The sequence below is a fragment of the Nesoenas mayeri genome, assembly GCF_963082525.1.
Source record: "Nesoenas mayeri genome assembly, chromosome: 7".
Classification (NCBI taxonomy): Eukaryota; Metazoa; Chordata; class Aves; order Columbiformes; family Columbidae; genus Nesoenas; species Nesoenas mayeri.
In genome coordinates, this window is record NC_137551.1 from 25,593,618 (window position 1) to 25,648,374 (window position 54,757).

General features: G+C 48.2%; 3 protein-coding genes across 5 annotated transcripts; all 3 read left to right on the plus strand.

The window, feature by feature from the left end:
• The first annotated feature begins 716 nt into the window (after window positions 1-716).
• On the plus strand, window positions 717-26,668 carry OGA (O-GlcNAcase). Of its 3 annotated transcripts, XR_013922351.1 has the most exons (17): window positions 717-1,201; window positions 5,064-5,115; window positions 5,455-5,552; window positions 6,780-6,910; window positions 7,549-7,720; window positions 8,718-8,816; window positions 8,971-9,255; window positions 9,817-9,975; window positions 11,205-11,815; window positions 12,206-12,380; window positions 15,901-15,986; window positions 16,854-16,958; window positions 18,337-18,422; window positions 19,412-19,604; window positions 21,611-21,770; window positions 22,528-22,716; window positions 25,225-26,668. XR_013922351.1 is itself a non-coding variant. In XM_080347757.1 (16 exons), the coding sequence occupies exons 1-16, from the start codon at window positions 1,015-1,017 to the stop codon at window positions 22,662-22,664; spliced, it is 2,736 nt and encodes a 911-aa protein (XP_080203883.1). In that variant the 5' UTR covers window positions 717-1,014; the 3' UTR covers window positions 22,665-26,665. The 3 variants fall into 3 exon arrangements, 2 of the variants coding, with proteins under 2 accessions (XP_080203883.1, XP_080203884.1); XM_080347757.1 differs by having other exon boundaries at window positions 22,528-26,665; XM_080347758.1 differs by lacking the exon at window positions 717-1,201 and having other exon boundaries at window positions 5,091-5,115; window positions 6,785-6,910; window positions 22,528-26,666.
• Window positions 26,669-27,045: 377 nt separating this feature from the next.
• NPM3 (nucleophosmin/nucleoplasmin 3) lies at window positions 27,046-31,047 on the plus strand (the record flags this gene model as incomplete). The annotated part of the gene is made up of 5 exons (XM_080347645.1): window positions 27,046-27,088; window positions 28,733-28,818; window positions 29,516-29,635; window positions 29,887-29,980; window positions 30,376-31,047. The coding sequence occupies 5 exons, from the start codon at window positions 27,046-27,048 to the stop codon at window positions 30,480-30,482; spliced, it is 450 nt and encodes a 149-aa protein (XP_080203771.1). The 3' UTR covers window positions 30,483-31,047.
• Window positions 31,048-43,987: 12,940 nt separating this feature from the next.
• Window positions 43,988-53,360, plus strand: FGF8 (fibroblast growth factor 8; the record flags this gene model as incomplete). The annotated part of the gene is made up of 5 exons (XM_080347998.1): window positions 43,988-44,019; window positions 44,108-44,144; window positions 46,226-46,406; window positions 50,658-50,764; window positions 51,856-53,360. The coding sequence occupies 5 exons, from the start codon at window positions 43,988-43,990 to the stop codon at window positions 52,141-52,143; spliced, it is 645 nt and encodes a 214-aa protein (XP_080204124.1). The 3' UTR covers window positions 52,144-53,360.
• Between the last annotated feature and the right edge of the window lie 1,397 nt (window positions 53,361-54,757).

A 54,757-nucleotide genomic window follows, 5' to 3' on the forward strand; every position in this document is an offset into this window, starting at 1 on the left:
TGGGGGCCTGTTGCTCCCAGCCCCACATGTTCCACACAGCTGGAGTGATGCCATCTGAATGGCCCCTCCCGATTTATTAAGATCTCAGCTTGGTAGCCGGTCCTTCAGCATCCTCGTAGGCCCTTCCAGGTGTGTAAACATCTGCAGACGGAGCACCAGCTGTGCTGGGAGGGAGGGAGCGTCTGAAGGAGCTGTTCACCCCGCACCCCACCGTGCGCAGGGACCCCGCAGCCCCGCCGCAAGCGGCACGCGTCCCGCGGGAGCGCGCGCGGCCCCCACGTGAGTGGTGACGCATCGATCGCGCGCAGGCGCGCTCCCGCCCACGCGGCTCCTCAGCGCCGTCCTCTGAGGCGCATGCGCAGAACCGAAGTAAACACTTCATTCCCCTCCCCGCGGCGGCGCTTCCCTACACAAAGCCTACAGCGCATGCGCCGCCCCCCTTCCCGCACCTGCGTGCTGTCCTGCTGCCGCCTCTCCCCTTCCCCGCTGCCTCTTGCGCATGCGCCGTGGGCACGCATCGGCTCTCCGCGCAGGCGCTTCGAGCAGCCGCGACCTCGTCCCTCCCCCCGCTGGCCTCCCGAGCAGGCGCAGTGCGCAGCCCTCGCGTTCCGCGCATGCGCCATGCCCGTCTCCCCCCCGCTCCGCCCGCCCGTTCCCTGAGGTGACTCCCTCTTCTCAGTCCCTTGTTCCCGCTCGAGCGGCGCGGTCCCGGCAGCGCGGCGGGGGGAGGCCGTTAGGCCGCGGCGGCCCGTGTCGTTCGTTTCCCGAGGAGGTAGCAGCTCCCCCGCCCCTGCCGCGGTCCCTGTTCGCGTTTCTGAGCGGGGCGGCTGAGGGCAGAGCGGCGCGGACCGGTTGGGGCCGGTTCCCCGCGCAGGCGCAGGGCCCCGTAAACAGGAAGCGGCGGCGGCCCAGAGCGGCGGAGACAAAGGGGTTGCGGAGAGGGGGCAGCAAGGACTCGGGTTGGCTCGGCTTGGCCCGGCCCAGCGAGCGGGGGTCCTGGCGGCGGGCGGCAGGATGGTGCAGAAGGATGGGCAGGCGGCGCTGGAGGAGCCCCAAGGCAGCCCCAACCCGGCTGGAGTGCCCGGTGCTCCCTTAGAGCCGCCGGGCGCCGCCGCGGGGCCGGTCCCAGGGGGCGAGGAAACCGACACTGAGACGGAGACCGCGCTGGGCTCCCGCCGCTTCCTCTGCGGCGTCGTGGAAGGTAAGGGCTCTGGGAGCGGTGTCCGATATCCCTGGGAGACGAGGGGTGTGGGAGGGGGCGCGGGAGGTGTTTGGGAGAGCGGTATCCACGGGAGACCGCGGCGGGACCGGTCCCAGCTGGCGCTGCTGTTCCCCGTCTCCTCTCCCGACCTATTACGATGCCCGGAGGAGCCCGCTCTGCGAGGAGGGCGGTGCGCGGTTCTTGGCCGGGGCTCCCTCCGCTGGAGAGGCTTTGGGGCGGGGAGGAGCCGCGGCTCTCGGGCGGGGCTGCGGCCCCTGGGGCTTGTGCTGGAAGCTGCTGGCGAGCAGGAAGCGCCCTTTAATGGCAGCTGTTCGGCGGGGTGAGGCCCCCAGCGGGCTGATGATTCCTAATGAAGGCTGAGGCAGTGCTGTGGTTCCCTTGCTAGTACGTGTCTAAAGGAGGAGGTAGGAGAGAAACAGAAGAGCTGCTGTGCGATTATCCCAGCTGTACATGCTCCTCCTGAGTGCCAGAGGCTCAGCTTCAGTTTCCTGGATAGGGAATAGGTGATTCTGTAAACATCTGTTCTGGAATTAATATTAAATGCTCCCTGTTCTCTAAAGTGTTGTAGCTTACCATTTTAATTGCGCTGTAGAACAGTGCTCTTCTGTCTTTTGGCATAATTGTACCATTAAAAGGTTTAAGTTGTTGCAGAAGCTGCAGAATAAACAGACTCTTTTTGCATTCCTCAGTAACTACAGAATTTATCTGTGTTTCTGACAGGTCAGTTAAAGTATGTGGTTGAAAACTACCAAGAAAATTTGTTTATTTCCAACATAATAGAAAACCTGGATTAATTTTAAATTCCCATGGGCTACTATTATTTCGGTACCTATAATGAATCTACAGCAGGAGAACAAAATTATTAACAGATGGAATGGGGAGTGAAACAGGCAGTTTATCAAAGTCAGTATCTGCCTTCCTTGCAGAATGCCTTTTGTTCATATCTTGAAAAGACCATTTGGCTCCTGTAAATGTCACCGTGTGAAGTGAACTAGGCCTGGTTAATACCTTTATTGTTTTAGCACTTACTAGGAGAGAGAGAACTTTTTTTGTTAATAGACTTAATTCTCTGAAGATAGGTACTAAGCGTAAGGCTTTGGAGGCAGATAACAGTGAAGAGAAATACAGATCCTCACAGCATGTTTTATCATGTTTCTGCCAATATACCTTGACCATGGATCGTCTGTTTATCAATGTTATATCAGAACCATGGTATATACCATAACAATTTTTCTTGTCATCTTAGTCACATTGTTGATCTCCTCTGCATTTGTTTTGGCGCAGGTGTTCTTGACTGTGCTGTGCATAAAACAAAGCAAGAAAATGGCCTCTGCCCAGTGAAGCAGTCTAACACTAGTTAGGAGTTACCAGTCTAACATTAGTATGTGTACAGGGAAAAAAAAGGAATGGGGAAGAGTTTAAAAATAAACAAAAAAAGCCACACCAAACAAAACAAAAAACAACTAGAAAAACCCTTTTGTGGCGAATGAGGTAAATGGTAGTGGATAAAAACACCTGTCTCTTTAGTGACTCAAGAGAATTATAGGGTAAGAGAAAAACAGAGATTAACTTCAGAAGTGTAGATAAATACTTCAACATAGTGCAACGGTTAACACAGACTAGAGGTATGTTGAGATTAAAGCAATGACAGGGAGAGTTTATCTTTTGTAGGAAAGGGAAGGGGAAATGATCCACATAGTGGGTGTGCACTCTAAGAGTGTGAAAAGCTTGTGACAGATATAAAATGCACTGTTTTGAGGAGTAATAAGATGGAAGAGAGTACTGGATGCAAAACTCTGGTTCTCTGCCTCCAGGTTATTCTGACTTTGAGTGATGTAGAGTGTGGTAACTGGGATGAGGTATTTGGCATGATCTGTTGATTTTTATATTAACCTGACTCAGTCTTGAGGGAGTAATACAAAACCAAATCGATTTTTAGTTGAACAGAAAGATCCAAGAGTTGTTCATCAGCTGACAACACTAGTAATCTAAGGATTGTGGTGACAGATGGAACAGTATCGCTTTGGATTAGCATGTTCTTTTCAATCTTATTTAATTAGTCTTTGTTATCCGATTTTCATGGTTTTTTTTTTTTTTATAGTGGGCCCCTGCTCTGCTTTAGTCTAGTAGGTCTGAAACAGCAGTTTCACAGGTAAAGTAGAAGTGTTGTGAATGAGTTATGAGACATAAGATACCACAGTAACTCAGTCCTTTTATGGCTTCTTGAGCTTCCTCAGCATTGGTCAGAATTGGGCAGCTCTAGTGAAAATGAGGTATTTGTTCCGGGTGAAATAATCTGGGAGGTTTTCATGCCTTGCAACTGCTCTCTTGTTTGTTCCTCTGTTTAAGTGTCCTCAACTTGTCACTTTGCAGTTTGTGAGGAGCAGTAGTTACTCAGCTTTACCACTTCGTGGTGCCAGTTAGTCTAAATTGAGAGACTAATTCTTAGAACTTGATCCTGGTTTAAGCTTAAAAGAACATTGTTCACTTAGCAGGTGACTTTAGTACTTGTTAAAATAAAACTAATGCAACAGAAGCATTTTCTATGAGTTTTGAAAGGCCATAGGAGGGTGGTTTTGACCTCTGTGAGACCAAACATTTATAGATTTACAATGGTGAATAGTTCTGGAAATGAAGATATTGTCTACCTTTTGAACTGATGGTCTATGGGGACTTCTGAGCTTTCTGTATGAGGAGCATCATTCATCATTGAGTGGCCATGCTGTTTGAAAATAAGACCTTATTAAATTTCAGTGTTATTTTAAGCTGAAGCTTTGTTTTGAAGTGCCCACTTGTGATTCAACTGTTCGCACATACGTCTAAGTGAATTTACTTTACTGAGTGCATTGAGACTGCTTTTTAAGGTATTATGTTTCTAGAATGGAAGGATTAGATTTAAAACCAGAACAGTTACAATTTCTGTGGAATTCCATGACTTTGAATATATACTATTCTAAAATCACTTGTGTAGATGCTTTTATATGATTATTCAAAGGCATGGTCTTAGCTTGTGAAGATGTAGGAATGGTAAAGAAAGATATCAACTTGCAAGTTAATTTTGTCAAGGAGCCAATTAAGCTGAATAAAAGCAATGAAATCCTAAGTGTTTTGTTAACTCACTTGTACACTTTTTTTTATTACACATCATCTACCTCAGTATGTATTTATATACTCCGTGTATTTAGCTTTCTAGTCTGTACCATCAGTTATGCATTTTTGAGCTGGTAAATATTTTCAAGTGTCTTCAGTGTTCACATTGCAATCAAATCTACTTTGTAGGTGTCTGGAGTGATAGTTTAATTAGGTTATGACTGTTCAGTCTGCTCTTATAATAATGCTGACTTTTCAAGGACACGTGATCAGGAATACAGTTTAGATTCTGAAAATATATTGCTTCAGTGGCCAAAATTATAATACCTTAAATCAGAGGTTTCAAACTCAATTTTTCCGGGGGCCACATCAGTCTCACAGTTGCCTTCAAAGGGCCGAATGTAATATTAGGACTGTATAAATGTAGAAGTAGTTACATTTATACAGTCCTAAAATTACATTCAGCCCTTTGAAGGCAACCATGAGGCTGTAGCCTGCGGTTAAAATTTTGACACCCCTGCCTTAGATCAAAAGAAATGAAATAACCTAAACTGATCTAAATTTAAAATCCAGTTATAACTTATTATACTCCTAATGCTGTCTAGCTAGGTTTCCCCTCGCCTCCCCTCTTTGGAAACTTTTTTAATGAGTGCAGCAGAAGAGGAAGAAAACAGTGGGTTGTAATACAATGTTTCATGGAGCAGGCAGAATCCAACATCTAACTGGATAATTTTAATCTTGTTTCCTGTAGGATTTTATGGAAGACCTTGGGTTATGGAGCAGAGAAAAGAACTTTTTAGAAGGCAAGTCATGCTTCTTCTTACTGCAGCACATTCCATCACAATATAATCATAATCTTATACTTAAGCCTGAAAAGAATTATTGTTCTAACCTAGAGGAACTTTTTGCCTCATGTCACTATTCTTGGGGGCTCATATTCACATTTCCATCTTGCCTAAACTGAATTTATGCAATGTCAGTTGCATGTAAAGTTATTATGACTTAGTAGTTTAAAACAATGTTCAATGAGGAAAAAAAATAATTAGATCAAGTAAAAGAATTAGAATTAGATCAAGTAAAATGTAGAATTCCTGAATTTGTAGGCTATTCTCCCAATTAAGGCTTTTTTGTTATGTTCATAGACTTCAAAAGTGGGGACTAAACACATACCTGTATGCTCCAAAGGATGACTACAAGCACAGGATGTTCTGGCGAGAAATGTACTCTGTGGAGGAAGCAGGTAATTGCCTTTATTTCTCCTCTGTGTTTTCTATAAATAGACACTTGGGTGAATTGGTCTTTGCTACCTATGCTTGTATGTGTTTAATCACAGTAGCAATTTCCAAAGGTGAGTAGGGAGCTGTTCATGCAGATGTATTTAGTGGAGCTTTGGTGAAAGCATGGATTTACTTCTTCTAACTATAACTCTATGACTGATTTCTAAAACTGCTTTTAATGCTTTAACTTATGAGATTTACTTTTTTCCTAGGGAAGGTTGCTTAGAACTATTCCTCTGGCTCTTGAACATCTGGGCCATATTTTGAAGTGGTAATTATTTGCTTCAGGAAAGGAAAAAAAGATTGATGAGCTAATAACATGCTCATTTGTGTGATTCATTAAGTGTTTGTCTCAATGAAGAGTGACAGTACCAGTCAGAAAAGTGGCTTCTGACTGTTTATTCAGAACATAAAGATCTTTTAAAACTGGTGTAAGGCTTTTTATCCACCTCTGGTATTTGTGGAATCTACAGTGTTTTATTAGCCTGTGGGGATTACCATTTTCCTTGGGTGAGGGGAAGAATGATACTTGCTTGAAATTAAATAATCCTTCTTGGAGACCACTTTGAATCACTGCAGAAGTATAATCGGAAGGATACTGGAAGATAACTGCCAATAATGACAAAGATTGTTAATTAATTATTCTAAAAAATAATTTTCTTTATTAATTGTATGGATTATTCAATTTGAAGTTTGGTTCTTAAAGCATCTACTTTTGCACAATAATGTTAAAAAATCCCTTTTTGATGGCCCCTGAGCTTCAGTCATATGAATAATATGTGAATCAGTGTCATGCAGTGTATTACTACATTGAATCATATCTTCGTATGTGTGATAAAAATTGAAAAAGTGAATAATGATTCTAGAGCTGTTAGTGTGCATATTGAAAAAACAGCCTACATCCACATTTGTCTTACAACATTGAGATAGAGAATTTTTTTAAATCTTTAACAAATTTTAACATGGAAAATAACGGTGCAAGGACAGTTGGTGTATTCATTTTGGCATAACTTCTGACAACTCTTCCAAACAGTTTGGTGCTCTTTGCTATGTTAATTTTTAAAAAATCCAGATTTTTTTTTTTATTATTATTCTGGTAGCAGAGGCATCTGTATTTTATAATTTATTTATAATTATGTCTGAGATTTTAATTGTTGAATTCTTCTGAAATATTTGAATTTGATTTCCAGAGCAGCTAATGACTCTAATATCAGCTGCACGAGAGCATGAAATAGAATTCATCTATGCAATCTCTCCTGGACTTGACATCACTTTCTCCAATCCTAAAGAGGTATCCACATTGAAACGCAAGCTGGACCAGGTGAGTGTGACACAAGCTCACCACAGTTGCGGTGTTACTTGATTTGAAAATGTTGGTACCCTGCTCACTCTTGCGGATTTTCACAAGCTTCTTTAATGTTTTCAGCCCTAGTGTTTGGATGCCTCTGAACAATCCCAGTGGCTGTTTTCAGGTTGCATTGCACAAGTGGCCAGTGATCATCTGTATTAAAAATAAGTCTTGTTTTGGGTTCTGAAGACTGTTCTTGGGAGCTTGTCTTCAGAGTAATTTAGGCCTTGAAGCCAGGATTAATTTCTGAAGCAAGAACTTGTCCACAATAAACACCTTCAAAGACGGACATACACATCTTCTTTGTTCTCATAATTGACTTCTCTTTTTTGTCCAAAAGCTGATACAGGGTTAGCTTTTTTCCAGGTATCTGTCCAGTGAGATCAGCTTTGGATTGCTAAAACTCAAACAGATTGCAGATCTTTGAGAAAAGCAGACCAGTGGGTCAGAGATAGGCATGCATTGTGAATAGATACCAAAGACTGGCTTGCCTCACGTACCTTCTCTCCCCCATTGCTGTAGCTTTTCCTTTTAAAAATTCTACAGTTTGATTTTTAAATAAGAAAAATAATTTAAAAAATTAAACCTTTTGCTCTTGTATCTTGTATTAGGTCTCCCAGTTTGGCTGCAGATCTTTTGCGCTGCTGTTCGATGATATTGATCACAATATGTGTGCAGCAGACAAAGAAGTTTTCAGCTCCTTTGCTCATGCTCAGGTCTCAATCACAAATGAAATTTATCAATATCTAGGAGAACCAGACACATTCCTTTTCTGTCCTACAGGTAAAATGAGATTAATAATTTTGTTTAGCCTTAAAGGAGGGGCCCTATTATCTTATTGGTTGAAAAGCTGGTTTAATATTTAATCACTTCTCTAAGGAGTATTTTGGGGTTCTTTGAAGAAACTGACTTATAAGGAAATGTTCAAGTAATCCAAATCTATGCAGATGTTTTGCCAAATCTACACATCTGTGAAAGGCCAAGCAAACAAGGCCGCTTGATAGAATGGTTCAAGAAGTTTGAACTGAAAGTTAGGTTAAAGAAAGACTTCTGTCTGTCTTGTACCAATATCTTGTTGCTTCTTCATCTGGCTAGGTGTTAGTTTCTTAAAATTTTCTCAAAGTAGAGATGCAGTGCAGTCTGTGCTTACTTCTGTCATTGGTGCTTGTTTTTAATAAGGTTACCCACTTACTAGTCACTGAGTTGATTTATTTATTTATTTTAAAATATAAGGTTATTTGCTCTCAGGTCCAGTCATTGCTTTTTTAAATTGCAAGCTTCCTCTCATACCTGTAAGAATATTGTAAGGGAGAGAATCACTATGTTTGGTGATTCTTGCAAGGAAAATTAAATTCAGTAGCAATGTTATAATTGATAAGATGTTTATCACCTTACACTATAAAAGTTTGATTCTGTTGCATACCTCCTCTTTAACTTCAAAGAGACTTATGTTCTGGTGTTAATATTTTTAGGTATTTGCACTTCATAATCAGTCTTAGGGTTTCTAATTCTGTTGCATATTTTCTGCTGCAACCTGCCTTTCTATTTACGGACTTCGTTAGCTTTTTCCTAGTTTTGATGTTTGAGCAGTTTTAAATAAATTCTCTACCCTTCCTTTTGTCATTTTTATTTAAACTTTAGATTTTGGGGCCTTTCTTTATTAATTTTCTAGATGTTTCTCTTCTCAAATGGTAGTAGTTTCTCAATGTGTTTGTGGGACAGTTGGGTATGTTGTCACATGTGTATCCATCTACTAACAGTGACATCTTTTTGTGTACAGAGTACTGTGGAACTTTCTGTTATCCAAATGTTGCCCAGTCACCATATCTACGAACTGTAGGAGAAAAGCTGCTCCCTGGCATTGAGGTGTTATGGACAGGTAAAAATTGTTTGGTTTGTGCTTGCTTTTTTTTTTCCTGTTGGTGTTAAAAGTGATTTCTTATAAGTATTTAGTAAAATTAACTGTCCAACTACTTGGGCAGTAAATCTTCAAGTATATGCAAAGCTCTCCGATTATCCTGTTTTCCTCTTAGGTCCAAAAGTTGTATCCAAAGACATTCCAGTAGAGTCCATAGAAGAAGTTTCTAAGATCATCAGGAGAGCACCAGTTATCTGGGATAACATTCATGCTAATGATTATGATCAAAAGAGACTTTTTCTTGGGCCTTACAAAGGCCGGTCAACTGAGCTCATCCCTCGACTAAAGGGAGTTCTGACCAATCCCAACTGCGAGTTTGAAGCCAATTATGTTGCTATTCACACGCTTGCAACCTGGTACAAGTCCAATATGAATGGAGTGAGAAAAGATGTGGTGATGAGTAAGTATGTGTAACTGTTTGCTAGTATCTACACTTAACTGTATAAGTCATACTGCCTTTTAACTTTATTTCTTTAAATGGTTCTAGTCGTTCCTTACCAACTTTTTCTTTCAAAGATCACCTAGCATTTTCTATCCCATAAGCAAATGGCAGTTGCCTGAAAGATAATGGGCACTTATTCTTTTATTGACTTCCTGGGAAGTATCTGTAGCACATGCTATCAGAGAATCTCTTAAGTCTTGAGAGGTATCTGTGGTTGTATGAAAAGCTCTCTCAGCAAATAATTTTAATGCTCAAATTTGACTTAAGGGTCCATGGATTTGATTGCATTGGAATAGAAGCAGTTCAGATCAAAAGAGAAACACTGAATGCCGGAATGTCTAGTTTCTGCATGCTGTTTCTGTGTTGACATTGATGGTGACCATAACATTCCATTTTGTCTAATTGCGATGTAATGCTTTGTCCTTCTTTGTGAAGTAAGGCTGTTGAATGCCTTGTAGAACATGACTTTTTCTTATAAATGAAACTTGCATTGTAACTTTTTAAAATTTGTCTCTGTAGCTGATACTGAAGACAGTACAGTTTCTATCCAGATTAAATTGGAAAATGAGGGGAGTGATGAAGATATTGAAACAGATGTTCTCTACAGCCCACAAATGGCCCTGAAGTTGGCCTTAACAGAATGGTTGCAGGAATTCGGAGTACCTCAGCAATACAGCAGTAAGTTTGGTTTGGTATTGTTCTGGGATTGGTAGAAAACTGGGCTTAAATGTCCACTTCTTGCATTTAGATTATTTTATAGGTCATGGCAATTTGCCTACTTTTCAATTGGAAGTATTTTCTGCCTTACTAATTGGAAGAACCTTAATAAAGAGGAATGCTTGTCATTCTGCAGTGTGCCTGTAGTGTCCTGACTGATCAGCAGCAGCCTTCACATATGATCCTTTGGCACTTGATACAAGACAGGAAAGAGTCTGGATCTTGTTAGTCCCAGTTGTTACTAGACTTCTATGGGACCTGAGAGAATAGGACGAATAGTCTTTTTTTGAAATAGGTGTTCGATTACTGTAAACATTAGTTCTGCCCTGGAAGAGTCCATGATCTTCCAGTTGCTTTATTTTTCTGAGTTTCTGTCTACAGTAACCAGCTGGGTTCCTTCAAGCATTATATGCCTTTTTTGTAGTAATGGGAGCTTGGGATCTGAGGTGAAATCTACTTTTCTCAAATGTGAGTTTGGGATGGTCAGAGTGCCCTTCTCTGATAACTGGTGGGAGAATCAAAGAACCTCTTCTCCTCCTAGCTCTGCTCTTATACAGCTATTCTTTTGAACTGCTGTAGGATTTCAGATCTTTCTAAAACTCAGCTACAGCAAAAACATTGAGTGAGGAGTCGTAATTAAGGTGTCATCTTCCTCTATTTTCACAGAATAGTTTAGATTGGAAGGGACCTCTTGAAATCTACTAGGCTAACCACCTTGCTCAAGCAGGGTGAGTTTAGAGAGCAGGTTGCCCGTGTCCAGTCAAGTTTTTAATATCTCGGTGTTCCCTGGGTTAAAGACATTTTTGTAATGGAAATATTTAAGAATCAGTCCTTTTATTTTGAAGTGTGCTCTATATCCAAGTAAAGCTTTAACAAGTCAGTCGATGCAGAGGAAAAAAGTTAACTTTGATAACTTTTCTGATGGTGTAGTCAGAAATGCTGCTGGCAGCACATAAATATTAACTAATTTTCTGAACTTTTTCCCCATCCTATGTTTGCTTATCAGTCACATAGTGGGGAAAATTTGCCAGAAGACAAGAAATTACAATGACAAAAGTGAACAGGCGAAAAGGAAGCTGCACTGATCAGGTGCCGTGGCAACAGAATAATCTGTGATATGCAGAAGTTGCTGATTTGAATGTTAGTTGGCAGATATTAAAAACTTTTAACTTGTTTCTTCTTATTCTCAGGTAGGCAAGTGGCCCACAGTGGTGCTAAAACTACTGTAGGGGATGTAGGGCCTCTGGTGGCACCATCCTCTTTAAATGCAGCAACTGTGGTTACCACAGTTTACCAGGAACCCATCATGAGTCAGGGGGCAGCGCTGAGCAGTGAGTCACCAGCCTTGATCAAGGAAGAAGAGAAGAAACAATCTGATGAGGAACCAATGGACATGGTGGTGGAGAAACAAGAGGACACAGACAAGAATGCCAATCAAATACTGACAGATATTGCCGAAGCCAAGATGGCAGAGGAGTTGAAGCCAATGGATACCGATAAGGAAAGCATAGCTGAATCAAAGTCCCCAGAGATGTCTATGCAGGAAGACTCTGGTAGTGACATCGCCCCTATGCAGACTGATGAGCAAATTAACAAAGAACAGTTTGTGCCTGGGCCAAGCGAAAAACCTCTCTACACTGTAGAGCCTGTGACATTAGAGGACTTGCAGCTTCTTGCTGACTTGTTTTACCTTCCTTATGAACATGGGCCCAAAGGTGCACAAATGTTGAGAGAATTCCAGTGGCTTAGAGCAAATAGCAGTGTTGTCAGTGTGAATTGCAAAGGAAAGGATGCTGAAAAAGTGAGTGTATCTTGTTTCTCTCCTTTTAAATCAAAATTCTGAGCAATGTTATCTGATGCTGGTAATAGAGATTGGTGTTCCACTTCCTAAAAGCTGAAGAATAGCGTATAACTGACTGCAGATCCCAGTCACTTTAATTCCTCCAGCGCAATCTACTGTTTTAAGCCCTGTTGTGCCATATAGCTATGAAGGCAGTCTGGTGTCTGCATTTGACCAGTGATTCCTGTCCTGGCTCCACTTCATAGAGAATACTTGTGAATCATGTGTGGTGTGGTAGACCATGCTGCTAAAATGAAGTCATAAACCGTATGGTCTTCCTCCATATTTAGACTACCTCTCCTCCCTAGAAGGCTGTGTTTGATCTTGTGGATTTTTTGCTTCCATTTGTAGATAGAAGAATGGCGTAACCGAGCAGCCAAGTTTGAAGAGATGTGCAGTTTGGTGATGGGGATGTTCACTCGCCTCTCCAATTGTGCCAACAGGACAATCCTTTATGACATGTACTCCTACGTCTGGGATATCAAGAGTATTATGTCAATGGTGAAATCTTTTGTGCAGTGGTTAGGTAGGTGCATTGGGAGCCATTATAATCCCAGATAGTGTCGTCTTTTTCTTTTTTCTTTTTTATTCTTTTTTTTTCATTTTTAATTAGCCCACGGGGAAAAACAAAGTATTAGACAAATGTGTTTTCTTGGACATGGGGTCTGGTTTGACCCTGTTTAAAATGTTTTCCTGTCTCACTATTTGAAGCAATGCTTGTTGTGAATTTGCTTTGGTATTGTAAGTGAAGTCTGCTGGATGCTTAAGCTTGGAGACCTTGATTTTCTTCTTGGGCTAATGAAACTTGAATCTCAGCTGACACGTAAGTGTTGACTTTAACTTTTGACTGAATGCACACTGGACTATGCCATGTAACTCCTTGGACATCCTGGTGTATGATTGGAAATGACACTACGAAATGTGACGACATCAGCCATCTGCTGCTTGCTCTGTCTTGATAACATTATTGCTGTCTTCAACAGAACAATTGCAGAGGTGACCTTTCAATGGGCCTGGCCAAGAGGAAGCTGATCCTCCTAGCCCTGTGCGCATGCGAGCTTTAGCGTAAGGCTATTCTGGTGCAAAACAATATCCTTTAAGCACTTTCCAAATTGTTGAGATTTTTTTTTTTAAATTTTTTTGTAATGGGTGGAAACTGTGGAGCTCTCTAGACAGATTTAGTCTGAGACTTAAAGTGATCTCAAAACAGTTTTGTTTTGGTTGTGTTGTTTTTTTTTTTTTCCTGAAAGATTTTTAGAGGTTCTGAAGTTGGCAGATAGCACCAGCATGGCCTGGGTAATTCTAGTGACCTCATTTCACTTTCAGGTTTCAGTCCAACTGTAAGGAATATGCTGTGGACTTGCTTGATGTACACAGCAGGCAGCAAGGCTGATGGTCTCATGTCACACTTTTTGTAGCTGTCAAAAAGCTCACAGTGGTTAACCATTACACAACCTTGGTCTAGTCCTAGTGTTTGGATTCTTCAAATGATACTCTTAAACACTGGCAGATTTAAGCAGGAACAGAGAAGACCTGTTAAGTCATCAAGTCAGTCTGTGCTCAACAGCTTCCTATGTTTTCTGCTTATTAAATATCTGATCCCTATATGTATGGTTGATAAAAAAGGAGAGCTTTTAAGACTGCCTTCTGCAAAGTACAGAGAAGAAAACTAGCTTGGGAGAAAAACTCAGCAGCATTGTAGTATGTTAACTTCTCTGCCGTATGTTCTTTAAAAGCTTTAGTTCATGCATTAAGACCAATGTGACACAACTCCCCGGACTGTCTCTTCTTGCTGTATGTTGACCTTTAATTAGAAAGAAAGCCCTCTTTTTGGTAACTTACCTGTTTAAAACTCCAGGCCAAGGCTCTATAAAGACAATGGTGATTCTTGTGATCTCTAAACATTGAGGGCCCAACTTAAGACTGCATTTCAGAACTATCAAACTACCTACTGATTTCAGCTGAAACTGCCTTCAGTTTTCCTTGTCCCTGTAAGGTTGGGTTCAAGTCTTCCAATGCATCGAATGTTTGGAATAGTACCTGTTAGAAGCCAACTCGGTAAATATGGGCTCTGTTAACTTTGGCACTGTTCTGTACCAGTAACTGGTATTAGATAGTTGAAAAATTAATTTTAAGAGTTTCTGATAGTGTCATAGTCTTACGCTAACAGTGCTTCTGTGAGGGGGAATGCTTTTGTCTTCAGCTTGTATTTTATCACTAGTGTAAATACATATAGAGCAAAAGCCTTTGATAAAAGACATCATTGTATCAAGCTGAGTACATTACAAATCCAAACAAATTAGTTTTCACAATGGTGTGCTCAATGGTCCACTGAATGTTTACTTTCTTCACCTCTCCTCCCAAGTCCAGCTAGCATTCAGTCCCTTAAATTAGTGTGGCTGTACAGTACTATGGATTACTAATGACTTCTATTGTCTTCTTCCCCATTGTGTACAGATGGGAGAATCCTCAGCACAAGTTTCTACTGCTATTGGATGGACAGCGCCAGATGTTCACAGCGCGTCGTCATTAATTATTTAAAATGGAAAGGTTTTGTCTGTGAGGCAGCTCAGTTAGATTAGATGTGCAATAGGCATGACCTGAAGTCACATTTGCGCAGCGACTAAGGCATTAACAATGTTTTTCATTTATACAGCTCTTCATTCATGCAGCTCTTTACTGTAATAATTGGAAGTGCTAGTTAAGTTGTAGTCTCAAAGGACAGACAGATAATGTCTTCCAAGTTATTGACTAAACCTCCTTGTGAAGGGTATCTTTTTATGTGAGAATTGTAAAATGTGGGAGTAAACCAAATTCAAATTCTCATGTTTGGATCATTTCTGAAATTTAGCATACTTAGTGTAGTTTGCATTTAACATATATTCCTAAACTCTCATAAATGTCAAACTTGGCACACTTTGGGACTCTCTGACTAGCACAACATACTTGTCTGTACTGATCTGAGACTGTTACTTAAACAGGAGGTAGATTGCTGTCTACAAAAGGAAAAGAGTATTTGCGCTGCTCATCTTATCAGAAAATTAGGCCGGTAGTTTAAATCTCCACTCCAGATATGGTGCTTTTTTTTTTTTTTTTCTCCCCATCCCCTCCCTCTCCAGAGTTGTCATTTGTTTGTTAGTTGTTGAAGGCTGTGGTGTATTGCTGGCAAAACATTATTAAAACTCAAAGAGCTAATTGAAATCTTTCCTAAAGTAAGTGTAAAGCTGAGCACTTCAGTGGGCCTGCTGTGGCTGGTTGATCAGCAGGGACCCTGGTGCATCTGGTATGCTTGAGGAGGAAAAAAATCCAAGATGCTGAAAATCTAGTATTATCTGTGACTAACAGGATGTACTAGTTAATTTGTGAGTTAATTCCAGTTAACACTACTTAGCTTTTTAACATGTCAGCAGCATTGTGAAGGTACAGCCTGGTTTATATAAATTGGCATCGTTTCTTGCAAGAATACTGTTTCATACAACTGTCCTGGCTGCCTGGGCTGTTCCAGACTGTTTGCATATATTGCCAGTCCTAATTTTCTGACAAGATTAGAAACAATTATTACTAAAATGTGACTTCAGAAGGGTTCATTTTTTTCAAGAGGCTGTGATAATGGTATTTGTTTGATCTAAAATTTGCAAGAATACATATTGAGCCATGTAGCTTCCAAGATATCATCTTTTCATAGGTGAAATGGATGTTTCTGCCACAAATATAAAAAAAAAAAAAAAGTACAAAATGCCTGGGAAGCTTATGTGGTTGTGCATGCCACCATCCTTGTGCCATCTGGAATGAGGTGTGTTAGCTGAATCACCTCACCTGTTTTGAGACTAGTCTGTTACAGGTAATAAAAAATTTGGAATACTGCAATTAGTGTGTAAGCACAAAATCTTTATAAATCATACATTATTACAGCCCCTCCCCAAGCCCTGGATTCTAGCTCAGTTAGAGAGCTTTTTCCACAAGTGTGTATTAGCTTTTTGGACATGTTAGACACCCAGGAAATCCCCCTTCTCGTAACATTCTCCGCTTGGATCTGATCTCAACAGGGTGTCGTAGTCAATCTTCAGCACAGTTCTTAAGTGGAGACCAAGAACCCTGGGCCTTTAGAGGTGGTCTAGCAGGAGAGTTCCAGGTATCAATATGACTTCACAACTGAATGACATTTTCTTTGTTTTATGAGAAACCTTTTGTTGCACATCAGAGGTCTGGAAGGATTGGTCTGCCGAAGGCTTTCTGGTCCAAAGCCCATTAGTCTTACAGCTTGGTTTAAAATAATTTTCCTCCCCTTTCTACAGTAATTTCTCAAGGAGATGCTGCCTGTCCCACGCGCATGCGAAGCGCAGCGGCTTTAGTTGTACATTTCACATTGTTTCTTTGCAGGTCGCACAGCATTTTTATCTGCGCCCGCAATTGCACAATGCGCGCATGCTTGTCTGCCGATGGGAATTCCATGAGCAAAAGGGATAGTCATGCAAATTTTGATTCTTCTCTAAATAAACCTGTAATATGCTTTGTTGCAAAGGTTTCAATTGGCTAATATTCTTAAATTCTGTTTATGCCATGTTCAAATTTGTTCATGGATTTTTCAGGCGCTATACTTTTTCCCCCCTCACAGGTGCTCTGCGCGCAGCAAATTGAATCAGCGCATTGCTTTTGGGATAAAGCGTCTCCTCTGGCCAGTTAACCCTCTTCAGACCAAACCTTTCCTCCTGACATTCTATGTTCTTGTACAGAGACAGTGTAGATACAATTGGTAAAAAGTGTTTTAAAGCAGATAAGATTAATAGGCTCTTAATGTGCTGTTTCAATTGCATATTTTAAAACACCAATTGGATATTTTCTATTCAAATAAGGTCTTTGCATTTGTAAAGCATACCAACCCCACTTTCTACTGGGGTGCCTGTAAGTAGCAAATGTTAATTTGGGAGTCTGCAGTGCACACCCAAGAGTGATGCCTTTTGCTGTTCATATGGTCATATTAAGTATTTTGTTTTCACAGCGTTTGCTGCCTATTGATGGGGCAAATGACCTCTTTTTTCAACCACCTCCATTAACACCCACTTCCAAAGTGTACACCATACGACCCTACTTTCCTAAAGATGAGGTAACTGCTTTTGACTTGTTGCTGTTGTTAGTGGTGTATTTCCTTTTGTGGCAACACTGGTTACTGCTGGGTCCCTTTGTCCCCTTGTGAAACAGCTGTCCCACTGTCTTGCACAAGGGACAAACGCAAGCTCACAGGAAAACTGAGATTATGTGACTTGCTTGTAGTTCAACAATGTGCTGTGCAACAGTATGTGTACACCCTCGTCTTGATTGCCAGTCTCTCACCCCCCACCTTTTAAAATGTATGAGTGCCTTCTCTGTTTCAGAAAGGCAAGTTAAAGTTGTTCACTCCTGGAAAAGGAATTTTTGCAGTGGGAACATGAGCAATGGCTTAAACCTTGGGGAGAGCATGTATATCTGTTCACTCAGTAATTATTGGGATAACAGGTGGTATTTGCAGAGGTATATGGGCAGAACCTTGATATTATGTCTCAAAATGTAGTTGTAAAATGTGATATTTTAGCCATTCTTACTGGTTTAATTACAGTTGTAAACTTTTTGGTCTGGTTTTGAAATAATTGTTGCCAAGTCTGCTTCAGACAGTGTTTGATACTTAGAAACTAGGCATTTTATTTTAACCTTTATCAATTAGAGAGTTCCCTCCCCCCCCCCCCCTTTTTTTTTCTGAACAGATCCTAGTGTAGCTTTATTGATATTAGTTTAGCAAGAGGAATACTTGAAAATAATGTATCAACCAGTAGTTAACATTCTTTATGGATGTGGTTTAAACAATGTAAGGATTAATGTAGCTTGAACTTTGTAGCCACACTGACATGAAACATGTTTCCTTTGAAACGTGTTGAATATGCAGCGGCTCAGATGAATCAGGATTTTGAAGCCCGTCAGACAGGGCATGTCCTTTACAGGGCAAATGCAAAGCCTTTTAGGCCAAAAGTGTAACTTTTTCATATCTTTGAACAAGTGGCTGATACAAATTTACTCTTTAAAGAGCTTCGTCTGAAAGCCTTTTAACATGCAGAAAGTGGAGGTACCTTTTTCCTTCCCTATGGTTAAAATGTTGCGCTTGAACATTGGAGGTTTTGAAAAGGGACTTCAGAGGAGGGTATTGATCTTCACTCAGCATTTGGTAACTAAACCTGGGGATTAATCTTGTGTTGTTACAAGGTGCAGGAGGTTGACCTCCAGCCTTTACAGCCAATCAGCTTCATCACAGTGTTTTTGAGGAACAACTTTGTTACTTTTGGGGAGTGGAGGAAAATAGATCTTCTCTCATAGATGAGTACTCTGGTTCTGTGTAACTTGAATGCCTGTCAATTCTAGTTTACAGAGGAGCTGTTAACGAAATCTCTCTAAAACAAAGTTGTTAGCTTTTGATTGCAACCAATGGCTTGAGATTCTCTCTTCTTTCCTCTTAGGCCTCTGTATATAAGATCTGCAGAGAAATGTATGCTGATGGAGCTGATCAACCCTTCCATAGTTTACCAGATTTGATTGGAGACAAGTATGTATTGGAATGAATGACCTACAGAGGTGGTTCTGAAGGGTGAAGTCCTGACAATGTATTTAATTTGAACTTTTAAAAGTGTATGTGTGGGAAGAATGAAGAGAACATTTGATTAAAAAAAAAAAAAAAAAAAAAGAAACAAACAAAACCAAAACGCAACAAACCCTGCCCTCTGCAGGCCTCAGGAAATTGGCGTTTTGTTTATTTAAAGATACCATTGACGGTTATGTCTTAGTTTGTGCTCTAGTCACCTGTTGTGAGCTGTTAGAAAAAAGACTTAGCTGAAATGTTTGTTATGAGACCTGTGCATATGGTATTCTACTATTTCAGATTTTGTGGAAGTATGTAGTCTATAGTTACCCTTTGGTACTTTTTCCAACCTAGTGTAGTTTTCCAGGTAATTGAATTTTTGAGGACCAATATCCCAGTGGACTGCTTTGAATTTTTTCTAAAATACATATTATAGATTATCTGTACCAACTTTTAAAAAGAATAAGCAATGACAAGTGAGATGAAGTAAAAAAAAAAAAAAAAAGTACATTAAGTCCAAGCTGTAAAATGAGCTATTTTAAGGTTTGGGGTTTTCTTTGTCTTGAGTGTTTAATTTAGATAGAACTTTGTGAAGAGACTGCTCTGTGAGTGACAGGAAGGTAGTGAAGAAAAGATGTGTAACTGGTGTAAAAAATAACCGAAAGAGAAAATGGAAGAACAAGGAGATAATGGCAGCAGAGAAACTGAGGGCAAAAGGTGAAGGAAGTTTGTGTCTCTGAGGCAGAAGGGCAGTGTGTATGGAATTAAATTGTGGGATTCTGATGTGCAGGTTTTGCTCACAGCTGAATTTTGACAGCTGATCAATCTGTTAATTAATGCCTTGTATCAAATAAATCTGTGACTGGAGGACTCTGTCGCTTCTTTGGCTGACCCTAGAGTCTCCTCTTGTTGAAAGTGACCTTCTTTTGACTGAATTTGAACACTTCTTTCTGCAGGTTAGTAGGAGGTCTACTCACTCTCAGCCTGGATTACTGTTTTGTCTTGGAAGATGAGGATGGCATATGTGGCTATGCTTTGGGAACGGTTGATGTGACTCCTTTCATTAAAAAATGCAAAATGTCTTGGATCCCTTTCATGCAAGAAAAATATACCAAACCAAATAGTGACAAGGAGCTCTCTGAGGCAGAGGTTGGTATAATTCATGTGTTCAGAACTGTATGCTAAGTCTTTGTTTGAGGGATTGAAGGCACAGACTCTCAGAGCAGGTGAACCAAGTGACCCTTTATTTCCACAAGGCACTTACATTTATAGTTAGTAGCTGTTGTACACACGTTTAACTTTGTTTTAATTGGCTTATGGCAGCTGTTCACGCGCTTAAAGTTATCTTGTGATTGGTTTACTTAATCTTAGCCAAACTGCCAGAGCGCGTCTAACACATTGTAAATATCTTTTTTTGTACAAAAGCATTCTGGTTTCTCATTCTATTTTGGTCAAGGTCGTTCCAGTAGCTCAAGATGACTGTAAGATACTCCACATTTCTTTCCAAAGCAGGTCATTGTTTTGATATTACATTTTGAGCTTCTGTGTAGTTCAATTTTTGTGCCTTTCTGAAGTCTTCTGTGAGCACAGTATCTGACATCTTAAACAGTGACAGTAAAATTATTTACTGCCAGACAGATACAGCTGTGTGTTGTCATACAGCCATGAGGTGTACTTTAGTAGTAATCAATGCAGTACATGTAAGCCACCTTAATCTAGAGAAAACTACCTTTTGAAAATAAAGAATTGTTTCTGGAAAGAATAGTTACCATCTTTGCTTTGGTGCTTGAACACTTTCTGTGCAATTGTGCCTGCTACAGCTGTGATAAAGAAAAGCCTGGAGGAGGAGATGTGGTTCTGAGCTTGAAGTGGCTGAACAAGTTTGAAGTAGTAACTTTTAACAGAGACTCTTCCTGCAAGAGGTTGGGAGATGGCAGTTTATAGATTTGAGGGGATTGTATTTAAACTTGACCTGAAAAAAAAAAGTGAGAGTTGCTAGTATTGTGGTTCCTTGTGCCATGGAGTCCTGGTTTGGGTTGTTATGGTAGTTATATAAGAGAGGAAGTTACATGGCTTGTTTACTTGAGCCAGTGCTTCCTTAAAGATTTTAAAACTCAGTAACCAGCAGGGGGAATGACTTGAGTATATTTCAGATCTGGTTTTGTGTATTTCTGCATTACCTCACTCATTGTTCCATTCCTGTGAGTTGCATGAAATTAGCATCTGATGTCACATTCTTAAAGACTTTCCTGGATCATAGCAATAGTCTTTAGTGATCAACAACATCCTTTAGTGATCAACAAGGCTTATTTCAAGCTAGAGACAAATTTGCCTTTGTTGGGGCATGTAGCCTAAGATAATTGCATGGACAGGAAAGGTTCCAGGTTGCTGTGAACCAAAGAGCACATGTGGAAGGCATTGTGGCTTAACCCCAGCCAGCAACTAAGCACCACAAAGCTGCTTACTCCCCCCTGGTGGGATGAGATTGAGAATCAGAAGAGTAGAAGTGAGAAAACTCCTGGGTTGATATAAAGACAGCTTAATAAGCAAAGCAAAAGCTGTACACACAAGCAAAGCAAAACAAGGGATTAATTCACTGCTTCCCATTGGCAAGCAGGCGTTCAGCCATCTGCAGGTCAGCAAGGCTCCATCATGTGTAATGGTTACTTGGGAAGACAAACACCATAATTCTGTATGTCCCCACCTTCCTCCTCCTTCCCCCAGCTTTACATGTGGAGCATGATGTCTTGTGATGTGGAATATCCCTTTGGTCAGCTGTCCCAGCTGTGCCTCTTCCCAGTTTCTTGTGCACCCCCAGCCTACTTGCTGGTGGGGTGATGTGAGTGAGATGGCACAAAGTGTTGGTTATGAGTTGGCTTGTGGTTTTTCTCACTTGAAGTGTGGGTCGCTGAGAAGCCATACCAGGAGTCTTGCATTCCTACTTTGGCAGTCTGAGCAGCTTCTGTACCTTGCCTTTTTGTCTGGAGTATGGAGAGCAATTCAGCAGGGAAGGAACTAAGTGACCATGAGAGATGCTGTTGAAAAGCATGCTGGTTTAGAGGTACGCTATGAGCAAAGCAGCATCCCTTAATAAAGATGAATTAAAATGAAAAGCTGGATGATGATTAAATGTCTATTTCCCATATTCTTTTCAGAAAATAATGCTGAGCTTTCATGAAGAGCAAGAAGTATTACCAGAATCATTCCTTGCCAACTTCCCATCATTGATAAAGATTGATATCCACAAAAAAGTGACAGATCCAAGCGTGGCCAAAAGTATGATGGCCTGCCTGCTCTCTTCTCTAAAGGCTAATGGTAAGCTGCTTGCATTCAAAATTCCTTGTTTCCTAATTACATGTTAGTTCTAGGATGCATGGCAAATTCAGGATGGTTATATTATACCATGTTTGCATGTCAACCTGCCATAGTTGGCACTATAGATTTGGGTAAATAATTAGAAATGCTTTCAGATAGCTAACTTCTGCTGGCTTTGGCAAAGGTAGCTTTTCACTTTAGCTGTTATCCTGCAAATTAGAAAATAGAAAGAACTGAAGGAACAATTTGGTGGTGAGACCACACATTTTTACATTCTCAACAATGCACAAATGTTTGTATATCCCCTACTGGCTTTGGTAATGATACTTATTCTTAGGTGTGGCAGTGTGCACTGTTGGGTAATTACCAAAACCTTCAGTATGTGAAAGTACTTGGCTGTCTGCCTTACTGTGCACCTGAGGTTCACAGTTCGTTTGTGCAATTTGTTGCCCTCTTCTAGTGCTATTTTCTGAGCCAACATCAGAGTTTCAGGATGCTTTTATGTGAAATAAAAGGTGTGCAGAGGGCTCATTCAGATGGATGAGACATTGGCAATGTGCAGTCCCTTTAGGGGATGGTCAGCTATGTTGCCATAAATCTAGTCTCTTTTGGGGCAGTGTGCTCCATATGGAATTGGATCAGTGATTTCATTGGGTTTAAATGTTAAAATAGATGCGAACTCTACTAATGCTTGATGTCTGTGCTTTTTACAGTAACTCTTTTCTTACTGTGTTTTGTTTCTTTCTTCCTTCTTCAGGCTCCCGTGGGGCTTTTTGTGAAGTGAGACCAGATGATAAAAGAATCCTGGAATTTTACAGCAAGCTGGGTTGTTTTGAAATTGCTAAAATGGAAGGATTTCCAAAGGATGTTGTTATCCTTGGAAGAAGCCTGTGAAGTGCTTGACAGTGAACTGTTCCAGTACTGTAGTTCCCTAACAGCTGGGCAGGTAGTGGTGGGCATCTTCATATGGTCTAGCTGCACAAAGCCAGCAATAAGCCAGCTTGGTAGAAGGGGCTATGTGAAAATCACCCATCACACATTCAGACTGTAATTTTTTCTAAGAGGATAATGCTGCTGAAAACACTGTTTTAACAAAGAGAAACCTTGTCCTCTTCTGGTCCTGCGTGAAGTGCCAAGGAGTCTTGCATGGGCTAGAGCTTCTCAGAGGAATCCCTCTCAGTCGGCGCTGTGGTTGATGACAGTTTTCTGCGTTTACATGTCAACAGAAAAGTGATTTCTGGCAGAAGTGTCTATAAAGATGCAGGGTTTTTTTCTCTGTCATAGAGCAGGATGTGCAACTAGAAGTTGCAGAAGTGGGAGGGATTGCTTGTGTTAGTCAGCAAATTTAAAGATAAGTAGCTACAGTTCTATTTTTTACTATCTTTATGCTTGTTGATAAAGCAATGACCCATTGTCACTTCTAATGACCATTGGTTCAAGCTTTGTGCTTTGTTAGGGACAAATGTGCAGTGGTCTGTGGCAGAAGTCACTTAATGACAAACTTGTAAATTTCAGTGTATATAAACTTAGCTGTATGCTGACTAACTTTTTGTTTACCAGTTTTTGTAACTTTTTCTTTTGAAAAGTGAAATGGTATAGGGCCAAGATGGCACTTTTGAATAACCTAAAACCACAACGGAGAACAAATCTGTCCTCAGCACTGACCTTTCTTACTGTGCCTCCTATCCAGGGCTAGAAACTGACCATCTTGGGTAAGGGGAGTGGATCCCAAATGATCCTTCCTTCACACGGCAGTTTGTCACTGCTTGAGGTCCTCATCATTCTCCTGGGACTGAAACGGCAATTCACAGGGCGGTCTTCTGAACCTGTTAAATTTGGTAACATTTGCACAGGATTGTGGATGAAAGACGGTGAGAAGGAGAGAGCTGGCCCACAGCTGGGACTTGTCCTTGGAACAGTCACCATATTTCAGAGCCTGTTCGTACTAGTTTGATTAAATCAGGGTCTTAAAGTCCTGCACATTTTTATCAAATAACTTTTCTATAAGAAATGTCACAATAAGCACATTTTTACACATTATTTAAATGGTTACCTACTTTTAAATGTTCCAAGATGAATATTTTTACCCAAGTCTGACATGTTTGGCTATGGGATGGACTCAGTGTGGTATGGGATCTTGTAGTGAGGTAGTTGCATCATTTATGAAATTGGTATTTCACAGAAGTCCCGGTGTCCCAGATATGTAATTGGCCAACGGTATACACCTTGCAGTACCTTGCTTTTTTCACCTGCTGCCATCAACTCTCTTTATCTTCCTTTTTAATTTTCCTGGAGTTTTTTTCAGTGGTGTGCAAAGGAAGTTCAGTTCCTTTTACAAGCCTCCAGTTACACAGAGGAAGTTAGGCAACCTGTAGTAGATGGCATTAAGACTGCAGTAATGTGGTGTGCAACCTGTAAGGAGATGCTGTGTTTGGCCTTCTGGTGCAGTCACATGCAGGATTTTTTTTGTTAGTTTTGTTGGTTTATTTTTTTTTCTTTGCAGAATGTGAACAATTTTTTTAATGTGGTAACGAAGTATTTAAGTTGAAACAAGTTCATTTCATTTTTAGAGACAGGTACAGGGTTGTGCTATGGGATTTCATGTAAGTCAGAGCTGAATGCCACTAGTTTTTATACAGCTTTGAGTGCATGTTGAGTAGCAGATACCTTGGTTTATCAGGTGGGAGAGTTTTGTTTCTTCATGGATACCAGAGTCAATTTATTTTATCTGGATGCATAACATTACAGCATAGGATGCTTGTGGCCTTATTTCTTGGCTTTTAAGGAGTTGCCACATTTTCTCTTCCTATGACTTTATTATTATTACAGAAATTAATTGTGTAAGCCTATGGAATGTCGGGCCAATACCATCATTCTAGGATTGTAAAGTGATATGTTGACATATCTTTCATGGTTATGAATTTTCATTAAGGTTGGAATGCCACTTTCATTAATCTGTTTTTAGATCAACAGTATCTGTAGCAGAAAAAAAAGACCTGTAAAGCTGTATTTGAAGACCATGCAAGAAATAGAATAAAAATTGAGAAGTGAATGTAAATAAGAAATGTGTACTTTGTATATGAGGCTCCAGAATCAGAAGTGGTTCAGCAATGCATGTTACACCATGTGTGTTGGATGAGCTTGGGATCAGCTGGCAGAGAATCTTGTCTCTGGTTTTGGTGGTGTGTGTTACACGTGGTAGATAGTTACCTGTGCCTGTCTTTTTCAAAGACAGGTATTCAATGACCCTCCAGAAGTACTTGCCCCAGAGGTTTTTGGGGTGTCAGCAACCTTTTCTTGTTGGCCCTTTTGTGAGTAGTACCAGTTGAACTTTACCTGTTTGGTAAAAATTATTTCAAAGGTGGTCTCCAGTGTCTGGGAAGGTTAGTGTGAGCTGTATTACAGCAGTGCTCATTCACCCTCTTTTCTTTTCCTTGCCTTCTGCTGGATATAGAGGTTGCTGAAACTCAGGAGAGTCTGCCAACAGAAATAAGGTGAGGGATGATGGGACTCATGGATCATGTTGTGTTTAAGAGGCAAACATCACTCCAAAGACAAGCCTTAGTTGTACATCCACAAAATGTGACTTGTGAAGCTGAACATGAGAGACAGCTAAAGCAAGGAGCCTCCTGCTTGGGATGGCAGCCAAACAAAAATGCTGGGTCAGGTGCATTAAAAGCAGCTTTATCCTAAGGTCAGTTCACAAGAGTTCATCCACCTGCTGTAGAAAAGCATGGATTATGCAGTTTAAAAGCTATGTATTGTGGAGAACATGATAACATACAGACTAAGCAGGGAAATGAGCAGTCAAAAACTTTTCTCCTAATCCTGTGAACATGTGCTATGTTAAAATGATAGTTTTTCTTCACAAAATCATGTGTTGCATGTAGGCATATTTGTTTTCTTGAAGCCAGTTTCATGAAGGTATGGCAGAAATGGCAAAGTGACTTGCCCATGTCAAACATGTCTCAGCTGTTTTGGGCTCTGATGTTACACCAGGACCTCTTCCATTAGGGGAGCATGAAGCAGAGGTGGGGTCTCCTGCCTCCCTCGCTCCAGGGTGGTGACCACAGGTGGGTCTCATAGGTAACATGCTGCTGCCAGACAGATGGCTGCGGAGAGCAGCTACTGCAGAAGCGAACACATGCGCTTGTGCGACCATCGCTGAGTGAGTGCTTGCCTTCTTCTGGGGCCAGGTTCAGCTTTCCAGACCTCTTCAGTCATGTTTTTTTTGAACTGGTTCCAGCTGGAGCAGAGCAAATGACAGACTGGTGGAGGTCTCTGTGGTGGGAGCAGAGCCAGCTTCTGACTGAGAACATGGTGTGAGTCTTCATTAATGGGGTTTGGGTTAATTTAGCTGCTCCCTCTTCCACCCCTGCAGCGCAGACTAGGCTGCTTCCCCTTCTGCTTTGAAAGGCCAGTCCAGCCCTCTGCTCCCCAAGATAAATTTTAAAGCAGAATCTTGCCTTCTGCATTCAAAGGTTCATGTACCCCAGTCCCCCCTGTCAGATCATGTGCTGTCATCCTTGCCCACACTTAAAGGGACAGTGACGACATGATCCTTCCTTGCCTTGCCTTTGTCCCTGCTACCTTCCTTCCTATTTATGGTCTTCTTTATGACATTGGCCTTCAGCCTGTCCTGGCTCTATCTGTGTCCTGGAGCAAGCCTGGTGCCAATGAGAAGGCAATAGGTGGACAACCTATTGGGTCATTTTTCCAGTGTGCTGTTGACACAGCCGGCGGTGTGGTAAATGCATTGTTCTGCTGAACTGGCTTTGGCTGAGGGCCCAGAATGGGCAGGACTCCCAGCTGAAGGATCTGGTGGTGCCTTTCATCTTCTGGGTGGCTTTGGGGCCGTTCATCCTCACAATTTTAGACCCTTTCCACTCTTCCCTCTCTTGCTATCCCCCAGAAAAATCTTCTGACAGAAGAGGCTGGTTACTAGGAAGAGTCATTAGGATCCCGCTGGGCTAATAACCCTTCTGCTTTTAGTGCAAGTAAATAAAATACTATGAATATGACATTTCACTGGGTACTCCCCCTTACTGCACAGCTGCTACATCCAGTGGGCGCTTCTAGAAAAGGCCCCCTCGGCTTTCTTGATGCCAGCAGGGTCCCGCCCCGCTGGCTGCGGGACAGTGCTGCGGGCCTTTTGGTCCTGTCACCCGCAGCCAGGAGCGGGGGCGGGCCCGGGGCGGGGTGGCACGGCACAGCCCGGCCCGGCTCGGCACGGCCCGCCCCTCTCCTCTCCTCTCCCAGCACCTCCTACCGCCTCATGGAGCCGCACGGGCCCGGCTGCCCTGGCAGCGTCCTCTTCGGTGAGCGGCACCGGGGGCCGAGGGACGGGGAGAGGGGGTAGAGAGATACGTGGGGGGTAATAGATGGGGTGAGGAGGAGACATGCTGGGGGTAACAGACCGGGGACAGGAGAGACACGTGGAGGGGGGGGAACAGGGTGGAGGGGGGGAAGAGGGAAACTTTGGAGAGTAACGGGGACGGCGTGGAGGCAGAAGCGACACGTGCGCGGGGAACAGACGGGGGAAGGGACGCGTGGGGTGCAAAAGAGAAACCTCGGGACAGTGGAGACACACACGAGGGGGAGCAAGAGGAGCAAGAGGCACGTGGGTCTGGAGGGACACGTGGAGGGCATTGCTGAGCCCTGGGCGGTTCTGGATGTGCCGGGAAGCGGGGGGAGGGAGCGAGACACAGTGAGGAAAGAGACACGCGTGTGGCCGGGGCATGGGGAGAGGGCGAGCAGCGGGGGCCCTTGAGTTTGGGGAGCGCTGGGTGGGGCAGAGAGACACGTGTATGGGTGGGCTTGGGAGGGAGCAGCCACGTGGTGGGGGTCCTGGGTCGGTCTGGGGGGAGCCGCATAGGATCTTGGGATTCTTGTGCGTGCAGGGTACCCACCGGATGGGCTGGGAACAGCTCTCGCCGGCCTCTCTTGCTGGTCTGGTCCATCCCCTGTGCTCCTGCCTCAGCATTTCACGGATGCCCCACGCGGGGCGGCAGAGCCGTGTCCTCCTCCCGGAGCGGGGTCGGCTGGGGCTGTTAAACTCCCGCAACACGTGGCTCCGCGCTGCTCATGCACGTGTGTGCAAGTAAGCGTGCACACGCGTGTGCGGGGCTGCTCCCGGCCCAAAGCTTCGCAAACATCGCTGCTCAGCAGACATTTGTATGGAAAAGGGAAGTGGAGCAGCAGCCCCCCAGGCCTTTCGTGCACCTGGATTTTGGTTCTTGCCATGGTGAGCTGAATACATAAGCATGGTTAGGAAGAGATCCTGCCTGGGCTCTGTTTGCTGAGGCTAATTCTTCTCTGTTGCACATGCCAGCTCTGGTATGCAGGACTCAGGTCTGTGTTTTTTCTATCTGCTTCATATTGGTGAATCATCCTGCAATAAGCAAACACACCCAGGGCATTCTGCGTTTCCTTCCTCAGCTGAATACTGATCCTAAGAGCTGAGGACATAATTTTGCATTTCACTTGTTTTTGTAGCTGTTTGGAAGAATATGTAATAGAATCTGTCTCAAGACTTGTTGTGAGGGACTCCAGCTCCCTGCAGCCTGGCTCAGCATCCTCCCCTTGGGTTATTTCTCATCACTCAAGTCTCACACTCCAGGTCTTTGCCTTCACTCTTTCACCAGAGCAACCATTTAGCTGATGCTGCCTTTTTGTCTGCTCCCTCTGCTGTTGTCCAGAGCCGTGTGTCTTGGCTGTGCTGCTCTCAGGAGGGGATGAGCCTTGTCCTGTCAGTGCTTAGAGGCCTTGAGTGCCTCTGGGCACTGCTTCATGGCAGCCTGGTTTGGGGACACTTTATCCTGGAGCTCAGGGTGCCCTGGCCTGAGGCTGCTCCTGAGCATGAGAAAATAAAGTGTTTTAGGGATGCTGTGTGCCCAGCCGGGGCTTGCCCTGGGGACCTTTTGCCTCTGGCTGCTGCAGTTTTTCTCATCTTCTCTTTCCAGGCTGTGAGCTGACTGCTAGTACCAAATCCTACACATTTCAGGTGGACAAGGAAGATGACTCTGACCACATTTTGGCCTTGTCTATGGTAAGGGAAATGAGAATTAATTGTGCTTGTCCTCTCCCACAGTGACCCACAGCCTCACCCCCCCTTTCCCAGGCTCATTCCACCTTCCCTGGCCAGGCTGGACCAGGGGACTCCCTTGGTGGAGGTTTCAGCTCTGGCTGCTCTCAGGGCAGGGTGCACAGCTGTTGTGTTTATCCATTGTATGGAGGTGCTTGAGCAAAGCCAGCGGTGGCAAGAGGCTGCTCAGCAGATGAATACTCCAGGCATGGGGTGAAGTATTTTTTCCTTGTATTTGACTTTGATGGAGTGTCCCACTTCCTCCTCACCAGCTGTGTCTCTGGCTTGTTGCTCTCCAAGCCCAGGTACATGCAGAGTGTCATTCCTGAGTCTTTCTGGGGGTCACTTTCTATCCTGGGAGCACAGGACCTGCCAGCATGGACCAGATCAGCAGAAAGTGCAGCCCAGGTGCCATCTCTTGAGGTGGTTTCAGGAACAGCTGTCCCAGCTGGGAGAGACACAGATCCTCCATAGGCACTACAGGGCAATCACTGCAGGCAGGGCTCCATGTTCCCCCTGTGTTATAGAGCAGCATCCTCACACCTTGCACAGCATCTGGGCTGGTAGCATTGCTGTGGGTGACTTGTCCTGTGGAGAGCCCAGGCTGTCCCTGTTGTGCCTTCTGGGAGAGCAGGAGTTCATGATCTCTGCTCCTGCCCAGGTCTGCCTCAGAGATGGTGCCAAGGACGAGTGCAACGTGGTGGAGATCGTGGGACGAAACCACAAGAACCAGGAGATCACTGTGCCTGTGGCAAATCTGAAGTTGTCATGCCAGCCCTTGGTAAGAGGTTGTTTTGAAGACTCAGGTGGGGATGGCTGCAGGGAACTGGATATCTCTGGATGTTTGTGGACCTTTCCCTAGGATCCTGACTATAAGCTGTCTGCAGCTCACAGGGAGATGCCCTGGGTAGCCTTGGCCTGGCTGCAGATGCCCTCAGAAGGACATGTTTAACTGGGCCAGGTGCCCTGCCACAGACTACAGGACATTCAGCTTTTTGCCACTAACTCAGCTTCATCTCTGTTGCTTCGTAGCTGAGTCTGGACAACTTCAAGCTGCAGCCTCCGGTGACCTTCCGCCTGGCAGCGGGCTCTGGCCCGGTACACCTCGCTGGCTGGCATCAGACTGGTATGGACTCGTGTGTGGGGAAAGGCTTGGGAGCAGCGAGGGGTATGGAGGTGCTCCCTCCAGTGCAAATGCCGGCCAGGGAGCCCCTGGGAGATGTGCTTGGTGCTGCCCAGCATGTGTGCTCAGTGCCTCATTTGTGCTGGTTCACGAGGGGCCATCTCTCTGGATTCCTTTCCTGCTGTAAAGCCTTGCATGGGAAAAAGGGTCTGGATGACCCTTGCCATCCCCTTTTCCCATGGCTGACTGCCTCAATTCACCTCTGAGACCTCTCTCCAGCTGGGATACAGCTTATTGCCGCCACAAGCTGCTGTTAAAACTGTTCCAGTCCTCCTTGGGCTGCTCTGCTCTCGGGGTGTCTTGGGGCCAGCTGAGTAACGGTTACTTGTGTGTCCCAGTACACAGGGATGATGCTTCCTTTGAGGAGGATGATGACTTGTCTGAAGAGGAGAAAGAGGAGCTTCCTCCTATCATGCCAGCCAGGAAGCAGAGGAGGAAGCAGTAGCTTATATTCAGGCAAGGTGAGGAGCTGCACAGCCTCGAAGGATGGATCTGTCTGGCTGTGATGCTGACATGCAAGCATGGGTGGAAGCTGCCCTGCTGCAGGAGGCTGCTGGTCTCAGTTTGGTTCTTCCTCCAGGTACTTGCTGGGACTTCTCTCACCGGATGGCTTTTACCTCAGACACCTCTTGCCAGGACCTCAATGTTTGCTGCTTTATTCTTTTTTTTTTTTTTTTTTTTCCGCTGTTGTAACTTTTTGGGGAGCAGGGGCTGCTTCCAGCACTGGGGTGTCTCCTTTCCCATGGCCCTGGGAGGCTGGTCCCAAAACTGGATGGATGCTACTGGTATAACCCTTCTCCCCCATCCCTGTGCTGGGAATCAGGGATGGAGGAGCTTGCCCTTTGCCCTTTTTACTGTCCTGGACCTCTGCTCTGTGCACACCCTCTCCCTAGCTCTGAAATACCCAATCCTGGTCCCTACCCTGGCAGACAAACATAAAGCCAGTGGTGGTAGAGACAGTTTCACTGATTCTAGTGTATTTGCTTTTCTTTACTCACAATTTGATGGTTTAAAATGCTTGAAAGTGTGGAAATGGGGCCCAAGCTGTGTCCTCAATTGCAATTATGGTGGGGTGGGAGCTCACAGCCTGTTTGTGATTTGTGGAAGGTTCTGGGTCAATCTGCTTTGTAAAGAACTGTTTTTATACTCTGAATAAAATTCCCTCAGGCATCAGGTCTGGAGAGGGGTCACTGCTGGCTGGCAGGTTGCTCCCATGTGCCCTGCAGTGGGAGATGCTCCCTCATGTCTAGTCCCTGACACTTGCTTCCTTTGGTGATGTTGTGGAGCTCCTGGGAGGGGCCCAGTGACTCATCTCTCTCCCTTGTAGGCCCTGCACACCTGTGTCCCATCAGCCAGCTCAGCACTGCATCTGGGCTACCAAGGGAAGCCAAGGGGCAGAGTCACTGGTGGCTGTACAGGGCAGGGACCCAGCCCCACATGTGCTCCCAAAGGTAACCCAGCTGTTAGCAACATCCCCCTGGTTTGGGCCACATTGGCCCTGGTGCTGGCTATCCTCACAACAAGGTCCTGACTTGTGTCCTACTCTCAGCCCAGCAGTGTCCTGTGGAGGGGTGAAACACCAGTGCCTGTTTGATCTCTGACCTTTGATGGCGAGTCATGTCCCCCCACATCTGGGTACCTATAGAGGGTTTGATCCTTTCTGCACTTCAGTCAAGTAGCACTTCTCACCCCTGGGAGCTGGTCTTGTCCTTAAGTGTTTCTCTGACAACTTTCCTGCATCTGATCTCACACCCTTGGACCATGGGTCAATGTCTGCCCCAGCCCTCCCCGTTTGTGACACTGTCTGTTGTCCTTGAGAAGGGCCATGTACTTATCTGCCCTGCTGGCCCTGTTGGTGCCCTGGGACAGTGAGTTTCTCAGTTGCATAGACTCCTGTAGGAAATCCTCCAGGGCAGGTCCTCAGCTCAGGCTCCATCCTAGGTTGTCAGTGCAGCTACTTCTGTCCTCCCGGGCCTGTGCAACTCCCCTCTGCATCCCACATCCCCATCATTTTCTTCTGGCCACAAACAGCTCTTGACCAGCATGGAGGGAGGCTCTCATGCCCCTTGCACCTGTGGCGACTGGGACGGACAAACAACATAGACAAAGTTCTTCTTAAGTACAAACAGCACTCTCCATTTATTGCCACAAATGCCTTTTTATATAGTCTTTACCAGCTCAAGTGTCTTTTTGCTATTGGTTACAGGCTGCAATAGTAACGTATCATTGGCTAATTTTGCTATTGTCAATATTACTCTTTTACTCCCCTCTCTCTCACGGGAACACCTTAATACCTCCGGATGCTCCTTTACTCCCTTCTTTCTCACGGGTACACTTTAATATCTTCAAGGCCAATCTCTGTTCCCATACCCTCTGTCAGGGAACCCACGGACCCACCGTAGTCCCTCATGTGCAGCAAAGCGGAAAGGGCCGTTGGCACCATGGGGCCATGTCCCTGGGGACTGTGCCTGCCCGGGAGGCACCAGGGTGACAGAACAGAGCCGGCCTGGGGTGATGCACCCCTGGCTGGTGCGTGGTCGCGCAGCAGTGCGGGGGGATGCGGGTGGGCTGGGCGAGGCAGCGGCCGGCGGTGTGGTGCGTGCACCGCCAGGGGGCAGCCGGGCAGCGCGGCGCTCGGCGGGACGGCGTCCGACCCGGGGGAGCGGGGTGCAGCCGGCCCCGGGCCGCTCTCCTCGCCTCTCCCCGCCTGGCTGCCCGCTCCTGCCAGGCCCGGTGGGGGTTGCTCCAAGGCTTGGCCACACTCTCCACGTCTGGGCAGCCCCCGGGATGCAAAGGGGCATCCAGCACTCCGCTGCTGCTGTCGGTTCCTGGGTGGAGTGGAGTATTTGGGTCTGGCCCTGTGAGGAGGGTGGGTTCCAGCTGGGAGAGGTTATGTTCCCAGGGAAGTACCATTCCTCCTATCATTCCAGGATGATAAGGTGCCTGAGGCTGACGGTCTGTGCCCGTGCCCAAAAGCACTGTGCAATACCCCCCAGATCTCATTGCCTGGGAGAAGTTTGCGGGAAGATGGGCAATTTGGTAGCCCTGCTGAGTGAAGAGATGCAGGAGCATGAGCATCCTTTTGAAGTGCTTCATGCATGTTCAAGAGGTGCTGACAGGGCACAGAGCACTGGTACCCTGATGCTGATGGTGCAGGAGGGGAGTTTGGGAGGGTGAACAGAGCTATGGCTGCATTAGTATCAGGATGGTGCTCAGCTCCTGCCAGGGCTGACACAGACGTCACCTGGTAGATCTCCTTGTCTGTGTGCACATGGAAGGGGTCAGGGCTAATTTATCCACCAGGCCTTGGTCCTCTGTGGAGGAGCAGCTTGGTTTGAGGGAGATAACAGCCAGTAGATCATTTTCAACAAGGTGCTCCTGGAAAGGGTGGGCTGAGGGAGGCGGCTGGCTCGGAGCCCAGTGCGGGGTGATGAGGGGAGGGAGTGGGCACAGCTCAGCACTGGCAGGTTGATGTAGCTACTTCATGTGGGGTAGGAGAGGCAGTGCTGGCTGATGAGGACCATTTGGCCTCTTAAATGGCAGAAAGAGATGGTTTCAGTGTGCTAGTTTCCTCAGGGGTGTCCACGTAGCTGGGACAAGGGACTGTGGCAGGAGAGACAGTCCTGCCAGGGGACAATGGTGGCACCATGGGGAACATGGTGCTGGTGGCAGGGGGCTTAAGGAGACCAAGCTTGTCCACCCCACTGCAGGACCAGCTCAGCCCCAGTTCTTGCCATGAGTGCTGTCTGGCCCCCAGCACTGCTGCAGGGCAATGCCAGGAGAGAGGGAAGACCCTGAGCCCAGAGAGGTCAATGTGGGGTGTTGGCGCTGCCAGGTCCCTTTCTGACTCGGGGAGGTTTGTGCCCCCTTCCCCAGCAATGTCACAACCTTGTTGTGCTCAGCTTGGGGAGAGAGAGATAAATGCTGCGATGGCAGGAGGCTGGGAGGAGGGATGCACTCACACACAGCGCTTAATGGGGAAGGATGGGATTACAGGGGTCACGCTAGGTGAGCAGCTTCCTTCGCAGAGCTGATGGTATCAAAGCAGGTGCCCCCGGCTGCAAATACCTTGGGCAAACAAACAGGGCTGCCTAAGAGCAGGTGAGCTTGGGCACAGCTAGGCTGGGGGATGCTCAGGAGTAGGGGGGGCAGGAGGCTCTCTCTGTGCGGGGAGTGAAGCGTGGGGCTCCTGGTGTGAGGGCTTTCTTGTTTTGCATAGGATGGGGGGAAACATTAAGTTATTGTATGTCTATGCACATATGTGGGCTCCTCATGGTGGAGGTGCCTGTAGGGGTGTGGTGCCAGTACCAAAGGAGCCAAATGATGCCACAACAGAGGTGATGACTCTGGGCTTGCTCTCGGAGGTTGTTGGCTCTGAGCATCCCTCCTCCTTGCTGTGTTTCAGGGCTCTGAATGCTGACATCACTGGGGATGGATCCCTCCCTGTTCCAGCACCACCAGGGAACCCTGACCCTGGCTGAGCCATACAACAGAGAAACGTGGACATAACACAGATAGATGTGGAGGCCACCGTGGCCATGCGCTCACATCACTGCTCTCTGCATGGATGTCCCAAACCAGGCTTCTGTGCTTGATGAAGTGCTCATGCTGCCCACTGCAGGGTTTGGCCCAAGTGCAGCCCCACTGGGCTCAGCTGCCTGCCTACAACTGGGTGGCTGGCCCGGGCCAGTGGCTCCTAGAGGATGCTTTGGTTTCAGAGGTCAGGTTTGAGTTGCTTTTTTAGGGATGGAGAGCTGCTCTGCTGGGCATGGCCAGGCAGCAGTTTTCCTTGAGATGCTCCAGCCAGTCCTGCCTTAATGGTTTTCTTGCTGGGTTTCAACTTCCCACGGCTAAGATCTCAGCCCAAGGTTCTGCTGAGAGGCGCAGCTGTAACTGTGCTGTAGGTGGGGCTGGTCCCCTGCTCCATGAGCTCTCTGCTGCTGGTTCCCACACTGAACTGGGATAATACTGCTTTTCTCTGAGGCTGGGCAACCTGGGCTATGGAGAAAGCCAGTGGGACACCCCTGGAGATGCAGCATCACCTTTATCCCAGGGTGCAGCACCTCTGCAAGGTGGGGCAGAGAGCCATGGGGCACATGGCACCTTGGTGGCAGCAGGAGCTGGAAGAAGGGACAGCAGAGCCACCATCAGCCTGGACCACTCTGGTGGTGGGTGTGATGAGTGTCCCATTCTCTGCAGTGTTAGCTCTGCTATCCCTGTTCTGTCCTGTCAGGCAGTGGACACAGGTACCTCTGCTGTTGCCTCAGGGAGCCACCAGCATCCCAATGCACGGGGCTGGCCCAGGCAGAGCTGAGCTGGGGGCACACTGCAACCAAGAGAGGAAGCAGCAGGATCTGGAAGGGCTAGGCTTCCAGGAATTCCTGCCCTCTTCCCATTGAAATGCCTTGCAGAGGGTAATACTGCTGGTGCACTGCGTGGGAACAGCTCTGTCTGCTGGAGAAGCCAAAACTCGAGTCTGGGGTAATCTCCTGCTTGCTAGTGTTCAGTCATATGCTAGGTTCTCCCCTCAGTGTGCCATGAGCTGGCTAGGAGCCTGGATGTGTGGGTGTTCACCCCACTGACTGCTCTGCAAGGGGAAAAGAGGCTCCCCCAGCTCTTGGCTTCACAGCGGGTGCCAGCGGCTGATTTATCACAGCTGCTCTCAGCTGTACATCGTGGCACAGGAGGTTGCACAGAAGGCTGCATACGGTCAGTCTCTGCTCCGAGCATTCACAGGGTGCAATGCTCATTGTGTCTGTTTGTAGCAGGAATGCGTGTGCTCAGCTCCACAGTGCTGCCCAGAATACAAGAGGGTTTTTTTTCCACGAAGTTGCTGCTTGCAACAGCTGTGGCTTTATGGTCTGCAGTGGGAGCACAGCAGGAGGTGCCAGGGGAGCACAGAGTGATGCTGGAGCAGGGGTTGTGCTATGATTTAGGTTTAAACTCAAACGCACATAAAGTAGGTGCTAAAAGTGGACGTGGTTGGGTCATGGTAGGGAGCCCCATGCAAGACAGCCTGGGCAAGGCTCCATTGCAACTGTCCTGCATTGTCCCCTCCTGCATCCCCAGCACAGCCTGCTCCACATCAGGGTGGTGTTAGCAGCTCTGCGCTTGACAGCAGCAGCCAAGATACCCCGAGGTCACAGGTGTCCTGGCCTGCAACCCCTCCAAGGCTCAAACCTAACTGCTGTGTGTTGGACTGTCCCTGACTCTGGCAGGACTGTCACCACTGGCCATGGGCCCCTGCCAGGGCTGTGGCAGCCAGGGGCACAAGGTCTGCTCAGAGGGGCTGGGCTGTCCCCCAGGGGGATTTAGGATCTGCCAGAAGTATACCCCTGGGGACTTTGTGGTCCCCTGTTCCCAGCCCCAGCAGTGGCAGACCCCCAGGTTGGAAGGACAGGATTTGGCCTCCATGGTGTCCTTGCTCGTGATGGCTCTGCATAGGGGCTGTGAGACACACCATACCCTATCCATGCCTCCAGCCCCTGCTCCCCTGATGGGCTCTCAAGGGGGTGGAGAACCCCAAGCTACAGCACACAAGGTTTTTGGGGCTGGACAGGAGGGTTGTTTCTGATGAGCAGAGCAAAGGATGAAGAGAGTACATGGAACAGGAGTCTTGTCTGTGGTAGGTCTGCCCTGCTAGACCTTCTGGTGCTTAACTCACAGGGGAAGGCAGCATGATCTAGTGATGGGGCTAGGCCCTTGTGAGATGGGATTTGGACTCCTGGGGAAAAAGTGGCAGCAGAGTCATTGGAGAGCTCTCAAACCTCATCTGAACTCCCTGGGTTCTTGCTCCTGTGCCCAGGCTGTCTCCCTGCAGCCCTGACCCATCCCTTCGTATCCTGGAGCTGGTGTCTGCATCGTGGTGGGAGCTTGGGCATCTCGTGCATGCCAGGGCCATGCTGTGGCCATGGTGTGAAGTCCCCTACCAAAGCCAGTGCTTGGGATAAATCAGTTACAGACTGTCTCCAGGCTCTGGCTGTAGTTTTGCCTGGGACCACATGCCCTTCATTTTCCCAGAACACAGGGATGTGCAGAGTGGCACAGAGATCAGACATGTCCCTGGGCAAAGGAGCCGGAGAGGGTCACAGCTTCTGTGCCAGCCCCAGTGCCAGTGTGGGGTGAGGGCTGTGGGACTGACAGGAGCTGAAGGAATGGGCTTGGATAAGGGCTAGCAGGGGGGTTTGGGGCAGGTCTGTGGGGCTGGCTGGCAAGCTGAGGGGCTGTGGCCAACCCGAGGAAGCAGCAGGTGCCATGGGGAGCATGGCCACCCCTCTGCTTCTTTGGAGTTCGCTCTCACTGGCCCTGCCACTTCCTCCCATCACCCCATCTCTCTCCAGGCTGTGTGGGGTGCCCCAGGGGCTGGGTGCCCAGGGCCAGGGTCAGGACAAGCTGCAGCTCTGCTGGGCTGGGATGTCAAAGGGGCCATAACCCTGGTGTTTTGCAAACTCCTGGGGTCAGCAGTTCAGCTGCCACTGACACAGGGGCCCGGAGACACACATGGGCATTTTGGGTGGATGCTGTAAGCAAACAAACGAAGGTAGAGTTACAGGTGACGGACACCCCCCCCTGGCCACTGCTGTTAGTTTTAGGCTTAACCCCCCTGTGGGCTGGGTGCAGGAGCCCTCTTCCTAAGAGGACCCAAACCGAAGTCAAATTGCCTAGCCCAGCTGGCTGGGAGCCAAGGCTGAAGCTGGGCAGCAAAGGGCCAGCATTTTGCATGTACCTCAGTTCCTTGAGGCCCTAAAGGAGCCTTTGAGACCGTCCCACAGAGAGGACAGTGACCCCCGGCATTGAGTGACAGCTCCCGCCTTCCTGGGTGGCCAGTGGACCCCCCTGACACCCAGCCTGGTTTTGACCCCCCTTCCAAACCCTGCCTGATGGTGTGTGGCTGGAGACCCTGAGGACGGTGCTACTGCTTGGGCTGGGGCTACAATGCTGGGGAAGTTGTGCCAGCCAGAAATGTTTTAGGACCAGGTCCTGAAGATGCTGTTTGGTCATCCACATGTCCATGTGGGTCACCCCTTCCCCATGCACATGTCACAGCTATTCCTGGTCTGGCTGTTTATTTGCTGACCCCTGTTAAATTCAGAGCAGATATGCACAAAAATATTCAACCTTGGGTTTGAATCATGCAAGGCTGGGAATCCCACCTTCCCTGTGAGCTGATCCCACATGAACTGCCCTCTCTGGGAGCTTTCAGTCTTTGTTTCTGGCTTGCCTAGTGCAATCCCGGCTGTGCGACTGTGTGCAGAACCCTTCCCGAGATGAGTGGCCGCACAGCCAGCCCAGTTCTCTCTCCTTGTAGGTGAATGAGGCCTGGGGGTGCATCTCCCCTTCAGTGCCCTCCACAAGGCTCCTGGCCTTGCTTGATTCTGCCAGATCTTCACCTGTGTGTCCAGCTCACCTCTTAGCTCCCCCGCCGTGTACTGGCTGTGGATGCGAGAGATGAAAACAGCACCAGTCTCATCAGAGCCAAACGTAGCCATGCTGGCAGATGCTTAACACCAGTGGAAAATCCCTCTGTGCATCTACAGACTGCCTTGGATGAGCTCCTGCTCTGCCTGAGGACCACGAGTGAAGCTGCCATGTGCTGAGCCACCCAAGGCTGCTCCTGCTATGCTGGCAGCCCTGCTGATGCAGGTGGTGAGTTTTCCTCCAAATCATCCAGCCTGGACGGAAAGCAGAGTGTAGCTTTGACTTCTCCATCTGCAGGAGCATTGCTGCCTGGGAGTCAGCATGTGGCCACCGGAGGATGATGGATCCAATATTGACATCAGCACTTCCAAAAGCACAGCCTGAAATTATGGAAGCAAATGCTTCCTGCTTGTGCTGCTGTGCAGGAGGGACAGGAGGTGATGAAATGGTCTCCAAGGGGCAGAGGAGGGAGCCCTGTTCCCTGAAACGAAGCTATGAGAGCAGACTGCTGAAGAGGGACCTAACAGGGCCTTGTTACCCAGGTTGGTCCTGCACAGGGGTGGGTGCAGCTCCAGGGGGCTGTGACCAGAACACAGGGGTAGTCTCTTGGCCTGGCTTTCCCACTGCCCATGAAACATGCCTCAGCCCTGCTACTAGTAATTGAATACAGAGGAGAATTAATTGTGAGTGGGCTGCGTCTCCCCTCCCTGCTCCTCGTTTGCCCTGGGGCTGCCTTGGTGCTGTGGGTAGGGAAGACAAGGTCATTCCCATGTAACACATCCCGGTGGGGTTCGGCCAAGTTCCTTCCCTTCGGGGAGGGGGGCAGGTTAATGGCGAGTGGTGGAATCGCCCCAGGCTGCTCTGCACTGCTCAGCCATGGAGCTGCTGTTGCCTTCGAAACGCCCCATTAATGCTGCGGTCCCTTTGTGAAGGATCAGCGGGCAGGGCTGGGGGCATGGGGCTGCGAGGCTGGGGCTAGGAAGGGTGAGGGTGGAGTGGGCTAGCATCCCTCTGACTCTGCTGGGTAGCCAAAAGCTGGTTTATGGACATGCATCCTCCAGGTATGGCTGTAAAGTGTTACGAGCTCCTGATTTTCATGTGTTTTGGCTATCCATCATATGGCATTGGAGGGGAGGCAGAAACACAGGGCAGTGCTACCTGTGCTCCAGGGTCTTCGTCTTTGTTGTGCCCCAGCCTTTGACTAACCCTCAGCCCCATGCTGGCTGCCTCACCACCTACACTGACCATCCCCTTTCAAAGGCAACTGCTCTGCAGACCCTCCAACCCTTCTATGCTTGCAGAGAGGTCTCCTCACCATCCATCCAGCTCTGTTGCAGTGTGCTGTTGCAGGTGCTTCTCTCCTCCATCAGTCGGGATTAGTGCTGCAGTCCTGTCTACGTCCCTGGCCTGGCAGGAACGGAGAGCTGTGTCTGTTGGCCCTTCTCTGCAAGCAAAAGCAATGTCTTAGTTTTTCCTCCACCTGATAGTTTCCCCTGGTAGGGAGATGTTCAAGCCAAACCTCCTGCTGGCCTTTTGCTGGCTACCCCTCACCCCATATTTTCCCAGCCTCCTCATGATGTCAGTTCCCAGTTTGCTAGAAGCCCTGTCTCCACTCACCCTGGTTTGGCCTGGTTACCCCTAAAGCTGTGGTTGATGTTGCATTTTTTGGCTCTGCCTTTCTGAAATAAGTAATGCTAGTGGGGAGGTTTTAGCCTGATGCTAAGGGAGGAGGTGGTAACATCTACACCTTGCTGACTTTGACCTCTTGTGGGGAGTGGGTGCTTGCTCTGCCATCGCTTGCCCTGCAGCAGGAGAGGGGTGTCAGAGGACCACTTCTGACTGGGACTGGGCCAGATGGGGATGATGCTCTAGATCAGGGGTGTCAAACTCATTTTCACTGGGGGCCACACCAGTCTTACGGTTACCTTCAAAGGGCCAAATGTGATTTTAGGACTGTATCCATGTAGGAGTAATGAGTTTGACACCCCTGCTCTAGAAGAAGCAGGCTGGAAGCTGGAGCTGGGACATGGCTATGTCCTGCAGTTGTGCCAAGGGACATCCTGGGAGACAACAGGGATGGTGCTTCGGTGGCCCTGGGTGAGGGGTGCAGGGCTGAGGGTCACAGGAAGAATGGGGAAAGACCCCTCCAGCACTTCCTATGCTTTCCCCACTCTCTGCTGTACAGTGGCACAGGCAGACCTCTCTCAGGGTCTCACAGTCCCTTGTTTGCTCCCCTCCATATCCTCAAATCTTCCTTTGCTCTGCTCACTGCTGCAGTGCAGCTGAGGCTGCTCCAGGAGCTGCCCCGTGGATCCCAGGTGTCAGGGGAGCTATGTGGGGTGCAAAGGGGAGAAGAGGTGGGGAAGGTTTGAGAGCAAGCCTGGATCCCAGCCAGGCTGGGCCAGCCATCTCCATGTCCAGGTTCCTCTCTTGGCTCCTGCTTCTTGGTATTGCAGCCCTGTGGCTGCAGCTGGGCACCCTCAGCTTTATGGGAAAATGAGGTGAGGGGGCTGCAGCTCACAGCTCTGGGTGTTTGATGCTTCATCTGCAGTGTTTAACATCCCTGAAGAACATAAAATACATGAGCTATTTTCTGAAGGACACACATTCCTGCATGTGCCCAGCCTAAACACAGTCCCAGTTCTGCAGATCGGGGCAATGGAACAGTGGTACACCAGGACGGGATGTGATGGGACCATGCTGGTGCCTCCTTCAGGGATCACACCCTGACGGCTGCCTGGAGTGCTGCAGACACAGCAGGTCCCCAGCTCTTTCTGATGGGAGGGGATTTCTTCTACCAGCTCCATAGCAGCTTGGCCTGAGGCCCAGCTGGTCTCAGGAGCACTGGACTGAGGTTTCTCTGCTCTGCAGGAGAGCCAGACAAGCCATTTAGCCTCAGTACCTGAGGATGTAGGGGACCCTCACCCCATGGACTGGGGGCTTAGCTCAGATGGCCTGCAAAGGAGCTGATGAGCAGTCTGATTTCCCTGTACTGCCTTGCTCAGGAGGAAGACTTTCCAGAGAGGCTTACTTTTAACTTAGAAATCAAGAAGGGGAGTGTTACTCTTGGTGTAAATATGGGTGACCCCGTGGTGGTCTGGGAAGCACCAAGAGAAGGCGGCAAATGTCTCTGTGCAAGCCCTCGCCTTCCCTTCAAGGACCAGATCATGGCTGTGAGCCAAGGCAGCAGCAGAGGTGGGAAGAATTTTGCAGCCGTGATGCTGCCTATCCCAAGCTGCCATCACCAACCTGCTTGTGTCTATCCCCTGCCCAAAGGTGGGGTAGGATGGGGGCTGTGGAGGCCTTGGCTGTGTGCCTGGGGATGGCTGGCAGGAGAATCATCTGTCATCTGCTGTCAGGCAAAGTGTGGCCACCCCTGGGTGATCCTGCACTGGTTTGGTTTTACAGCTATGACTGGCACTTGAGCCTGTTTGCCGAGGGCAGAGGACACGTGAGGCTGTCAGCTCGTGGCTGCCTCTGACCCCATACGGGACACCATAAATCTCCCAATTTAAGGCAGCCTGGGCTGTTCTGGACACGGTGCTGTTGAACATGGTGTACAGGATAACATGCAGCCCAACCCTGCACCCATCAGAGGTAAAGCAGGGGTGGCCACTGATGAACAAGAACAGCATCTGGGAAATTATTTTAATTTTTTATCTATAAAAAAGTGAGGGTTGTCTGAATTTCAAGCATTAAGAATATCTAGTGCTGCCTGCTCTGGTTTTCCTCAGGCAACTTGGAGAGGTAGATATGGGGAGCCACTTCGCGTGTGCTGTGGCAAATCAGATGTTTGCACAGAGGGTTTTTCTCCTGAGCGTGTGCTGGACTGATGAGCTGAGCACGAGTGTGTGCTGCCTGTGGAAACCCTCTCTTGCTTCAATACCCATCCTGTCCATTCCTGTGGTGCTCCTAAAGTCTTCCAGTTAAATGCCAGCTTGACCTAAGACTTCTTTCGACATGTAGGAAAACCCCTCAGAAACATCGTTCTGGTGTGGAAAAGATACAAGCTGGATGTCAGTGTGTGTGTGTGAGAGAGAGGAAAGTCCTGTGACTGCAGCTGGTGTGTGCCTATGTGTGCAAGGTGGGGGTGTGGATTTTTGGGGCAGGGGGGAGCAAAGATGAGTGTGTGAAGCGCTGAGTGGGTCTGTACTGGGGGGTGCGCAGTGTGTGTGTGTAGGGGGGCTGTGAGTGGGAAGGAGGGGGCTGCATGGGAAAGGCTGTTTGTGTGTGTAAGCTGTGAGTGCAGAAAGGGTCTGCGTGGAAAGCCTGCATGGAGGTGCGTGTGAGGGCTGTGTATGTGCAAGAGGGCTGTACAGGCGTGTGCAGGGCTGTGTGTGTGTGCAGGCAGGCTGTGCACACGCGTGTGTGCGTGTGCGGCGGTGCAGCCCGCGCTCTGTCACTCAGAGGCCGGCTGACAGGAGCTGCCTCTCCAGCGGCGGCAGATAGCGCTGATTGCTGATTCGAGGAAACAAAATAGCAATTGTAATTATGGCCTCTGATAAGATAAAGGAGGGCGCGGGGAGCGCGGGGACCGGCAGCGGGGCACGGCCGGCAAATTAGCAGCTGTCACTCAGCGCCGAGCAGGCGGCGCCGGCCCCGGCCTCGGCCAGGTACCGGCCCCGGGGGCCGCCTGCCGCAGCCCCGCCGTAGCCCCCGCCCCGGTGCGCAACAGGTGGCGGGGCAGGGAGCGCCGGGGCTCGCCGGAACAATGCAGCCCTCGGCGGCCCTGCCCGGGCTGCGGGGCTGAGCCCCGTCCCGCTGCTGCCCCATGGCCCCGCATCGCCGGCCCTGAGGGCGCCCGCCCGCCCCACCAGGTAAGCGCCCGGCGGGGATGCTCGGGGGGGTGGTCCCGCTCCCCGCCCTGGCTGCGCTATTTGCTCAGCCTCGCTCCCTCTCGAAACTCCGACCCCCGCCATCCCCCTGGTAATCCTTTTAATGTCTGGCACGTCCCGGGAGGGCTTGCCTGCCTGGTCCCAATCCACAACGCGCCCGTGGAGCCCCCTCCCTCTCAGCCCTAAAACCTCGTTTTACAGATAGGGAAACTGAGGCACGGTGAGGGGAGGGCGCCTTGCCGGCAGCTGGCCGCGGAGCCCGGCCCTTAGTGCCAGCCCCGAGCCCGGCGACACCTGGACCGCCGCCCCCTCCACCTCGGCAGGTACCGCCGGGCTGGGAAGCGGAGCGGGGGCGGCGGTCCGACCGGGCTTCCCCCTGCGGCGGCGGCCGCCCGCCGGTCGTGCCCGCCCCCGCCGTCGGGGCTGCGGGCGGGTTTCGCCGGGGCGGCAGGGGCCGCGGAGCAGAGCGGGGCGGGGGGCTCCCCGCGGCGGGGGGCCGCCGGCGGTGCACCCCGGGGGCTGGGCGGGCGGGCGGGCTGGCGGGGGCCTTTCCCCTCTGTAGCCGCTTGTGCCCTCCTTTCCTCGGGGCGAGGACGCTCCGGCAGGGCGATAGGATCCGAGGAGCCGAGGCAGCGCCGCGTCGCGCCCCCCCGGGCGCTCCCCGCCGCCGGTTACCCGGCCCTGCACGGACGCCGCGATGGATCCCTGCTCTTCGCTCTTCAGCTGCGTGTGAGTACCGGTAGCCCCGGCCTTCCCTCCCCGGGCCCGCAGCCCCCCGGTTCACACCTCTCTCCTGCTTTCTGTCTCCCTCTCCCAGGTTAATGCACTTGTTGGTCCTCTGCTTGCAAGCCCAGGTAAGTGCCCACTTGGCCGCCCGGCTTTGTTCGCCCCTCGGGGATGGGGGGTGTCCCGCGGCCGCCGCCGAGCGCCCTGGGCTCGGGAGGGAGGAGGAACAGTTTAAAACCCAGGAGACAAAAGTCGCCTGGCTGTAAAAAGCCGAGGCCGGGGAGGGAACCCGCCCGGCTGCAAAATAAGGTGCGGAGGACCCGGACTGCGAGGCAGGGAGTACCCGCGGTTTCAAGGGATTGCGTACGGTTATTTTTCAGTAGCTTTAGGTCCCGTCTCCGTGCCTCTAAATAGCACTGTGGATACCCCCTTTCCTCTTGTCCGAGGTTGTTTTCCGACAGTGCTTCATCTAAAAAGTAAAGCAGAATTAAAAACGGGGGGGGAAAACCCGAACTACCACCACCAAAAAACCCCAACAATGCAAAAACCTTAAAAATTGCAGGTTTTGATTCAACTTTAAATTGTCAGACTTTAGCATCACTGGTTTGTATTGCCAGAGACAGAAGTGTCATGAATAGATTAAACAGCCCAGGCAGAGCTTGTGCAACACCCGCATACCAGCAGGCACGCATCGCTGGGAGCGGTGTGCCTTCAAACCGAGGTGAAGCTCCCCTTCCCCCTGAGATCACAGGTGCAGAAGCTTTGTTTAAAATGCCATTTAAGCCACTTTTTTTTTTTTAATTTTAATTTTTTTATTTTTTAATTTTCCTGGAAGCTTGGGGAAAAAAGAAAAAGAAAAAAAAAAAGAGTTTCCAGCTGAAAAGTGGAGGGAACGAAGCGCTGGGAGTGTGCAGTTGTATAAAAACATAGCTGTAATATTTTGGAGTATGAGACGGAGACCAAATAGCAGCATGGCTAATGACCTCTCCTCCACATGGTACCCTCATCAGAGCCGGGGAGAGAATCCTGCTGCATTATCCAAAACCCGTCTATAGGAAACACACATGCACAGGCAGGAGCAGAGGGAGAGAGATGACATTGTCAAGGGGAGATATCTCTATAGAGCCAGCTTTGGGAGAGCAGCGGCTTTTGCTTTTATTGGTTTTTTTCTATTGTTGTTGTTTAAGATGGAAGGAAGTTTTCCCATTTGACATGGGGGTGGAGGGGAGTAGTCTCAGCCTTCTGATGTTGAAAGGAGCTATCTCCTAACATTTGCTCAGAATACATCTTTATAAATGTCAGGGAGCAGCGAAACTTTCCAGACTTAAAAGAAGGATTTGAGACGAGGGGGGAAAAAAGACTTCTGTGCAAGCTTGCAGGCTGGGGCTGAGGGGGGAGTGGGTCTGGCTTCTCATGAAAATCATTTAAAGCCCAGGAGCAGCAGTGTTGGGTCTGGAGAGTACGGGCTCAGCTGCAGCTCTGGGGCTAACAGGGTTGGTGTGGCAGGGCTGGGGACACCCCGCTGCCAGCACCAAACAGCTGGCTCCGGAAGGGGGATGTGTTTGCACAGATAGTGCGTTAGTATCCTCAGGTTATTATGCTGCTAAATAACTGGGCTGGGGCATGGTATTCTTATACATCACAGCTCTACCTTCTCTGGAGGCTCTTCATTTAAAGAGCTCAGTAAGTGGGATGTTTGGGTGCAAATAAAGAGCCTGGGACCCAGAGGAAAGGCAGCTGTTGAAACTGATGGGGCAGTGGGAGCAGTAGTATGTTCCTGCAAAGGCAAGAGAGGTGTGGGACAAATGTGTCAGCCCCTCAGCAGGGCAGCCCAGTGCCATCCCGTGTCCCCCAACCAGAGCCCCTCTAGCTCCCAGCCTTGATGCTCATCACAGGTACCCCAGTGCCAGCTGGGACCCACTAAGTCCACAGGAGGCCTCTGTGGTCAACGAGCCCTGTCATGCACCCAAGTCTCCTGCACCTTTCTGCTCAGGGCACAGCTCTGTAAAGAGCTCTGGTCACTGCATCCCGGAGCTTAATGCTCCTTCTCCTGGGGAGGCTTTGCTGGTGCAGGAGGTACCACCGCGGTCCCGGCTCCGTGTCTCCTCATAAAGCCCGGCTGGAGGCCGGTGATCTCAGCTCAGCCCATTCGCTCCTCTGAGGAGTAGAGATTATAATGGTGTGTTGTATATTTTTTAATTTCCTAAAGGTAACTGTTCAGTCCCCACCTAATTTTACACAGCATGTGAGGGAGCAGAGCCTGGTGACAGATCAGCTCAGCCGGCGGCTCGTCCGTACCTACCAGCTGTACAGCCGGACCAGTGGGAAACATGTGCAGATCTTGGACAACAAGAAAATCAATGCAATGGCAGAGGATGGGGACGTACACGGTAAGGATGCATGATGGGGGCAGGTGGGGTGGGGGGAGCCGGGGAGGTGTTTGCAGCCCGGCATGGCGATTGATGATTTCCATCCTGTTTGCTAGTCAGAAATCATTAAAATCGTTTGGCTTGCGGGGGCTTGTAAAGGGAGAACATAGGGGTCAGTGATCAGTGGCTGTGTGTTTCAAGGTGAGAGCAGGTTACCCGTGCTGAGGGAGGCGACCGGTGATTGCAGGACAGACTCTTCTCGCTCTTTTTCATTCTCGGCTTGTACCTGACTTGAGGGCTTGGAGCTGTGGTGTGCTGAGCAGCATCAGTCATTTTAGCACAGCTCTTTGCAGGGCCGAGTGTCTCTGAGACTTCCTTTTGGAAAAGAAAGTTGAAAAAGAAAAGAGTGAGGAGGGGAGGGGGGTAAGAGCTGCTGTAGAAACCTTCCCTAAACTAGAACTGTCCAAAGTGGCATTTTCATTATTTACTCCACGTCTCTCCCCTCTCAAAACACATCCCAAGTGGAGGGTCAGCGAGGTAGTTGGTTGCGGGTGAAGATGCTGCGGTGTCTCCAGATACAAAACTGGGTGGGGGAGAGGGGGACGGGGACTCTGCAAGCGCGAGAGCCTGCGCTAGACCTCAGCCCCTCTGCCATCAGCCCAGCCCTGGCACCCCATCCCCAAAACCTCCCCTCTGCCCCGGGCAGGGGGACTGATCCCTCTGCTGGAGACACCCGAAGCCCAAATACTTTGATCGCGTGTGCTGATGACACATTGGGATGGTCAAACGCCACGCAGGGGTCAGCGAGGCCACTGAGCCCCAGCACCGCCATGGGGCCAGCTGCAGGGGGCCTGATCCTGCACCCGGCTCAGGCAAGTGTCTGTATTCATGTGTGTTGTACACAGAAAAACCGTCGTGATTCCTTTGGTATTAGCTGCAATTTCCCTTTCGTGCATTAGGAGATTAGTAGAAACACTTTCCTTCCTTCCCCTTTTTCCTTTTTTTTTTTTTTTTTTTCTCCCTCTCCTTTCTTCCTTTTGCTCCAGTTGAAAATTTCACACTGGACATTAGTAGCACAAGCAGAGCGCAGATTCCCTCTATGTGGTATTCCGGACATCCAGCATTAATCTTCCAAATGAATTATTCCCACTATAGAGTAGCTCTGGCTTGAAAGGGCATTAGCTAATTTCCCAAGCAAAAAATCCCATCTTGTTTTAGTCCTATAATGCCTGGATTTTAAAAGGCAGTTAGTGAATATTTAAATAACGACCAGGTTTAAATAAGGCCAGAAGGAGGGGACTGGTGGTGGCTTGAAAAACTCTATTAAAATGTAATAAAAATAGGTTAAGCATTTGAAGAGCTAAGGAGGAAAATGAAGAATGATCTAAACCAGAAAGAGAACAAGCATTTTTTCAGATGTAAAGTTTTAAAAGAGTTGCAAGTCTGTAAATGTTAAAATAGAGGTTCAGGATTGTTCTATATGAATCTCTAGGGAGGCCCCCATGTCTGGAAGAACTATTAAAACGCTTCTTACTTTCACCTTTTTTAACATTTCCTGAATACTTTCTCCTCTTCGTAGTCCAGTTGGGGGATCAAGTGTGTCTCGCTGCATTTTTTCAGCATTTACGTAGCCACTTTCCCTTCAAAGTTTGAGCATGAAACATAATTTTACTGGGATAAATCTGTCACTTAAGTGAAAGAATAGAGTTGGAAATGTTAAGCTCCCCCCCTCAAAAACGGGGGGAGGGGGAAAAGGAAAGACCTCCCCCAAAATGTTATTTAGAAATTCACTTTTGAAGCAAAGAGGCCCCCCATCTCCCAGCCCTTCTGCTTTTTTTACCTTATTTTTGGGAGTGGGCGTGTAAAAGGGGTTGATTTATTTTTGCAGATGACCCCTTTCCCCACACTGACGTTTTTACAGCTGACTTAACATCGAGTCCAGCATTTTCAGTTATCTGTCTTAATCGTCAATATCTGATTGCCTTTTTTTTTAATTCGAAGGGAAGGCGGGTGGCCGGTGCAGCCTGGCTTGTCCCTTCCCGGGCCACGTCTGCCACTGAGCAAACTGCCGTCAGCTGCAGCCCGGACTGAACCTCATGAGCGGCCAGGGATGCCGGCACAGCTCCTGCCCGCTTGCTGGTTTTGTCTGTGCCTGAGGTTTTCTGCTGGTCAGGGCTGAGGTTTGCAGGGCTTGCTGATCACCTGCATAGGTCTTGGGGTACAGGTCCCTGGGGACAAATTGTCCTCATCCTCCACCGACAGCAGCTGGTGGGGCCAGAGCTGTGCACTGGCTGGGCTTATGTGGGGCGACGAACCTGGCCGGTGGCTGTAAATCAAGGGGGAGATAAAAAAAAAAGGCCGAAAGGAAAGTGATGTGCATCTTTAAAGTGAGGGTTTTGTGCTTGCTGGGGCCAAGGCCTCCTCCGCTCCGCTCCCTCCCTCCCTTGCTGGTCCCTCCCTCCCCACTCTTTCTTCTCTCAGAGGGGAAAAAAATCAATTTTCCTCAAACCTTTTACTGCCTCCAAGATCAATTCACCATTCCTTTCCCCAATATAGAAAAATAAGGGGTCCCTGCTTCAGCACTTTGTTTGCAGAGTGCCCAAGCTGCCGTGGCCGGTTTGGGGATGCTGGGTGCATGTCAGGTGTTGGTGCCAGGGTGGCACAGACTGGAATTGGCCCTTCTGAATTTCTTGTCTCTGAATCTGATCTGTACCTGGCTGGGGGTCTGTGGGCATGGGGCAGTTTGAGAGTGAGATGCTGCAGGGTGATATTGGCAGGAGGGGGTGCAGTGAGGGGTGCCTGCCTGTGCATGAAGCCCAGCTTACGCACCAGCACCAGCAAATCTTGGGATGCCCTTTCCTGCTGCCAGCACTGCCTCCCTGCTGTCTTGAATCCTGGTGCCACTGACCTCAGCAGTGCCCATGATACAAAGCGTTTAGGATCAGGGCACTACAGAGGCAGAGAGGCAGCAGTTTACTCCTAGCTCTGAGTGTGGTTCAGGCTCATTTTAGCTTATGCATGTGACTGCATCCTTCTTTTGCCATTCAAAAGCATCCTCCTACAAAGCCACCCGCTCCAGAGCCACATCAGCTGGGGCTGGCTGCTGTGGGGGCTTGCTGGTGGCTGAGCCTCCTGGGGTATGCAGGTGAGCAAGCCAGGGCAGACCACTGTCCTGAGGAACATAGTAGACCCTGTGAAGAGGTTGGAGAGCAGGAATAAAGCATTGATGGGCTTATTCCCATAATAAGGCTATAGAATTGGAAGTCTTGCAGGCTGCACTCTAATTAGCTTGCCAAATTGCACTTAGGGCACCAGGGGCTGATGCTGGGCAAGAGGTGATAGTGGTGACATGGGACAATTCTGGCTGTTTTTTCAGTGTCATGGGGAAATCTTTGGTGCTTGACACAGCACAGCTCTTTTGAGGTGCAAACAGGTAGCCACCGTCCCCATTGGGGCTTGCCCAGGGGAGGCAAGCTGGCTCTGCGGACAGCAGCTGCAGGGCCAGGCAGAAGGATGTTATGTCCCCATCCTCCCTCTTCCCTTGGGATAGATGGGCTTCGGGGCTCAGGTTCCCAGGCGGAGGCAGGGAGGGAAGGTGACAAGTCTATTTATAGGCGGCCCATCGACCCAGTGATTTGCATAGCTCCTTTGGAAGTCGATCGATGCCTCCATTATAAAACTGAGACCAAATCAATATGCCCTCTCGACTCATGCAAAGGTGAAAGGCATTAAAAGGATGGTTGTACCCTTCACGCCTTCCCTGCCAGCTGCAAAGTCACTGCTCCTCCTGCAGCCCTGGTCCAGCAGAGAGGCGTGGAGCCATGTCCCCTGGGCTGGGGACAGCTGGCAGTACAGCATGCACTTCCAGAGGGTGCCTGCCTGCAGGCTCGCCCGGACCTGACTCAGTCTGCAAGGCAGCTGGCTTGCTCTCCACCAGCTGGGCTGACCCCTGCTCACTACCCTGCCTCCCTTCTGAGACATCTCCGTGGCACCTGAACCACTGAACCCTGTAAAGCTGGGCAAGGCAGAGCTTCTCCCCCTCTGGCATGGCTCAGGGTGGCAAAGGAACATCACCAAGGTGGCAGGGTAAAGGGGCTGAGGCTGGCTCTTGTCCCCTCATTTGAAGTGCTCTCTCTGGCCCAGCTGCCTCCCTACCCAGCGTGTGCCCACACTGCCCAGTGTCAGGTTTTACTGGGGTCTCCATCCTTGTGCCTGCCCCATCCCAGAGCCCTTTTGACCTTCCTCTCTCTTTCCTCCTGCTGCTCTCCCCAGCCAAGCTCATTGTGGAGACGGACACCTTTGGGAGCCGTGTACGCATCAAAGGGGCGGCCACTGGTTTCTACATCTGTATGAACAAGAAGGGGAAGCTGATTGGCAAGGTAGGGCACTGGGTTCAAGGGCTGGGATGAAGGGCATGGGATGCGCTGTGGATGCTGATTGGGACTTGCTGGGATAGTAGCTCTTACCTAATGTGGAGCCCATCCATGGGGATGAGGAGACAGGGATTGGAGTCCCAGGATCTCAGCCAGTGTACCCCTTTGGAGGGCAGGGGGATGAGCCATCCTGCAGCCTGGGGGGTAAGAGGGAAAAGAGGGAGCAAGGAAGGCAGGTGGGTGCTGTGTGGGGCACATTCCTTGTATCTCCTCGAACAAATAGACGGATTGCTGGGCTATTCTCCCCGATTACATGGTACAAGTGCAAGGAATGTTAAGATGCTCTGTGGAGCTGGCCCCAAGGCTGAGCCCTGCAATGCACTCGTTAGTCATGCTCCCTCTGAGCCTTGACGCCCCCTCCTCGGGGCAGAGGTGGCTGGACATGCAAAATCCTGCTGGGACAGCGATTGTCTGGGAGGATTTTGTGTGGCAGCTGCCTGCGGCTGGCTGATGTGGGTCTGCTCCCTGGTCCCTGTGCTGCCTGTAATGAGCAGGAGCTCAGTCTCCAGCTGCCTCCATGCTCCCTGCCATCTGCATTTGTGGGCCTCCTCCCCTCAGACCCCACATTGCCTTTTCAGCCCATTGGTGCCCTTCCTGTATTAAACACCCAAGGGGCAATAGGATGGATGTGTGAATTGTCACTGAGGTACAGTTTTCTTATGGCTGTGCTGGCAGGGGAATCCAGCCTGGGCACAGATGGGAGCAGGCAAAAATCTCCCTGTGGGTGCAGTGGAAGTGAAGGCTGGGACAAGCCATGTTGGGGCTTGCAGCCCGGTGCTGTCATCACACTGGAGATGCAAGCTGCAGTGAGCAGCATCTGTCTGTGCTGCAATGCCTGCTTCCCCCAGCTTTTGTAATGAAAAGGAGATTTGGGGCAATTTGGACCTATAGGCGAAGATGTGGGAAAAGCAAGCCCTTGACTGCCCACAAGCATCACAACCCTGCTGCCACCATAGCTGGTCCAGCTTGGGGTAGTAAGAAGAATCCCTTTGACTGAGCACCCATTGCTTAAATTCCCCACTCTGTCCCCTCCTCAGAGCAATGGCAAAGGCAAGGACTGCGTCTTCACGGAGATCGTGCTGGAGAACAACTACACAGCGTTGCAGAATGCCAAGTATGAGGGCTGGTACATGGCCTTCACCCGCAAGGGCCGCCCGCGCAAGGGCTCCAAGACCCGGCAGCACCAACGGGAGGTGCATTTCATGAAGAGGCTTCCCAAGGGCCACCAGACCACTGAGCCTCACAGACGCTTTGAGTTCCTCAACTATCCCTTCAACCGGAGAAGTAAAAGGACTAGAAACTCCAACTCCAAGGCAGGCCCTTGATGCGCCCTCCTCTGCCCGTCCTGCCTGCACCTCTCCCGGAGGACTCTCCTCCAAGCTTGGTGGACTATATGTAGAGACTTTCCCATATGGATATTAAAGAGAAAAAAAAAAGGGGGAGGGGGGAGGATAAAAAAATTTACTTGTTCTAGTTGTTGATAATTTTGGGAGGTTTGTTTGGTTTTTACAAAAAAAAAAAAAAAAAAAAAGAGAGGCTCTATTTTTGTACTCCAACTTTAAAAGAAATGAAATGTTCAAAGACTGGTGAAGGGGGAAGAGCCCTTCGCTTAGATATGTTCTAGTCTGTTTTTGGGGTCGTGTTTTGTTTCGTAATTTTTTTTTTGTAGCTCTAGGGGAAAAGGAGAAAAAAAACCCACAACATTTAAAACAAGCAAAAAAAAAAAATCAAATCTAGGAGCGATGTGCTACTTCAATGAACTGAATGAATGCTTACCAGAGAAGATGGAGAGGTCAGAAAATGAATAAGGGAAGGGGATTTATTTCAGAGGTGGCTTGAGGTCTCCCAGGTGTGTTTTGCAGCCTGGGTGATGTGTGTGGGCTGGCTGCAATGCCCAGGGTGAGAACTGCAGATCCTTTCCTTCCTTGGGTGCACCTACTTGGGCTGAGTGAGGGCTGTGGGAAGCTGCTTGCATCCTTCCAGAAACACTGCTGGCTGCCCAACTTATTTTTCCTCAGGAAGGGACAGGGGTGATGGACACCTCAGAGAAAGTCCTGAACTGACTTGGTACCTCGTACCCACGAGAGCATCTTTGTCATTTGTTTTTTCTGAACTACTAAGGTGAGGCAGTGGGTGATGGCTGCTGTGGAGCAGGCTGGTAACTCTTGTTGTTTTAGATTTTTTTTTTCCCATGTGGAAAATGTGAATTTTTCATCAATTTATTTTTCCTGTTTATATTTTTTTAATCAGCTGGAAGTTTTCATTCATAAAATTAAAAAAAAAAATTACAATTTACTGTGGAGCTATTTCAGGCTAGTTTGTTTGTAACTGACACTTCCATTGTCAGCTGTCTCTTCCAGGTTTGTTCTTTGAGAAATACCACTGTCCTTGTCCTCCTCAGAAAGGAAAGGTTTTCTTTCAAAGTTTCTGTGTTGACAGAAGCCAGAATTTCTGTTTAGAAAAAAAAAACCCCACAAACCCTCAAAGGAAACATTAGATCTTTTGAGTGAACATCCCTAGCCAGCCCTGCTTTGCACATGCTGCCCTGGGCCTGTGACTCTCTCTAAAGGGTTATAGCAATTATTCTTCACGGGGAGGGCAAACAAAGACACTGGATAGGAGCCAGAATCAGGGGTGACTTTTCATCCAATCTTTTTGATTGATTGTTTTTTGTTTCCTTGAGGATTTTGTTGTTGTTGTTTTGGTTTGGTTGTGTACAAATTGAATATGAAATGACTGAAATATTTATTTAATATGTGCATTAAAAATTTGTATTAGTCTAACTGAGCCTGATACTTTCCAGGGAGGGGCTGGGACTGGACAGGCAGGTTGGAGAGGGGCAAAGGAGGACAATGAGGTGCGGGGTAGAGTTGAGGCTGCTGCTTTGTGCAAGCCCCTTCCCAAGGGAGAAGGGGTGGGAAGAGGGAGGATGCCCCAAGATCTCGGTTCCAGATGGGTCTTGTGGAAATCATAGTTTTTGTTGTAGCAAATTCCATGTTTAATGGGCAGATGTCACCTTCTCTCCTTGTAGCGACAGGCCCATTGCAGGCTGAACCGGGGTGTAGGGCAGCAGAGCCTTGACCACTGGTTTAAGCATGGGATGAGCCTTTCCAAGACAGAAAGCTGGTATCTCCTTCTCTTTGGATGAACTTGATGTCTGTGCAAAATGGGCTGTTGTGTCCCCTTCTTTGGTGGATACTCAACTTGGCTGAGGCGCTGGGTCTTGTTTGTTGGAGCTGACTGGAGGATTTGGATATGTGGTAGTCTCAGATATGGAGAGATGGAAGAATAAAATTGTTAAATATGTTTTAAAAGGTTTCAGAAATATGCAGCCTCACAAGGTGAGAGTCTCAGAATCACTGGTGCCAGTCCTGCTGGCATGGCCACCCTCATGGAGTACCTGTGGCACTGATTAACGCTCAGGGTGTTGCTTGTCTGCAGAGTGAGAGGATGAGCTATCCACTGGCTGATGCCATGGGCTGAACTGTAGATAGAAGTTATTAATTTCAAAGAGGGAAGACCAGGGGCTGAGTGCTCAGCCATGCTCTACATCAGAGCATTGCTGCTGTGTCATGGAGATCAGGGATGAGGCTTGGGCTCAGGACAGCACGGACAGCATTTGCCCAGGTGTCCCAGGAGAGCCCCGGGGACTGCAGAAGCCCTGGAGCTGACAGCACTGGGGCAAGCCCACATCCTGGTCTCCAGACTATAGGAACCAAAAGTGAATGGCTCCTGGCCTTTCCCCAGTCAGAAATGGTGTTTGATAGTCCTTAATTGGTGCTTTTCTTTCATTAATTTGTCTAATTGCTCTTCCTAATAGCTTTGTGAACCTGGATGAATTGGTGCAGTGTTGCTGCTCCAGGTAAGAGTAAGTAGAGGAGCAGGACTGGCTCCATGCAGGTCAGCATCTGTCTCCTCCCTTATCTGTCCCGAGCGGCA

What these genes read in the sequence shown, in the direction of transcription:
- OGA (XM_080347757.1), top strand. Translation starts at nt 1,015, where the DNA reads ATGGTGCAGAAGGATGGGCAGGCGGCGCTGGAGGAGCCCCAAGGCAGC. An exon ending in GTACTCTGTGGAGGAAGCAG is followed by an intron (nt 5,553 to 6,779) that starts GTAATTGCCTTT and finishes TTTGATTTCCAG; the next exon opens with AGCAGCTAATGACTCTAATA. An exon ending in CCTACTTTCCTAAAGATGAG is followed by an intron (nt 16,959 to 18,336) that starts GTAACTGCTTTT and finishes CTTTCCTCTTAG; the next exon opens with GCCTCTGTATATAAGATCTG.